General features: G+C 36.4%; 1 protein-coding gene and 1 pseudogene across 1 annotated transcript; both read left to right on the forward strand.

The window, feature by feature from the left end:
* Positions 1-10661: 10661 nt before the first annotated feature.
* Positions 10662-27230, forward strand: LOC146891237 (alpha-amylase 1-like; annotated as a pseudogene).
* A 22396-nt stretch (positions 27231-49626) lies between these two features.
* On the forward strand, positions 49627-58907 carry LOC146891238 (alpha-amylase 1-like). Its single transcript, XM_085677800.2, has 10 exons — positions 49627-49815; positions 50134-50280; positions 52515-52712; positions 53170-53400; positions 54196-54329; positions 55012-55134; positions 55229-55328; positions 57164-57282; positions 57393-57518; positions 58687-58907. The coding sequence occupies exons 1-10, from the start codon at positions 49648-49650 to the stop codon at positions 58874-58876; spliced, it is 1536 nt and encodes a 511-aa protein (XP_085533926.2). The 5' UTR covers positions 49627-49647; the 3' UTR covers positions 58877-58907.
* Positions 58908-62911: the final 4004 nt, after the last annotated feature.

A 62911-nucleotide genomic window follows, 5' to 3' on the forward strand; every position in this document is an offset into this window, starting at 1 on the left:
TTGAGTGTCAGTTTGGAATATCATCTTGAAGTGGACCATGTATCCTGGTCAGGAGAGAGTATGCTTGACCTGAGATCCAGGGACAGTCAGAAGTTTGTCCTCAGGTGATCTCCCTGAAAGAGTTCCCTAACAAATGACTGCTGAGTCACATGCTATGAATTCTGTTGGGGGCCAGTTCTTCTTTTATAGTCTAGGGTGAGGGAATTATACTCGGGTATTGATCAGTTCACAGTATGACATTTCAGAGATGACTTTAAATTTTCAGAGCAGAATTTCGATTGACATGACTGAATTACTCTTGAGTCATACCGGCAGATTTTTTAATACAGAATGTAGTAGAATCAATAGATGATATTACATCAGATTTAAAAAGTTTCTGTATAGCAAACAAAACAAAGCAAATCAAAGGAAAAAAACTACTAACAGATTAAAAAAGCTCACAGAATGGGAGAAAAATATTTATCAGCTATAATTCAGAACGGGGTCTAATACTCACAATTTTGAAAATTATAAATAATTAATCACCAAAGAAACAAAGTGAACAACTGGGCTAATAGGAGAAATAGTTCTTACAGGAAGAAACCCAAATGGCCAATGACTATTTTAAAAGATTTTCAGTGTTCAAATAAATTAAACTTATTACAAAATACCATTTCAGTTCAGTCAGAATAACTGTCATTAGGAAATCCATCAGCAAATGTAGCAGGGGGTGAAGAGAAAGAAAAACATCTATTAACTGCTGGCAGGATTGCAAATTAATGTAGCTATTATGGAAATTAACTTGGAAAGCCTTCACAAAATAAAAATCAAACTAGTATAGGCTACACCTGTGCAACTCATGGGCAAGCAGTGCAATAGCCACAACCTTACCTATTGTAGTCTTAGAAAACCAGCTCCAAGTCTGCACACAGGGCTTGCAAGAAATCTATAGTATTGTGATGCTAAGACTTATTCTATCTGAGGGGTTAGTAAAGGAACACACACGTTCTGTTGGTAGCTCTCGTTCTTTATTTTCTCATTTGGCTCAGCTTTTATTTGTTCTTAACCACACACACACATACACACAAACACACCACACACATACTGATAGTCACATCTCCAATAGACCTTTCATGATGAATATAGGAGTAACATTTTAAGGTCACATTCCTTTAAATGATAAGAGACAGAGCCACCCTGATAGCATACAAGCAATAAATTTCAACTTCTTCTTGGGCTGTAAAGTGCAGCTGCAGCGGCAAATAATCAGTCATTGCGTTATGTATCCAAAGAGATAATTTTATAAGACAGGTAAAAGAGTTAGAAAACTAGACTATTGAGGAATCTAAGAAAAAAAGTAATTTGTGCATATATCCCATATTCCTGAGTATAATAAACGTTTATTTTATTTCTTAAAACAGTCTTTTCTTTCACATACCAATCCCAGTTATAAACCCCTCCTCTCCTCCTGCTCTGGCCTCCTTCCCACATGCCACACCCATCCTCTCCTCAGAGAGGGTATGGCCTCCCATGGGGAGTCAACAGTTTGTCAAATCACCTTGAGTCAGGGCAGCTGCTCTCCCAGCTGTATCTAGTCGAGGAAGGTATTCTCCACCCCAACCCCCAGGGAATGGGCTCCAAAAAGCCAGTACAAACAGTAGGGATAATCCTGGTCCCATGTCCAGTGAGCCCAGAGATGGAACAAGACAAACAAGTATCACTCACGTTCAGAGAGCCTAGTTCCTTCCTATGGAGGTTCCCAAGATGTCAGTCTGGAGTCAGTGAGGGCCCACAGCTCGGATCTGCTGTTTCTGTAGGTTTCCCCACCGTGATTCTGCTCATATGATCACTCCTCTACTAACATTTTTGTGATTAGCAGAAATAGGGAGATTTCTGCAGACTCTCTGGAGAAAAGCTTTTGCTGGGACTCAGCTATACCTTAAATCTCTTAGTATAAGCGCATTTGGCATTTTCCAAGGCACAATGAAATTAAAAGCATATTAAAATATTGGAATATAGTTTCCTATCCTATGTGTAACTTTAGACCATAAAAATGGAAACTTGCAACTCTTTCTCTGGTCTATGAAGTCAGATTATTCTTTGAAGATTTGTGCAGAGAGTCAATTGCTGTCCTAGATAATTAGCTAGACCTGGGGAGAGAAACTGCCATGGTAATTAAGTTTCTTTGTGCCTAACCTTGGTTCAACAAATCAGACAGCTGGCAATTTTGTCCTTGTGGACTAGACTGCTTTTCTGAGAATGTTTGCCTTAACACCCATTAGCAGGGAACCTTTTAGGCAGGTCTGGTCTAATCTGAACGCACTTTGACCCTTAAAAGTCAGATAATAGTAAGAAATGCTGTCTTTTTAGGTGGAAATGCAATCATTATCCTATGTCAGCCTGAACAGTGATATAAAGCAGCTTTCAAAGAATATATAATCCATGACTTGTGCAGTATTTCTTTGTATAGCCTACACATCAAATTCTGGGTAGCTAAAAATATAGAAATCAAATAATACAACTTATGAAGAAGTCATCTTCTAGAAAGTCCACTGATATAAATGCTCATCAGATTGAGGTAGATACGTTACAATATGGTAGTGCAGAAATGCCCACACGATATACACAATATCAGATACCAAAGATACGGCAGAAGCAAAAGACTGTTTGGAGTCTGTGTTCTCATAGACCTTGAATAAATGAGACCTATCCAGTCCATCAGAGAGCTATTCTTCTGTTCTACTGACACCAGGTCTTTAATTGCCATTTGCTGCACCTTTGATATGGCGAATGGCAACCGGCACTTACTACAGAGAGAGTTGCATATCCATGTTTGTTACGGCTCCACTCAGAACAACAAGAAAATGGCCTATATGTCAATCAAGAGTTGATAGATAATGAAAGTGTGGTATATATACATCATGGAATATTATTCAAAAATAAAGAAAAATAATCAAAAATTCAGAAAAATGCCTAGGCTTAACAAGTATAATATTAAGTGAGATGACCCAAATTCAGAAGGAAAGAAAGAAAAGGAAAAAACCCAGCGTGTTCTTTGTCATATTATTTTCCTAACCTATAGCATATACATTCATTCATACATACCTATGTAAATGGACATACACATAAGTAAAGTCAAAAAATTTAGAAAGGAGTCACAGACAGCATAATGTTAGTTGATGAGAGAGGATATATTTAGTAAAATATACACAAAAAAATCATAAGACTATGTAGAGATTTTCCCCCTAATTTCAATTCCACTATAGTCACCACACAATGATTGATGTGTGATTTCAGCTTTCTGTGTATTGACGAAGAAATACTTTTTTCATATTCCAAAGAATCCAAAATGGATTATTGTTTTGAGGAAATGATGTTAAAGTTTATTTTTCTTTTAATTCTACTGATCATTAATGCAATAGGAATTAGACACTGAGTATATTTGTCATACTGACCCATTTGGAACAAGATATTTTAAGAATGTTTCAAGATGAGGGATTTTAACTTAAAATTCCCATTTTTCTTCTGTTCAAAATCATATCAAATCATTCTCTTACTATGCTATTTAATATGTAAGTTCTATTGTTATTTGTGCATTTCAAGTAATATTTTAAGATGTCATAATTTAATTATTTTATTTAGCATGTCTACAAAAAACTTCTGGTTTATGCAATAGAAAATAAAATAAGGCAACATACAAACTAAAAGCCTTTCTTCTAAAACCCAGAGTACTTCAATGTATGATAGTATACACGGTCACCCTTGAAAACATGAGACCAAAGCATTCCCAGTGACAAACACACACTTATTATTCTTTTCAAGTGATGCAATGCAGAATTTGGTGGCACATATTTTGAGGATATAGAATCCAAATTAAATTTTCAATAACAAAAGTACACTAGCAATTTTCCATCACTGTGAAAAAATATCCTGGAGAAAAAAAGGTAGGAAGAATTTACTTTGTTTCATTCATGGTTTGAGAGATTTGATTACACATCCACTTCCTTTATTACATGTAAACTGGTCTGTGAGGCGGGACATCAATACAGGGATCCCGAGTGGAACAAAGCTTTTCATTTCATGTTCATTAGCTGGAGAAAGACAGGAAGGAGCCAGGGATAAAACATTCCTTCAAAGCTATGCCCTCAGGGACTTTCTTCTTTAACCAGGAAATTCTTTCTGCTATCTCAGTCAATAATAATTCATGGCTAGATTAATTCACCAATGTAGTAATCACCCTACATATCTTATTACTTTTTAATGTGATCATAAGTTGAGGATGAAACTTCCACTATGTATGTATTTTTGGAAGATGCCATATGTTCAAACAGCAACCTTCCTCTTCTGCCCCCCACAGGTTCATGTGCATTTCAAAATTCAAAGTACATTTAGCAAGACTTCAAGAGTTCCAAAAAGTCTCCTGTCATCCTGTATATCTTAAATTTTAAGGCTGAAATTTCCTTTGATGACTAAATAAAGCGTCTGTTCTGTGATACGCTGTAAGAAAACTTTACTCTATGTACTTTCAGTGTAAGGTGCCATGGGGTGAAAGATTCGTTGTCCAGATGAGGAATAGAAAATAGTAAAACTAAAACCAAGGAAAGAACACAACCCAATAAGTAAACGCTAAATCCTGTGTCTCCACACCCAGCACTCTGACCACATTGCACTGTGATGTAAGCTTACAAAACTCAGGAATTCACGTCTCCATCATTTTGCTGGATTCAGCAGACATAATCTCTGTCTTTTACTGGCTCTGTTCATAGCTGGGGTTTTCCTCAACAGATATTCTACATTCAAAATCTATGTAACTCTTTTATAACATATTAGCATTAGCTTCATTTTTACTGTTACATAAATTATAGATTGAAGTGCTATGCACATGAATTTTGATTCAACTAGCCTCCCACATCTTCTTGCAAAATTATGATCAAAGTTGTTTGAAGCAGACAACCTGGAGACAAATTTTTTAAAAATCAGTAGCTTCCCAATGAATCTACACGTTTTCTTGGTGTAGATTGTATGGACATGGTCTGACCAACTCCCGAGACACCTTCATTGCACTTTTTCTATACTCTCAAGTTGGCAGGAAATTATATTGATCACTGAATATGTCTGGTGATCATGATATCATTTGGAAAAGACACAAATAATGTTTTTTAACAATTATGAACAAATGATCAGTCTGTCTTTTGATGTGCTCCTAGGCAGATGGTGGCTATTTACTGATCTAAGATGATGTTAAGTTGTACTACTTTGATCATTGTTTTCATAATGGAAGCGCTATTGCCTCGTGAAGTAGATAAATCAGTGTTGTATACAACCCAAAAGCTGCTATTCTATTCAGTATTGAACAGTTCAGGTTAAAGCACAGCCTGTTCTCTATAATCTACCTCATTAGTCTGACACCACAAGTGCAATGACTCTGTGTCCAGAGGAAACACACATTGTTCTTTCTACATGGTGCATTATGGAGATTACCGGTGAAAGTTTTATGGAAGCAGACTCCAAGAAGGGCAGCCAAAAATAAGAACAATATTTTGTCTAACTGATAATAAATACTGCTGCTCAGATTAGGGCAACCATTCCTGTACCAGAGCAGAAGATTCCAACTGCACTGGATGGCTGCACAGGGTATGTGTTCTTTGAAGGCTATGCTATTTTGTTTGAGTACAAATTTCATGTTAGTGTCTTAATGTTATTTTGTCAGTGCAACTGAGTTTGTATTTTGTGTTATGGCTGCATGTTTGTTGAAACCCACTGACTTGTTTGCTTATTGCTAGTGGAAGGCATTGAATGCTATTTGAGTAGAATAAATGATATTCCTTAACTATTCATCTCTACATGAAAATACCTAAACATATGCTCATATCTGGGTATACATACAATTTCACAATATAATTTGTTAAGGATAATTTAACATGAATAGTCACATAAGATATAAAATTAAAATTAAAAATTCTCCCTCAACAATCAACATATATATCATTGTTAAACCAGAAACCTGCAATATGGTTAGAACTATGTCTAAAGGGATGGAGAGATGGATCAGGATTTATGGGCATAGGTTGCTTATGCAAAAGACCCAGGTCAGTTCAAGTCATGCACGTGGCAGTTCACAATTGTCTGCAGTTCCAGTTCCAGTGATCTGACACCCTCACACAGACTTGCATGCCCGCAAATACCAATGTACTTCAAATAAATATATCTTTAAAAATTCAGTGTCATAACTTAAAATACAGACACAGAAATTTTCCTAAATAATGTTAGGTGCATGATCTCATGTTTGCTTCTCTCCTTTATGATGCTTTGTGTATTTACTTTACTTGCCAATTCCTCATCAGAATAAGGCCCTTCTCTTTGTAAGTGGTATATCTTTCAATCTCATTAAGCATGAAGTTTTCATCTGTGTTGACTGGAGTTATAGCTACTACCAGCCCTGTGCTCTAGCATGACAAAGAAGGATGTTATATTATGTAACTGGACAAAACTGGCATTGGCTTACCAGAGTTACTGCTTAGTTTCAGATCAATAATCTCCATAGGGATTTCTTTGCATCACCACATGGTTTAATTTGTTTGAAAAATTATATTACTTCAAGTATTTTGTAATAGTGATTTTATTTCTTGAATTTCAGAGGAAGAATGAAAACTTCTCCAATTATGAGGAAAATGTGCCAGGAGTGTGTATAATATATATATTATATATTATATAATATATACACACACACACACAAACACACACACATATATATGATGTTCTGTTCTTGTCAGAATTAGAAAGTTTATTTGTTTATTTCTTTCATCAGCTTTAAGTCACAAAAGTACGTTTGAGTTAACTTTGTAAATGTGACAATGACAATCATAGTTCTATATACCCCTAAGTTTTGATTGATAAATTAATAACATGCCATTCATTATACTTCACACAATGACATATGAATAACAGAGCAACAAGTAAATATATGCAGAGATCATGTGTGTAAAGAGTCAGTATTGAAAGCAAACTTGAGAGCAAACACTGGTTTAGAAGGTTGATACTGCTGGCTGAATAAATGACTAAGAGATCCAAGCCAGTACTGTCAAGACAGAGAAATTATGCATTGGACTACATGGCAGGCAGCTTTGAGTGTCTTTTTGACGGGCCATCCTGAAGTGGACTATGTAGAATTGATAGGAGAAACCACGTTTAAACTGAACTATGAGGACAGCTGGACAGCATAGAAAAGTTTCTGTCCCGCCCAGTCCCAAAACTGTTCAGTCACAAAGAAACACACAGAAGTTTATAATAGGTGTAAACTTTTTGAACTATTAGCTCAGGCTTATTATTGTCTAGCTCATAAAACTTAAATTAACTCACAATTCCGGTCTATGTCTAGCCACATGCCTTGCTACTTTTTCTAACTGAGGCATTCTCATCTTACTTTCTCTGTGTCTGGCTGGTGGTTACATCTGTTCCTTTCTACTTCCCAGGATTCTCTTAGTCTAGTGTCTCTGCCTATAATCCCTGCCTGGCTACTGGTCAATCAGTGTTTTATTAAGCAATATGAGTGACAAATCTTTACAGTGTCCAAAAGAATTATGCCACAGCAAGTAACTGTTGAAAACATTTTTACATAGAAAGCTTAAAAATACCACAGATGTCTTCAGAATACCTTCAAAGGAGAATTGAAATAAATTATTTTGATTATAGTATTTATGTAATAATTTGAATAATAAAAGTAAAAAAAAGAGTCAGTTTTAGAACACCAAGTAACAGAATTTGTCTGAAGAAACAGTCACCAAATATATATTAAAAAATTTGGATGTTCAGAGTAATCCTAGTAAGAATTTCTGAGCTATTAGATGCAAAAGTATAAAGCAAATTGACCAGCACATGAGCTAATTTACACTATTTCAAAAGATAATTCCTTCCAGAATTAAATATGAGGATAGTTTAAGAATGAACACAGGGGGCTGGAGAGATGGCTTGGAGGTTAAGAGCATTACCTGCTCTTCCAAAGGTCCTGAGTTCAATTCCCAGCAACCACATGGTGGCTCACAACCATCTGTAATGGGGTCTGGTGCCCTCTTCTGGCCTGCAGGCATACACACAGACAGAATATTGTATACATAACAAATAAACAAATAAATAAATAAATAATTTTTTAAAAAAAAGAATGAACACAGGGTTCATATACTTAGAAGAAATGTTCACTTGTACTAATGTCTCTTTACTTTCTCTGGAAAATAGCGTTGATGTTTCTTTGAATTCAAAAAACTGCATGATGTAATATCCGTAACAGAATAGAAACAGAGTGCATAATTTCAGTTATGGCAAAGGGGAAATTATGTTATAAATACAGTGTTTAAGTAGGCAAGACATTAAAAAGAAAACTTAATAATTCAGTAAGAATGTGTATTTTGGCTGGTCACTGGTGGTTCACACCTTAAATCCCAGTACTAAGTAGGCAGAGGCAGAAGGATCTCTGTGAGTTCGAGGCCAGCCTGGTCTACAGAGTGAGCTTCAGGACAGCTAGGACTGTAACACAGAGAAACCCTGTCTCAAAAATCCAAAAATGTATATTTAAATGCAAACATATGTTAGTACTATATTCCAATATAAGAAAATTGTTTCCGTTAAAAACACAAGTGTTTTCAGGTAGGATTTTAAAAACTGACAAAAATTGTTGATGAAAATAAAATGTTATAATAAAAAGAACCCATTCAAGGTTCAACACCAAGACAAACAGACAAATAACAACAAAGACCCAGTGAATATAACTATGTGAATTTCACACAAGGTAAATTAGAGCCCAAATTAATGGTCATGGTAAATATTTTATATATCAAAATATTTTACTCTGGCTAACAACCCACCAATTTCAAATCATTTACACCGATTTTACATTTCAAAAGATCAAGGTCAAGGGGAGAGGAGATTAAAAATATTTTAAAAAGTACAATCAAATTTTGAGATACATAAAGTACTAACACAATTATTTATTAAGGACCAAATGAATATGTCAGATAGTGAATCTTCTAAAGAATTTGAACAGTACAGCATTCTTTGGTCAGCAGGACTAAGGAAACATTTATTCTTGTATTCATCTCATTTCTTATACCATGAACATTTATTACTTGAAACTTTCCTGGTATAAGGAAGGTTCTAATCAGCACGTGTGAATGTTTCTCTGTACCTTTCTGAATGAAAAAAAGTACTTTAAGGTATGTTGTGCGCTTTCACTACGTTTTCCTGTAGAAAAGTTCTGCGCATTTTATACCAAATTTCTTTCTGTTTTTCCCTTTTATTTAGGAATTAGAACTCTTATGTTTTCATTATTTTTATAATATATTCTTAAATTATTCTTCTAGTGTACTGCTTTATTTTTAGTGTCTGTTCTGGAACAAGTTTAGGTAAGTTTAGGAAATTATTAGTACCACAGATATTTTAGAATTATTTTTTCAAACACTTACTTTATACAATTGTTAATTTTAAAATTTACTATTTAAGCATATGTCACTTGTCTAATTTTACTTCCCATGTTCTATAGATGTTAAATAAGAATGAGTGTATGTGACTTTAAATATCAACAAAAAATAAAACAGAATGGTGTATTCCATTGTGTTCTTGTTACTATGACTTTGTAATACTGTAATATAATTTCAGATACTGTATTGTGATGCTCAAGTGTTGCTCTTTCTGCTTAGGAAGCTTTTTGTGATCCTCTGAATTTCTATTTGAATTCTAGGATTTATTTTCTACTTGTTGAACAGTATCATTAAACTTGCAATGAGTATTGCATTGATTCTGTAGATCACTTTTTATAATGCATTATTTCTACACTATTAATTATGTCAGTTTCTGAGTTTCTTAGTTAAGGTTTCTATTAATGTGGTGAAATGCCATAGCCAAAACAACTGGGGTGGAAAGGGTTTATTTAGTTTACAATTCTACATGACTGTACATCACAGAGAGAGGCAGGGCAGGAACTTAAACAGGGCAAGAAATAAAGGCAGGAGCTGATAGACAGGCTATGAAGGAGGGCTTCTTACTGGCTTGCTCTCCATGGCTTTCTGAGCCAACTTCTTACAGAACCGAGGACTACCAGCCTAGGAATGGCAATGGAACAACCCACAATGGGCTGAGCTCTCCCACATAAATGACACACATATGTAGTTTTGCTAGCAGAATGCAATATCTCCATAGAATGAGTTTGTAGTTATTAACAATTAATAATACATAAATAATTAAAAATAGATCCTATAAAATAATGGTGTATTAATAATAGATTTATCAATGTGAAATATTTATAATTTTTTGAAATTTGAGCTAGATATATATCTCAATGCTAGACTTCTTTGTTAGCAAGCAAAATGTCCCAGATTTATCTTCAGGACAACAATAAAAAAAGGTTGATAAAAAATGATAACTATATTAGTTTTCTATAACAGTGTGGAAATCACTCAATTAAATTATTCCAAAATTTACTTTTATTGTCATTGTTTAGCAACACTTGGATTTATTATGCATTTGACATCATGCAACCCATGAGAAATTAATGCTATTAGAACATGTTGTGAATTAAATTGATTACTGGAACAAAATGTCTTTATTAATCAGTAAAGTATTATGTCTTAGTAAAAAAAAGAAAAAAAATTCACATGCATGTTTTTTTTTCAGGAATAAAGTGGTTGTTAGGAAAACACTAACAACATCATTGCAAAATGAAGTTCTTCCTTCTGCTTTCCTTCATCGGGTTATGTTGGGCTCAATATGAGCCACACACTGAAAATGGACAAACCACTATTGTCCACCTGTTCGAGTGGCGCTGAGTTGATATTGCCAAGGAATGAGAGAGATACTTAGCTCCTAACGGATTTGGAGGGGTGCAGGTAATATTTGTTCACAATTTAAATGCAGAGTTCACTGTGCTTTTATAAAATTGTTTTCCATTATATTTTTGATTATTTTTAAACATTGTATTACTTCACACATAGCTTTCTTGAGGAAGAAAAAGTTTAGGGAGATGGCAACTTGTATCTTGTTTTAGGACACCAGGAGGCTCTCTCCATTGTGCTGTGGATGATTTTAGTGGTTCTAACACAGCAGATCCACAAGTACACAGCCTAAGAATTGCAGGATCATACATAGTTTGTTTTGAAGGATTTGCTTATGTAAGTAAGCCATAATGATTCTGATAATCTTAATTGTTTTATTTGTAGGCCTCTCCTACGAATGAGAATCTTGTAATTAACAATCCATCAAGACCTGATGGGAAAGGTACCAACCAATTAGCTACAAAATATGTTCAAGATCTGGAAATGAAGATGAATTCAGGGACATGGTGATTAGGTGTAACAATGTTGGTGTAAGTGAAGTCTTATTTCCTCTGAAGTTATTATCTGAAAAATCATTATCTGTCTTATGATTTCTATTCTTCTTGAAAATAAACCTTCAGACTTTAGTTTTTCTTTACATTTTAGCAACAACTCAAAATTACCTTTGGCTTTATGGTCAATTTTGAAAAATACTTTCATATGAACCATTTAAAGAGAAGTTTAGGAGGATGGTAACTTTGTATCTTGTTTTGTGACACTATGAGGCCCTTTCTATTCTACTGTCCGAATTATATAGTTTTTTTTTAAAATAATGCTTTTCATTTGGTTTTAGTGATAACACTTTCTGGTTTCCCACTTATCAGCTCTATGAATCCTCAAGCTAATATTAGGACTGTTCGTGATTGTCATTTCACAATGCTTTTCTTTCACACTTAACTTTTGGCTTGTCTAAATTTAAACTATAAAATAGCATATCTATATATCTTCTATCTATGTATCCATCTATCTATCTATCTATCTATCTATCTATCCCTCTATCTATCTATCTATCTATCTATCTATCTATCTATCTATCTATCTATCTATCTATCTATCTATCCCTCTATCCATCCCTCTATCTATATATTTGTGTTTTCTGTGCAGTCTAATCATATATGTTTTATCTCTCTACTTTAATTTGAATAACACACTTTTTTGTTCAGGTCCATATTTATGTGGATGCTGTCATTAATCACATAACTAAAGAAGGGGTTCAAGCAGGAACAAGCAGTACCTGTGTAAGTTATTTCAACCCACAAACCAGGGAATTCTCTGGAGTTCCAATCTCTGGTTTGGATTTTAATGATGGCAATTGTAGAAGAGGAAGTGAAGCCATTGAAAACTACAATGATCCTGCTCAGGTGAGGAACATGATCAGAAGAAAGAAAAAAAATCTGTCCTTAGTATGTACAAAGAACTTATGGAATACTATTTGAAGGCTTAGTTTAGATTCCTTAAATAACATTTTACTAGGCGTTAGAAAAGGAAATAAATCTTCAATAACATTTCTAGTTATTTGATGTCTTAATGTTTGTTTCTTGTACCACATTAAGAGAACGAAATAAAAAAGAATGGAGAAGAGAAAGAAAAACAATCAACTCTAATATTACCTATGACATTACCTCATAGTTCAATCTTCATACTGGAAAATATTCTTAGGGTGTATTCACAGTAGAATGTGAGTGTTCCCACTGTCCCCTGAATAGACTTTATGAAGCTTTCTAATAGACCAATTGGTGAATATGTGACTAGTAAAAGGGAGTCTGAATTGACAGGTGACATTTTAATCAATCACCTACTCTTTGACTTATTTATTTGTTTGTTTCAATAGCTCAGAGATTGTCTTATGACTTACCTCCTGGTTCTTGCAACTGGGAAAGATTATGTTCGTACCAAGGTGGCTGACTATATGAACCATCTCATTGACATTGGTGTAGCAGGGTTCAGAATTGATGCTGCTAAGCACATGTGGCCTGGAGACATACAGGCAATTTTGGACAAACTGCATAACTTAAATACAAAATGGTTCTCTCAAGGAAGCAGACCTTCCACTATTCAAGAGGTAAAGTAATACACGTATTTATATATAAATGACATCAGCTTTGCTAGCCTGAAGATGGATGGAAGATTTTATTAAACATAATTTCAACAGGTTAATGTCTGAGTACTTTAGGAAATGTACAATTTCTTTAACTCCATTTTATTTAGACATAATAGACTTAATTCTTTTCCAGAATAAGACTTTAAAGGAGTGTAGAGAATTTGTGTAGTCTGTGATACTACTGGACCTATTAGTGGATTCACAGAGATGATTATGTAGTCTGTGATACTACTGGATCTATTGGTGTATTCACAGAGATGATTATGTCAGGCAGAAAATCTTAAACATTGACCCCAGGCTGTCTTTCTAAATTTGACTCTTGTCTGAGGTATTACAATGTGTAAAATTTGGGTGAACTGATTAATGTTTCTGTGCACATTTGTCATGTGAAGAGGTTAGTACTGTTTTGTACTTGATTTCTTTGGAAAACTCAATAAATTGTAATTGCTGAACTTATCTTTCAGTAAGTACTTTGAAGATATGAATTTCTGAATTTTAAATTATATATTATTTAAATATTCTTTATTTAAGACAAAAATGACATTGTCAGCAACTTTCTTTCAATACTGGTATGTATAATTTATAAAGTAATAGGAAAAAGAAATTTGACCATCAACAACACAGAGAATTTAAAAGATATTATTTTGAGATTGAACATTTTAATATTTCTTTATTCAAATGACAGTTTTCTGTATATCTCTACTAGGTAGTTGATCTGGGTGGTGATGTATTTAAAAACAGTGAGTACTTTGGAACTGTCCTTGTGACAGAATTCAAGTATGGAATATCACTGGGCACAGTTATCTGCAAGTGGAATGGAGAGAAGATGGCCTATTTAAGGTAAACACATCATGCTTTGTTATTTTGTCTGTCACATATGTGTTTTCACCCCAATACATGATCATATTATAACATTTTAATTTATTAAATATTTGTCAAGAATTTAACTATCCAGAAGTTTCACTGCTCTCTAAATCACATTAATCATCTGGAATTAATTACTTTCATTTTAATTGTCAATAACAAGAAGGCATTCTAGAAACACAAAACATGCCTGTTTTTTTTTTCAGTCTGAGATACAAGACAACTAGAATTTGGTAATTATAATCAGCTAAAGTCAAAATATACTTTAAAAACCATTTTACTCATAAATAAAGCAATAATGTGGACATAATGTTATACTTATATATTTATATTGCAATAAATAAATGTTAAACTGTTTACAAAGTAGAGTATAATATTCAATCTTATTTCATTTGTTTTACATTTTGCATAATGTGACATGGATATTTACCCTTCTTGAGTTTATCTACATTACATTCGTCTACAAGCAATGTGAAAGAAATACAAATAAACTTATTATATATAGAATCATGGGATATGTTAGGCAATTGCATATAACCAAAAGAAATTTTTTCCTGTGGAATAATCTTTTAGTTATAGAGTCAGTGGTTAAAATAAAATAGATTACAGAAAGAGATATGAATATGGCATAAACTAAAGGTAGTGAAAAATAATAATATATGCATATTTTTTAAAAATAGGAACTGGGATGAAGGTTGGGGTCTCATACCTTTTGTTAGAGCCCTTGTCTTTGTGGACAACCATGATAATCAGCAAGGACATGGAGTCGGAGGATCAACCATCCTGACCTTCTGGGATGCTAGGTAAAAAAAACCATTCTTTGAAGATTTGTTACTTGCCCTTTAGTGATTGCAAGTTTTCTATTCTTTTATCATAATTTTAATTTGCAATTTTTAGACTCTATCAAATGGCCATTGGATTTATGTTGGCTCATCCTTATGGATTCACACGAGTAATGTCAAGTTATTACAGGCCAAGATATTTTGAGAATGGAGAGGTAAGTTTGAATACATTTTTTTTCAAGAAAAGGGAAACAGTCCTGTTTTAATTTAATATAAAAGTTTTTCCATAAAATACATGTCATCAAATATTTATTTACTGTAATGTTAGCAATATAAGCATATTACAGATATTCACTGCTTTGTCATTATAAAAATCTTTGTAACTGCATAACAAGGTGCACAAAGCAAAACACAGGCATCTAATCATACCTTGTCAATTTGATATGGAAATTGTGCATAGTAACATCTGTAAAGAAGGGAAACAAGTTTGCTTAATGCTGTACAGGAGTCCTGCCTCATCTCGGGCATTTCACCAGTCAGGGCTGAAAGAGGATAGTTGAAGTCCAGCTCTTTTATTAGGACTAAACAGCAGATAGTAATAATCCAGGAAGAATGGCCAGTTGGATTCATGTGTTGGTATGGCGTTGGGGCTAGGGGAAGAAAGCTAATAAGGTCATGTAGAAAAGAAAGAATGTTTTAGTGGTCAGATAAATGGCAACCAATCCTCATGGCCTTGTAGATGCATGCAGTTGCTATATGGACAGGGCATGATACACTCAGGGATGTCTATCTGCTGATGTCGGTTGGCACCCAAGCAAAGCTGGAAATGGGTGTGTGGAGTCAAAAGGAGAAGTGGCCAAATATTACCTCTCAGGATTAGAATATCTAGGTTTCAGGCATGCTTCAACACCTTCTTAGCTGCAGGCCTGCCCTGCAGTTCAAAACTTGACCAAGAAAAGTATTTACTAAATCCTTTTACATTTTTCTATGGAATGTAAAGAAATCATTCAGTTTAAATGAAGTTATCTAAACAATATGCCTAAGATTGTATGTTAAAATAAGCTCACAAATTTGAAGACTTATTCAAGAATACTAAGCATTACAAAATATTATACATTACATTAATCTGAAGAATTTCAAAAAGCAGTAAGGGTCTGGGGAGATGACTTAGAGGGAAAAACTCTTGCAGCAGGGACAAGTGTTCAGTTCCTTGTCATCTTGCAATGCTGAGCGCTTTGTATTCTCACCTTTAACACAATTGCCCAGTAGGTGGAGATCGCAGATTTTAGGACCACCAAATTGGCTTGCTGTGGGTTTAGGGAAGAAACCCCTCCTCTATTAACAAGGGAGAGAATGCTTGTTCAGTTGTTTTAGTAAGATGTGTAAATGTGTAGACAATCATGAAATGCATACTAAAATTTTGGAAAATTTATTACAGAGTATTAGATATATTTATTAGTACTTTTATTTAAAGATGGTATCGAACCTAAACTAATATTAATTTGGAAATTAATTGTACTTGCTAAAGAATTACTATAGATATTGATATTTTACAGTAAGCAAACAATATTTCTATTTTACAGATTATGAAATTCAGGGATATAGGACTTATGTATTTCTAATGAGTTTTCTAAAGTCATTGGTACTGAATTCTGTCCTTTAATACCTCTTATACAAATGGTCTTCTCATGGATTAAAGAAAGCACAGTAACCTGAAAACTGTAGGGAAAAAAAAGATGCCTTCTCTTAATTTGTTTCTTCATTTTTATAGATTTTGGTTTTTTTGAAAGTAATTTTATTAAATTATAAAAGTTTCCATTTACACCCCTCTTCCCAACACCCTCCCACTCCCCCCCCCCCCCCGCCTCCTCCCTCTTTGTCCCTAAGGGCAGTCAGGGTTTCCAGCCCTGTGGGAAGTTCAAGTTCATCCCCCCTCCCTCCAGGTCCAGGAAGGTGAGTATCCAAACAGACTGGATCCCAAAAATCCAGTATATGCAGAGGAAATTAGTCCCAGTTTCATTGTCAATGGCTTCTCAGAAAGACTCCGGGCCAGCCACATTCAGAGAATCCGGCCACATTCAGAGAATCTGGTTGGATCACATGCTCGTTCAGTCGCAGTCCAACTGACCTTGGTAAACTCTCATTAGATCCGACCCCTTGTATCAGTGGGTGATCGCATCCCTCACAGTCCTTCATCATTTTCTTCGTCCTTCTGCTCCTCATTTGGACCTTGGGGGGCTCAGTCCAGTGCTCCAATGTGGGACTCCGTCTGTATCGCCATCCATTGCCAGATGAAGGATCTATGGTGATAAGCAAAATATTCATCAGTATGGTTATGGGCCAAGGCCGGTTCAGGCACCCTCTCCTCTGTCCAGAGAACAATCTGGGGATCTCTCCTTGGACCTGGGATCCCATATATAATCAAGTTTCCTATAAACCCTAAAATGACTCCCTTAGTTGAAATATATTCTTCCCTGATCCCATATTCACCCTTCCTCCCTTCCCCCCATCCCGGTCAACCGAGCTTTCTCCATTCCTCCCCTACTCCCTTCTCTCCAACCCTCTCCCCTTCCATCAACCCTCCCACCCCCCCCCCATGCACCCAAGGTTACCTGGGACTCTTGACTATTTCCTACCTCCTGGCGGATAGCTAAATAATCTTCATCAGGTTCGTCTTCTTATTTAGCTTCTCTAGGATCACGAATAATAGGCTCAAAGACCTTTAAATTATGGTTAGAATCCACTTATGAGTGAATACATACCGTGTTCCTCTTTTTGGGTCTGGCTTACCTCACTCAGTAAAGCGTTTTCTATGTCCATCCATTTGCATGCAAAATTCAAGATGGCATTATTTATTACCGCTGAGTAAAACTCTAATGTGTATATGTTCCACACCTTTCTTAACCATTCTTCTATTGAGGGGCACCTAGGCTGTTTCCAGGTTCTGGCTATTACAAATAGTGGTGCTATGAACATAGTTGAACAAATGCTTTTGTAGTATGCTAGGGAATCTCTAGGGTATATTCCCAAGAGTGGAATTGCTGGGTCCTGAGGGAGGTTGACTCCCAGTTTCCTGAGAAACCGCCACACTGATTTCCACAGTGGCTGCACAAGTTTGCATTCCCACCAACAATGGATGATTGTTCCCCTCACCCCACATCCTCTCCAGCATAGGCTATCGTTGGTGTTTTTGACTTTAGCTATTCTGACAGGTGTAATATGGTATCTCAAAGTTGTTTTGATTTGCATTTCCCTGATCGCTAAGGAGGTTGAGCATGACCTTAAGTGTCTTCTGGCCATTCGAAGTTCATCTGTTGTGAATTCTCTGTTAAGTTCAGTACCCCATTTTTTAATTGGGTTAATTAGAGTTTTAGTGCCTAGTTTCTTGAGTTCTTTGTATATTTTGGAGATCAGACCTTTGTCTGATGAGGGGTTGGTGAAGATCTTCTCCCAGTCAGAAGGTAGCCTTTTGGTCTTACTGACAGTGTCCTTTGCTTTACAGAAGCTTCTCAGTTTCAGTAGATCCCATTTATTCATTGTTTCTCTTATTATCTGTGCTGCTGGGGTCCTACTTAGGAAGAGGCCTCCTGTGCCTATATCTTGTAGACTACTTCCCACTTTCTCTTCTATCAGGTTCAAAGTGGACGGATTAATGTTAATGTATTTAATCCATTTGGACCTGAGTTTTGTGCATGGTGATAGGTATGGATCTACTTTCATCCTTCTACACGTTGACATCCAGTTATGCCAGCACCATTTGTTAAAGATGCTTTCCTTCTTCCATTGTATACCTTTAGCTGCTTTGTCAAAAATTAGGTGCTCATAGGTTTGTGGGTTAATATCCAGGTCTTCTATTCGATTCCAAAGGTCGATTTCTCTGTTCTTATGCCAATACCAAGCTGTTTTCAATACTGTAGCTCTGTAATAGAGTTTGAAGTCAGGGATGGTAATGCCTCCTGAAGTTCCTTTATTGTATAAGATTGTTTTGGCTATCCTGGGTGTTTTGTTTTTCCATATAAACTTGATTATTGTTTTCTCATGTCTGTGAAGAAGTTTGATGGGATTTTGATGGGGATTGCATTGAATCTATAGATTGCTTTTGGTAGAATTGCCATTTTTACTATGTTGATCCTCCCAATCCAAGAACAAGGGAGATCTTTCCATTTTCTGGTATCCTCCTCAATTTCTTTCTTCAAAGACTTAAAGTTCTTGTCAAATAGGTCTTTCACTTCCTTGGTTAGAGTAACCCCAAGATATTTTATGCTATTTGTGGCTATCGTGAAAGGTGATGTTTCTCTGATTTCCCTCTCAGCTTCTTTATCCTTTGTGTATAGGAGAGCCACTGATTTTTTGGAGTTGATCTTGTATCCTGCCACGTTACTAAAGGTGTTTATCAGCTGTAGGAGTTCTTTGGTAGAGTTTTTGGGGTCACTTATGTACACTATCATATCGTCAGCAAATAACGAAAGTTTAACTTCATCCTTTCCAATTCAAATCCTCTTGATCTCCATATGTTGTCTTATTGCTATTGCTCGAACTTCAAGCACTATATTGAAGAGGTATGGAGAGAGTGGACAGCCTTGTCGTGTTCCTGATTTTAGAGGAAAGGCTTTGAGTTTCTCTCCATTCAATTTGATGTTAGCTGTCGGCTTGCTGTATATTGCTTTTATTATATTTAGGTATGATCCTTGTATCCCCAGTCTCTCCAACACCTTTATCATAAATGGGTGTTGAATTTTGTCAAATGCTTTTTCAGCATCCAATGAAATGATGATATGGTTTTTTTCTTTCAGTTTATTTATATGATGGATTACATTGATAGATTTGCATATGTTGAACCAGCCCTGCATCTCTGGCATGAAGCCTACTTGATCATAATGGATAATTTTTCTTTCTTTTTTTTTTTAAAGTAAATTTTCTTAAATTATAAAAGTTTCCATTTCTGCCCCTCTTCCCAACACTCTCCCACTCCCCCCACTCCCTCTCCTCCTCCCTCTTCGTCCCTTAGGGCAGTCAGGGTTTCCTGCCCTGTGGGAAGTTCAAGTTCTTCCCCCCTCCCTCCAGGTCCAGGAAGGTGAGTATCCAAACAGACTGGATCACCAAAATCCAGTATATGCAGAGGAAACAGGTCCCAGTATCATAGTCAATGGCTTTTCAGAAAGACTTCAGGCCAGCCACATTCAGAGAATCCGGTCAAATTCCGAGAATCTGGTTAGATCACTTCCTCATTCAGTCCCAGTCCAACTGGCCTTGGTAAACTCTCATTAGATCCGTTCCCTTGTATCAGTAGGTGATAGCATCCCTCGCAGTACTGATTTCGTTTTTCATATTCTTCCTCCTTCTGTTCCTCATTTGGACATCAGGGGGCTCAGTCCGGTGCTCCAATGTGGGTCTCCGACTGTATCGCCGTCCTTCGCTAGATGAAGGATCTATGATGATAAGCAAAATATACATCAGTATGGTTATGGGCCACGGCCGATTCAGGCACCCTGTCCTCTGTCCAGAGAACAATCTGGGGGATCTCTCCTTGGACCTGGGATCCCATATATAATCAAGTCTCCTGTAAACCCTAAAATGACTCCCTTAGTTGAAATATATTCTTCCCTGATCCCATGTTCATCCTTCCTCCCTCCCCCCCCATCCCAGGCCTACGAGCTTTCCCCATTCCTCCCCTACTCCCTTATCTCTAACCCTCTCCCCTTCCATCAACCCTCCCACCCCCCCCCCATGCACCCAAGGTTACCTGGGACTCTTGTCTATTTCCTACCTCCTGGTGGATAGGTAAATAATCTTCATCAGGTTCATCTTCTTATTTAGCTTCTCTAGGATCACGAATAATAGGCTCAAAGACCTTTAATTATGGTTAGAATCCACTAATGAGTGAATACATACCGTGTTCCTCTTTTTGGGTCTGGCTTACCTCACTCAGTAAAGCGTTTTCTATGTCCATCCATTTGCATGCAAAATTCAAGATGGCATTGTTTATTACCGCTGAGTAAAACTCTAATGTGTATATGTTCCACACCTTTTTTAACCATTCTTCTATTGAGGGGCACCTAGGCTGTTTCCAGGTTCTGGCTATTACAAATAGTGCAGCTATGAACATAGTAGAACAAATGCTTTTCTAGTATGTTAGGGAATCTTTAGGGTATATTCCCAAGAGAGGAATTGCTGGGTCCTGAGGGAGGTTGACTCCCAGTTTCCTGAGAAACCACCACACTGATTTCCACAGTGGCTGCACAAGTTTGCATTCCCACCAACAATGGATGAGTGTTCCCCTCACCCCACATCCTCTCCAGCATAGGCTATCATTGGTGTTTTTGACTTTAGCTATTCTGACAGGTGTAAGATGGTATCTCAAAGTTGTTTTGATTTGCATTTCCCTGATCGCTAAGGAGGTTGAGCATGACCTTAAGTGTCTTCTGGCCATTCGAAGTTCATCTGTTGTGAATTCTCTGTTAAGTTCAGTACCCCATTTTTTAATTGGGTTAATTAGAGTTTTAGTGCCTAGTTTCTTGAGTTCTTTGTATATTTTGGAGATCAGACCTTTGTCTGATGAGGGGTTGGTGAAGATCTTCTCCCCGTCAGAAGGCAGCCTTTTTGTCCTACTGAAAGTGTCCTTTGCTTTACAGAAGCTGCTCAGTTTCAGTAGATCCCATTTATTCATTGTTTCTCTTATTGTCTGTGCTGCTGGGGTCCTACTTAGGAAGAGGCCTCCTGTGACTATATCTTGTAGACTACTACCCACTTTCTCTTCTATCAGGTTCAAAGTGGACGGTTTAATGTTGATGTCTTTAATCCATTTGGACCTGAGTTTTGTGCATGGTGATAGGTATGGATCTACTTTCATCCTTCTACACGTTGACATCCAGTTATGCCAGCACCATTTGTTAAAGATGCTTTCCTTCTTCCATTGTATACCTTTAGCTCCCTTGTCGAAAATTAGGTGTTCATAAGTTTGTGGGTTAATATCTGGGTCTTCTATTCGATTCCATAGGTCGACTTCTCTGTTCTTATGGCAATGCCAAGCTGTTTTCAATACTGTAGCTCTATAATAGAGTTTGAAGTCAGGGATGGTAATGCCTCCAGAAGTTCTTTCATTGTATAAGATTGTTTTAGCTATCCTGGGTTTTTTGTTTTGCCATATAAACTTGATTTTTGTTCTCTCAAGGTCTGTGAAGAAGTTTGATGGGATTTTGATGGGGATTGCATTGAATCTATAGATTGCTTTTGGTAGAATTGCCATTTTTACTATGTTGATCCTCCCAATCCAAGAGCAGGGGAGGTCTTTCCATTTTCTGGTATCCTCCTCAATTTCTTTCTTCAAAGACTTAATGTTTCTGTCAAATAGGTCTTTCACTTCCTTGATTAGAGTAACCCCAAGATATTTTATGCTATTTGTGGCTATCATGAAAGGTTATGTTTCTCTGATTTCCCTCTCTGCTTCTTTATCCTTTGTGTATAGGAGGGCCACTGATTTTTTGGAGTTGATCTTGTATCCTGCCACGTTACTAAAGGTGTTTATCAGCTGTAGGAGTTCTTTGGTAGAGTTTTTGGGGTCACTTATGTAAACTATCATATTCGTCAGCAAATAACGAAAGTTTGACTTCATCCTTTCCAATACGAATCCCCTTGATCTCCTTATGATGTCTTATTGCTATTGCTAGAACTTCAAGCATTATATTGAAGAGGTATGGAGAGAGTGGACAGCCTTGTCACGTTCCTGATTTTAGTTTAAAGGCTTTGAGTTTCTCTCCATTCAGTTTGATGTTAGCTGTCGGCTTGCTGTATATTGCTTTTATTATATTTAGGTATGATCCTTGTATCCCCAGTCTCTCCAACACCTTTATCATAAATGGGTGTTGAATTTTATCAAATGCTTTTTCAGCATCTTGTGAGATGATCATATGGTTTTTTTCTTTCAGTTTATTTATATGATGGATTACATTGATAGATTTGCGAATGTTGAACCAGCCCTGCATCTCTGGAATGAAGCCTACTTGATTATAATGGATAATTTTTCTAATGTGCTCTTGGATTCGGTTTGCCAGTATTTTATTGAGAATTTTCGCGTCGATGTTCATGAGTGAGATTGGCTTGTAATTCTCTTACTTGGTTGTGTCTTTGTGTGGTTTTGGTATTAGGGTAACTGCAGCTTCATAAAAGGAGTTAGGCAATGACTCTTCTGTTTCTATATTGTGGAATATGTTAAGGAGTATAGGTATTAGCTCTTCCTGGAAGTTCTGGTAGAATTCTGCATTGAAACCATCTGGTCCTGGGCTTTTTTTGGCAGGGAGATTTTTGATAACAGCTTCTAATTCTTCTCGACTAACAGGTCTATTTAGATTGTTCACCTGTTCTTGGTTCAACTTTGGTATATGGTACTTATCTAAAAAAATGTCCATTTCTTTTACATTTTCCAACTTTGTGGCATATAAACTTTCGTAGTAAGATCTAATGATTCTCTGAATTTCCTCTGTGTCTGTGATTATATCCCCCTTTTCATTTCTGATCCTATTAATTTGCATGTGCTCTCTCTGCCGTTTGATTAGTTTGGATAGGGGTTTGTCAATCTTGTTGATTTTCTCCAAGAACCAGCTTTTTGATTCATTGATTCTTTGGATTGTTTTCTCTATTTCTATTTTGTTGATTTCAGCCCTCAGTTTGATTATTTCCAGTCTTCTACTCCTCCTGGGTGAATCAGCTTTTTTTTTTCTAGAGCTTTCAAGTGTGCTGTTAAGTCTCCAATGTGTGCTTTCTCCGTTTTCTTTATTTGGGCACCTATTGCTATGAACTTTCCTCTTAGTACTGCTTTCATAGTGTCCCATAGGTTTGAGTATGTTGTGTCTTTGTTTTCATTAAATTCAAGGAAGACTTTAATTTCTTTCTTAAATTCGTCCTTGACCCAGGGGTGATTTAGTAGTTGACTGTTCAACTTCCATGAGTTTGTTGACTTCCTGTGGGTAGCATTGTTGTTGAATTCTAATTTTAATCCATGGTGATCTGACAAGACACAGGTGGTTACTAATATTTTTTTGTATCTGTGGAAGTTTGCTTTGTTACCGAGTATGTGGTCAATCTTCAAGAAGGTTCCATGAACTGCAGAGAAGAAGGTATATTCTTTCCTATTTGGGTGGAGTGTTCTATAGATGTCTGTTAAGTCCATTTGATTCAATACCTCCAATAAATCTCTTAATTCTCTGTTAGGTTTCTGTCTGATTGACCTGTCCATTGGTGAGAGAGGAGTGTTGAAGTCTCCTACTATTAGCGTGTGTGGTTTGATGACTGCCTTGAGTTCTAGAAGAGTTTCTTTTACATAAGTGGGTGCCTTTATATTAGGGGCATAGATATTCAGGATTGAGACTTCTTCCTGATGAGTTGTTCCTGTTATGAGTATGAAATGTCCATCTCCATCTCTTCTGATTGATTTTAGTTTGAAGTCGATTTTGTTAGATATTAGAATGGCCACACCCGCTTGTTTCTTAGGTCCATTTGCTTGGAAAACCTTTTCCCAACCCTTTACTCTGAGTAGGTGTCTGTCTTTGTGGTTGAGGTGTGTTTCTTGTAAACAGCAGAATGTTGGATCCTGTTTTCGTATCCAATCTCTAAGTCTGTGCCTCTTTATAGGTGAATTGAGTCCATTGATATTAAGAGATATTAATGACCAGTGGTTGTTGACTCGAGTCATTTTTTGGGGGGGGGTAGTAGAGTGTATGTGTTTTCCTTCTTTGAGTTGTGCTAGTGAAGGGTCGCTAGATGTCTGAGTTATTGTAGTCAGTGTTGGCAATGTTGGATTCCTTGGGATGTAATTTTCCTTCTAATATTCTCTGTAAGGCTGGATTAGTAGTTACGTATTGTTTAAATTTGTTTTTATCCTGGAATATTTTGTTTTTTCCGTTGATAGTGAATGAAAGCTTGGCTGGGTAAAGTAGTCTGGGCTTGCATCCATGGTCTCTTAATTTCTGCAGTACCTCTATCCAGGACCTTCTGGCTTTCATGGTTTCTACAGAGAAGTCTGGTGTAAGTCTGATAGGTTTACCTTTATAGGTTACTTGACCTTTTTCCTTTGCAGCTCTTAATATCCTTTCTTTAGTCTGACTGCTTTGTGTTTTGATTATTATATGGCGAGGGGATGTTTTTTTCTGATCCAGTCTATTCGGTGTTCTGTATGCTTCTTGCACCTTCATAGGAATATCTCTCTTTAGGAAGGGAAAGTTTTCTTCTATAATTTTGTTGAATATATCTTCTGGACCTTTGATCTGCAATTCTTCTCCTTCTTCTACTCCTATTATTCTTAGATTTGGTTTTTTTATTATGTCCCATATTTCCTGAATGTTTTGTGATGAGAATTTGTTGGATTTGCTGTTTTCTTTGGTCAGGGCGTTTATTTTCTCTATGGTGTCTTCATAATCTGAGATTCGTTCTTCTATCTCTTGTAGTCTATTGGTTAAGCTTGATTCTGTAGTCTTCGTTCGTTTACCTAGATTTTCCATGTCCAGCCGGCCCTCGGTTTGTGTTTTCTTCACTGCCTCCATTTCAGTTTTCAATTCTTGCACTGATTCCATTACCTGTTTGATTGCTTTTTCTTGGTTTCCCAGGTTATCATTTACGAATTTACTCATTTCTTCAAACTTTTTGTTATATTTGTCTTCCATTTCTTTACTCATTTCTTCCATATTTTTGGTAAATTTCTCTTCTATTTCTTTAAGAGAGTAATTCATAACCTGTTTAAGAGACTCTATTGCTTTCATAATGACACTGTTTTCCACTTCTTCCGGAATAGGGCGTTCAAGTCCTTCTGTCGTAAGATCCCTGGGATCTGGTGTTTTCATGTTGTTTTTCAGATTGTTGGAGGAATTCTTGCCTTGGTGCCTGCCCATCTCTTCCTTCAGATGCTCTCCAATGGCTCTTCCCTCCGCTGGGTCTTCTTCTACTGGATTAGTGCCCCTTGCTATCCAGGAATCACTTTGCCTGCAGCCTTAGCTTGCTGCAGGCAGGCTATTAGAACAAAGGGACTTCCTTCCCTTTGCACTCACCACCTGTCCCGACCCGCGGTGCCCACCCAGGCTGAGATGGAGGAATTTAAGCCCCGAAAAATGGAGAGAGGAGGGGAGGGTTTCGAGGCCGAAAGCTGGGATGGCGTTGCAGGAGAGAGGGATTAGCTGGGGGAAGCTGCCCCTTTGGAGTAGCCAGGGAGATAAGGATGGCGGGAATATTGTGTGTACCTAAGCGGACTAGTATGGCGGTCAACACACTTACCCCTCCACAGGATCAGAGCCCCTCGCTGGTAGAAGACTCCCTGCCTGCGGTCTTAGCTTGCTGCAGGCCGGCCCTCCACAGGATCAGAGTCCCGCGCTGGTCAGAGGTGCCCCTGCCTGCAGTCTTAGCTTGCTGCAGGCCGGCTATCAGAACAAAGGGACTCCCGTCCCTTTGCACTCACTGCCTGCCCCGGTCTGCGATTCCCAACCCGGCTGAAATGGAGGAATTTAAGCCCCGAAAAAGGGGATATATAGATTTTGTTTTAAGCAGAATTTTGTTTTGTTGTTTTTGGTGTACTCTTACATAGTCATTTTCATATATTTTCATTCATATACACATGTGATATCTGTACAAAGCATATAAACATTCAGTAAATCTAAAATTCAGTTAACGTATAGGTTCAAGTAAGTTCCCCCATCTCCTACCTCTGTATCACAACTATTTCTTTTATGTTCTTGTTATATAATCTTAAATTCTCTGCATCTGTGTGATGAATAGCTTAAATGCATTTTTATACTTGCTCTGGCTGATAGTTTTTCTCTGGAGGCAGTTGAGTTTTGTTCTACAGTTCTAGTTTATTGCCCTTCTGTTTTTGATGCGTGAATGTTTTTTCTTCTCCTTGAACATTTTCCTATTTGTATACAACTATACTTAGAGAATCTTTGTACAAGTAGTTGACGGTATCAGTGGCAAGTTTCATTGCTCATTTGGATGATTGTATTAGCTTCTTTTCTGATGCTGTGATTAAACATCATGAGCAAGTCAACTTACAGAAGAAAGATTTTATTTGGGTTTGCAAATCCAGGGGGTTAGAAGGGAAAAGCAAGGTATGAGGGCAGGAGCAGGAAGCTGATGACTCACACTTTGAACCACAGTACAATACAGAAAGCGCTAACTAGAGAAGGTAGGAGTCTTTCCCTGTCAAGGCCTGCCTTCAATGACACAATTCCAACATCCACATTAGCTAACTTCCCCAAACTATGCCACCACATGGGAACCAAATTTTTACATTAACAAGCACTCTTTTTACATATCTATCTATATATCATAATCTATATCTAGTTCTATATCTATCTATCTATCTACCTATCTATCTATCATCTATCTATCTGACTATTTATCTATCTATCATCTATCTATCTATCTATCTATCTATTTATCTATCTATCATCTATCTATCTACCTATCACTTATTTATCTGAATCTATCTAACTTTAAGGCTAGCAAATTAAAACTTATATTTACACACCACATAGTTTAGAACGTTACTCAATTTGAAGATAGTCTGCTTTCTTGAATGTGTCTACTTGAATTTGACTCTTTTTTCCTTTTCAGGTCTTTGTCAACAACTTTACAAACTGGTCTCCCTGCTGGCACGTACTGTGATGTCATTTCTGGGGTTAAAATTGATGGCAATTGCACTGGAATTAAAGTCTATGTTTCTGGTAATGGCACTGCACAATTTTCTATTAGTAACTCTGCTGAAGACCCATTTATTGCAATCCATGTTGAATAAAAACTATAAAATTTAAAATAAACTTATACTGAGAGCATCGATTATTTGTATTTCTTTTCTTTTACACAGTTTAACTTTTATACTTCATTTACACATATAAAATCTGTAACACTAAGGAACTTGAATTGGTAAAAAATGCTTATTGAAATGAACGTAATTTTGAGAAAATTACATACGTGGATTTTAATATGTTTAAAAAGATTCTCTTTAAATTATTTGTCAATGGCAATCTCATATCTCTGAAGATATGTTGGCAAATACATTGTTTTATCTCAAGTACCATTTGTTTCATAGTATCCTAATTTTGCTTCTTTACTAAATATATTTTCCTAATTTCATATATGTGTGTGTGTGTGTGTGTGTGTGTGTATAATTACTTTTATCTTCTCTTCCTTGTCTTCTATTTTCACTCCAATTTTTCACCAAGTCCTTCCTTCTTCACAACAAACATTCTCTTCCCCATTTTTTTTATATCTTTTTTTTTTTTTTTGACTGACTGCTCTTAGGTAAGGATGCCTTCATGAAATGGGTAGAAAGTTATTACTTGAACATTATTACTTTAACAAAACTAACTGGCCAGTGTATAAAACACTGAGAAATATAATCTACCCTGTGTTAAAAGCTGTTAATTGCTTATAGTTCCCAGGAAGGGATGGGTCCAATCCATAGTGGAATCTTTGTGTGACAAGTATCAAGCAGAACTTGTGTAGTTAGTCGATACTCGCTGTGTTTATGAAAGGAATAGTCCTTTCGTGTACCAGTGATATCATCTCACAACACTCCCTTCAATCCTGTTCTTTTGCTTTCTTTCCACAACCTCTTCAATGATATTCCCTGAATTTTGAATGTGGTTTTGAGATGTCCCCTTCTAGGAAGAATGCTCAGCAGTCTCTTAATGTTGTCACTTTGACCAGTATGAGTTTCTTCTTTGTCTGTCACCCACAGAAAAGGAAACTTCACCTATCAAGGGTGAGAACAATGCAAATCATTGGGTATGAAAATAACCATGTAGAAAATAAATAGACACCATGATGTCTGCTTAGCTAAACAGCCATAGTAGTTTTTTTCCAAAGTTCATTGACATACTGAAGTATAAGCTTTTGGTTAGGTTTAGAATACCATGTAAGATTTCCTCTTGTGAAATGAGTATGCAATCCAGTCATTATGGATTTGATTATCTCTATATCAATTGTGCTATCACTATACTAGTGGGTACATCTTGCCTGTCCTGTTGGTTTTCTAACTGACAGAATTTATAGATAGATATGTCCTTTGATGTATTATAACCCTTAAAGTCTGCATAGAATCTTTCTACACTAAGAAAACTATCAACCTAGAAGGAAATATCCAGTCCCATTGGCCCTGTCTCCAAACTATCCTAAGTAATAAGGGCTTACTGTTTAGTTCTAGTGGGAAACCAAGAACAACTCCAATAACCACTATTCGCTTTTGTTGGCTTTTATGTGGACTTCCTATTTTACTCCATTTATTTATGTGGTTGTTTCTGAGCTTGTGTCATGATGGTTTCATCACTATGGTTGTGCATTACATCTTCAAATCAGTTGTGCCATCCTTCCAGCATTATTATTTCTTACTCCTTAGAACTCTTTTGGGTATCTGTGATCTCTTTTGCTTCCATAAGAACTTTAAGGTTATTTTTTCTATGTCTATGATAATAGTGATGAAAATTTTAATTTTTTATGATTTATTTGTCTTTATTTTATGTGCATTGGTGTGAAGCTGTCAGTTTTCCTGGAACTGGATTTTCAGACAGTTGTGAGCTGCCATGTGGGAGTTGGGAATTGAACCCGGATCCTCTAGTGAACAGTCAGTGCTCTTAACCGCTCAGCCATTTCTCCATCCTAGTGCTGAAATTTTTATGAGAATTTAACTGAATATGGAGATGTAGGCATTCTAACTCTGAACTACTGTCCTAGGACTATTTTATAACTTTAAAAATCCTTAAGTTACTTTGCATTTTATTGTATGACTACATTAGAAGTATATAATAATATTTCCTTCATGTAGAACAATGCAGGGGTGACTGACAACAAACCATCTATATTCAATATTATTACTGCATATTTAAGGAATAGTCCATCAGAGAAGCTATTCCAGAACACAGAAGGAAATCTATTAAAATTTTCTTTGCTGGTCTTTTATCCTGACTATCACATAGTAACATGTTGGGCCTGCTTGTTTGTGTTTTCTGTCCCTGCCTGGTACCCCACAGCTGGCAGGCCACAGAGAAAAACAACCACACAAGAGATCTCTATAAGTTATAATGCTGATTGGCCCAGTAGGTCAGGCTTCTTACTGGCTAATTCTCACATCTTGATTAACCCATTTTTCTGATCTATTTTAGCCATGTGTCTCAGTACCTTTTTCAGTGGGGCAGCTCACATCCTGCGGCTTCGGTGATCTAGGCAGGAGTGGGAGGAATCAACTTCCTCTTCCCCAGAATTCTCCTGCTCTCCTTGCATCATTTCCACTTCCTGTCTGGTTTTCCCGCCTACACCTCCTGCCTGGCCAATTAGCGTTTTATTTAAAACATGATTGACAGAATACAGACAATTCTCCCGCACCACACATACCTCGATTACTTATTTTCTAATTTTCTCAAAGTAATAATATACTTTAGTTTTTTAAAGGTCTAAACTGTGAAGGTTCCAGCTCTTCAGATTGGTTACCACATTGACCTTGAAGAAATCCTACTTCAGAGTTGCTTTCTAAGTCCAGGAAAATACTTCAGTGACTTTGTCTTTTAAAATGAATTGGCATTTCTCTGAAATGAAGACTATGATGTATGGAATAATGCCTTTAAGACAGCTCCTTTATTTGATATAATGATTAACAATAGTTATTCCCTTAAATATTACAATTGCTTTCTATGAACAAGCTTTTTCTACACTTTGTGAGCCATTTATCTGCCAAAAACTGAACATTTAAATATATATAGCTTTTCTGTATTTATTGCTATTTACTATAAGGATCTTGATTATAACTGTGAGTACAATCATTCCACAGTCTAATTGTACTCTTCTTTGAAATTTCCTCTGCCAAGTTCATTATTCCACCCTGTTAAAACTCAGTCTCAGTTTAGGTGTCAGAAAAATTCAGCAGATTCTTTGTCAGACTATCATGTGAAGAACTTCAAGGCCAGCAGCTTCCAGAGTCCATGTTGTCCTGTGAATCTTCTTGGTCCTGCATTCACTTTTAGTAATTCTCTTTGTTTCTGGTCTTCCTTATCAAGCCAAAAAAAGAAAAAAAAACTAAACTCTATAGTTTTAGCATTTAATGCCTGTCTACTTCCCAATTCCAAACTTTTCCTTATTAGTCTACCATGTTGTTCCAAAGTCTATAGATTATGTATATTTTCAAAGGTGCTTCTTGGTATTAATTGCTTATAAGTCTTATGATGGCAATCAGAAATGACTTGGAAAGAACTAGCTTAATGCTGGAAGGAATACAAGCCACAGGGTAGAGAAAGCAGCCTCCACGTGCTTCTCATACTGCCCTGCAGACACAAGCAGAGAGGGAAAAGGAAATGGAGCAACACTGAAAAACTCTGAATCTTTCTCCAGTGAGTAACTTCTCCTAGCAAGACTCCTTCTATCCTAGAGGTTCCATAGATTCTCTAAACTTACCATATTTGGAGTACAATGTTGAAAAGTTCATAAGCCCCTAAGGGACATTTAATATTTATATTCAGAGTATAGAAATGTCCCTCCTGTCCTATCCTCTATACTCACCTACCTTATTCTCTTCTGTCACATTAGGTATTTATGCATAATAATCCATGTGTCATAAGACTGTAGGTAGAGTATATTGTTTTTCTCTGGTTAAACTTGGGATGGCATTTGGCTATGTGTAACTAGTATGGCCACACACATATTTAATATGAAGATGGACATCTAGATCTCTTTGTGTACACTTTATTAAGATTTCCTTTATAAATTTCACTTAACTAAGTTTCTATACCACCCCTCAAATGCCCCTCAGTTCTAGCTGTCTCTCACTGAATTCCCTCCATCATCACTATTTACCTACCCTCTCTCTTCCTTCCTTATCCTCCTGTTCTATATTTCCTCTCCTCCAGCTGCAGTCCACCTGTAAAATTGGTTTTATCTCCCTCACCTAAGGAAATCTATGCATTTCGCCATAGTCTCTTCTTCTATGTTCAATATCTCTGGGTCTACATAGTGTAACTAGGCTAACACTAATTAATAATATACACAAAGACTCTGTGGCCTCATTTGAAGGGAGAACATGAGCAAGGAAGTCAGGACCACGAGGGGTGCATTCACCCACTGAGACGGTGGGACAGATCTAATGGGCCACCAAGGCCAGCTGGACTGGGACTGATGGAGCATGTGATCAACCCGGACTCTCTGAATGTGACTGACAAGGAGGGCTGACTGAGAAGCCAAGGAAAATGGCACTGGGTTTTGATTCTACTGCACGGACTGGCTTTGTTGGAGCCTGGTTTGTTTTGATACTCACCTTCCTAGACCTGGATGGACCTGGGAGGGCCTTAGACTTCCCATGGGGCAGGGAACCCTGACTGCTCTTAGGACTAGAGTGGGAGGGGGAGGGTGAGTAGGGGAGCGGGAGGAAAATGTTAGAAGCAGAGGAAGTGGAAATTATCAATTGTATTATTTATAAAGCAATAAAAAACAGAAAAAAATTAAAAAGTAAAATAAAAATAAACAGAAGTATGTTTTATTCAAAATTGAGTATAACAAGTTGATTACAAGCTTAGTGTGTATATGCATCTATCTGTGGTGGACATAATTTTTACGCAGATCTGGAGGGCAGAGAAAAAAGTCAATGTTCTGATCCCTCATTCTACAATCTCTCAATTTAGGGTCTTTAATTCATCTATTTTTTTATATCCAGAAAAGCCAAAAAATTCCTAGAAATTGATGGGGTCTGTATTGATATTCTGGGTTTGGGAGGAGTGTGAAGCTGTGCTGGCACTCCATGGGTGCTTGGAATTAGAGTTTAGGTTCTCATACTTACGCAGCATGCATTCTTTCTCCTTGAGCCATTTACCCATTTTTTCATATCTACTTTAAATCTTTTTTTAAAAAAACTTCCATTTAGAATTAAATTTGATACTTCAAACTTAGGGGACACTATAATAGGTTTTATGTTTTCTCCATCCTGTGTTCTTCTAGATGTACTAGAACAAGTAAGAGATATTATATTTACCAAAACTTTAAGTCACAGAGAACTCTGGTTATTTTTTCTAACACTGTTCTTTTGAATAAAGTTCCCTATTCTTTAGGGAGTCGCCACTAAGTTTACCAATTTTTCTCTCCTTTGCACTCTTCTCATTTCTTTTTTTTTCGTCCCTAGACTTTGTTCTCATTCTTCCTTTTTAACTCTCTTCCTTTCTTCTCCCTTCCCTCACCTTTTATGTTAGTCAGGTGAAGAAGGACACTTAAAAGAAATCCTACACTAGCTCAGAATTGCATGGAAGAGAGGGTTATTTATTTAGGGGTAGACTTACAGATCACAATTCTCTGCACAAATGGGGAAAAGTAACCAAATGCCACAGTCAGAAGAGAAGCCGGACTTGCGCTTTCCATGGGCATATAGTATAAGAAGCCACACTCAAGTGGGCAGGTTTCTTAAAGGCTATTGGCTGTAGGAATTCCTACAGCACCTCCACCTTTTGTTTAAATAAGAGAGTTCTAAGCCTAATACAAAATTATATACAATAAGAATAAATATCAGGTATAAAATATAAAGAATTACAGACAGCATAAACAATATCAAGCAAGAAATGTGATAAATATCTCAATAATTATTCTATCCTAATGAGTTTAAGTCTTGTATAATAAATAACTTGGCCAAGTCATGAGAGGGATTTCACAACAACTATCTAGTCTTCAACCCCAATGAAGACCTGAGAATGAAAATAATATTACTTGAGTAAGCAGAAAGTGCAATCAAGCAACTTCCATAATGTGTAACAAATGATCTGGACAACTGGCTACCTGGGCAATCACCCAAAGCCTCATTTGCAATGTTGGAGCAACCAATTTGGCTAAGGTCTAGAGCAACTGACAGACCATTATCAGAGGCAGGGCACTTTTCAAAACCGTCTTAAACTGTCTTGGCAAGATTTGACAGTCTTTTTTCTTGTATCCTTCTTGTCCTGTCCAGAAATCAAGCATGTTGTCAGTGATCAATGCATGGGCAGTTCCTTGCCCAAAGACCAGTTTTGCCAAGAAGAAAAAAAGTTCCTAGTGGAGTGTCTTCGGTATTCAGCATTCTCTTGGGAATAGATCAGTACTACCAGGAGCAATCCTGTCTTACTTCAACAGAACTCTAAGTTATTTAAATGCCACTACAGCTCTTTGTAGTGGTTGAAGATTACCTATCTATGCAGAATACAATCTCCATGTATCTCAAGAACCTGAATAGTCTAACTGTAAGTATGACAAACATGGATGACTATTGACCTATGAATCTTAATACCTATATAACTTAAAGACTAAGACTTCATATTAGAATATTAGACAATCTTTAAACAACTATGCAACAAATGAGGACAATGATCTCAAAATGTAAACAAAATATAAGTATCTTGATCAGAGGTAGAAACGTATATTGGTATATGACAAATATAGCCTAAAATTGTATCAATAAATAAAATGTCTTAAGCAGAGGTGGAAGCATGCATGCATACAATATGACAAAATAACTTTGCCTAGGTATACAAATATTGTAGGCTAAAATGGGAACATGTTCATTATAATTTAAGTTTATATCAATATATAAGAATCTGTACCAATATAAATTACCTATAAATACTATCTCACAAATATTCACTCTATTACTCACTATTATTATTATTTGTGTGAGTAAGCTCACATTCATCTATTATTTCATCCAATTTTCCTCATTTTTTTCCATTGTGATCCCTGAGCCTACAAAATTTTTTCCCAATCCCCAACCGTATACCAATTATAATCAATCCCTAAATGATGTCCCTACCCTCGAGGACAAACTTTGTTTGGAAAAGGGACATTGTCTTCTAGAATTATTTCCAGCTGTCATGAGGATAATATTTTCTTCTATGGGATCCTGTGAAAGTAAAATAATGCTTAAGTTTCAAGATTACTGTCTGGTAAAATATCAAATGGTCTGAGTATTAGGTAGGGTTTTTCTGAGGTTACTATTTGGAGTTCTGACCAGAACGTTATAAAAATAGTGCACCATTTCAGCTAAACAAGTTGGAATGGTACCCCAAATAGGTCTTATTGTAGTGCTATAAGCATCGTGACATCATATCAACCAGACGGAGTTATTGTTGTGGGGCTCTATCTTCTTCCTGGAAACTTCAAAGATGACTGCAATAAATTCATTGCTCATTGTGGAAAACATTATTTATATAGGCATATATATTCAATGAAAGGTATGAAAGAGACAAAAATAGGTATGAAGAAAAGTAAATGTTTTTCTAAATTATTTTTCCTTCCTGTCGCATAGCATAGCTCCTAACATGAGACAGAAATTCTGAATTTTTATTTTAACAACATGCCTGGATGTAGGAAAGGACAAAGCCAGTGTTCAACTCCAAAGTCAGCTTTGACTTTTAAGTGAGTCATGATTATTATTTTATATTATTTTCAGAGATTCTTATGCTTATATTACATGTCCTCAAAAGCAATAATTCTGCTTGCTTGGTGATCATATCTGGATAATTATCTTTTCTTCTTTAGGCATCTAGATGTCCAGGGTCTCTTGACTTTTTGAAGATGAGTATTTTCTTGCAAAGACAAGAACAGAACCCTTCCCCAACCCTTTATGGTTTTCTTACTACGAATATGGTTGTCACCTGTAACATGAGTGAGGCCTGCTTGTTTGTGTTTCTGTCCTTCCCGTCCCCCCAGCTGTTTAGTCCCAGAGAAAAGTCAAACTGAGATCTCTATAAGTTATAAAGCTGATTGGCCCATTAGGTCAGGCTACTTATTAGCTAACCCTCTCATCTTGATTAACCCATTTATCTGATCTATTTTAGCCATGTGGCTCTGTACCTTTCTCAGTGGGGCAGCTCACATCTTGATGCTTCGGTGATCTGGACAGGAATGGGAGGAATCAACTTCCTCCTCCCCAGAATTCTCCTGATCTCCTTGCATCATTTCCACTTCCTGTCTGGTTTTCCCACCTACACCTCCTGCCTGGCCAATCAGAGTTTATCTAAAACATGATTGACAGAATACAAACAATTCTCCCACACCACTTCCCCCTCTTTTTTTTTTTTAAAAAAAAGGAAAATATCCATAGTCCATTTTTTGGGAATGTGGGCGTAGTATTCCAGGCTACTTCCAGCTGGTTGGGGGTGCTGAAATCTTATGGGGACCTAAGAAAATTTAGAGTTATGATCAAGTCTTGACTAATGTATCCTGTGAGTCTTGACCATCTCAGGCAGCAGTCTTGAATCTGTTCTGGATGAAGAACTCAGACATCTGGGCCATTTGTTCCTACTGGAGATTTCTCAGGTGGTCTCCCTAGGTTAAAGATGATTTTTCTTAACTGAATAAATCCACAGCCTCTCATTTTCTGTGGAAACAAAAGCAAAATCTCTTCTCCAAAGTAACATACCTTTTGACTTCAATTTTGAAGCCAAGGTATTTTCAAAATACTTATCTTGGATTAATTCTGCATTTATAAGCAAATATCTTTTAGCAGCTGTTGCTCCTTCCTCAGCATTTAAACCATTCAAAGAGAGTGTAATAGCATACAGTATCAAGATTCTCTGTGTATTTTCCATCTTTCCGTGGCTTTATTTTAACCTCTATTTCTTTTATTTTTACTTTTAACTTTTGGCTTTTTGAGACAGGTTCTCTGCATATCTTTGTCCTGGTATTCCCTCTGTAGATCAGGCTATCCTTGAACTCCCAGAGATCCATCTGTCTCTGCCTCCCCAGTGCTGGGATTATTGTTCTTTAAAAGATAATATGTTGGCAGGTGACCAAGGCAGGCTAGTCCAGGCAGAGGCTGCCGCCAGAACGGTTGCAGGTTCCACGTGTCGAGTGGCAGAGCTGGTCCCGCCATGCGGCCCAAAGAGCAGGCCAGATAAAAGACTTACAGAACATAATAAATAGACGTAAGGGTAAACATTAAGCTGAATATTTATTACTTAAAGAAGAGGGGTGCTGCTTGCACTTTTCTGTGAATCCCCACACCCGATTCAGGTGCACGCTTCCCGAATCAAGTCCACAAGAATGGATAAATATCCTAGGGGTTGAACAGACACACACACACACACACAGATCGAATCATTTATCCAAAGGGTAAATGTCAATCTTTATTCAGCACATGTAGGCTTATATACTTGGAGGCAAGAGGATAAGAGCCCCCCTCCCACCTGGGAGTGAGAGAGATCATAGTGTTGACTGCCTGAGCCTCCATGCAGGGGGTATTGAGCTGGGAACCCTGACATACAGATGGGAGGAGATTTAGGGCGCCCATGAGGACCTTCTTAGCAGGTGAAATTAACATAGCAATGACAGAAACAAGGCTTTGAACTAATTCCCTCGGGCTGCCAGAATGAACAGGGGAAGTTAAGCTGGTTAGCATAAACAATTCTTGCATCCTGTGCTTTGGCCTCAAGGAACAGAGAAGACAGGGCCCTACAGAGGAAGACATTTATTACTTAAAGAAGAGGGAGACAGAGAGACATGTCTCTGCTCCTGACAGGTGTCTGTGGCATGGAAATGTCTGGTGTTCCTTGTACCTGGTTTGGGTGTTGGCATTACAGAGGACAAAGTTAAATTGAGAAAAAAAAAATTTTTAGGACCAGGGAATTGAGGGCTTATGTATCTGACCTGTTTACGGTGGGTTCTTTAATTCGGCTCCCAGGAACTCATAAGAACTCCTTGGGTTTGTAAAAACAGAAATTTTAGACATATGTATTGTATAATGGCTGTGACATGTTTTTGTACAATGAAAAGTATTTTTTATTTGGTGAAGCAACCTGGCAAAACCTCTTAGCTATCAGACTGTCAGAGATCTTTGAGAAGGATAAGGTTTTACTTGAGTTACTGATTAAAAAATGACAGAGAACTTACTTGGTTGGCACCCGGAGCTACACTTTTGGGTCCTCTCTGGTTGCTGAATTTTCCATTTGACCTTTGTTGTTTAGCATAGAGCCTGTCAGGCTTCAGAAGACCCTGTGGGCTAAGAAATCTGTAGGAAGACAGGCATACCTTACCTGGGCAGCTAGGCTGTCGATTCCAGTGATTCTGTCCACGTCTGGAGGTCTTTAGTTTAGATAAAAGGCAGTTTTTGCCCAATGGTCAGCGTTTGGCAGTCAAAGTGAACTGCAGATGGACGTTGTTCTGTGACCGTTTGTCTTCTGTCTTCTTGGAGGAAACAGAGTGCTTGCTAGGAGCCAACCTGTCTCTTTTTGTTATGAAAAGATTTTTAAATAATTAAATACTTAAATATCACATTCCCCAGATCTCTGAGCAGCTGAGGGCTGTGTATTAGGTATAGCTGCAATATAGAATCTGTCTGGAAGGTTGGGTCTGAGCTTGACTGTATTAGAACAGCTTAATATTAAATATAAGAGAGGTAAAAGTACATACCCGTTTAAAATATGAGACTTATGATTTTGTAGTCTGAAATGAGATGTAATGAATAATTATTATACATAGAAAGATTGAACAGGAATTAGGCAAAGTGCATGTTTCTGATGGGCCCTATTAGAAGCGTGTCACTATGCAAACCACCTGTAATCAGAGTTAATGAGAGGATTTTAGTGAACACCGAGGAGGGGAAGAGAGAGGAAAGGCAGGACATACATAAGAATGAGAGAGCTTGGTTACGTGACCTGGCTCTCAGTTAATCTAGCTATAAAGTCACCTGACCCCAATGAACATGGCGGCGACCACGTGTTGTGGGGAAAGTTACAATTTTAGAACTGTAAGGATTTTAAGCTTAATAAAGAATGATTTAAAGGTGTGATCTGCCCTGTTGTTGAGCCGCCATGCAGAACCTTAAGCCGCAGAGGGGAGCCAAAGGCTGGGACCGAAAAAACTGCACCATGTAATGGCCAGAAGGAATTTTAAAAGCCGGGGGCCGCCTGCTGTGAGCGGTTGTTATTTAGAATGTGAATCGTGAAAACCTGCGCAAACAGACAATTTAAAGACGGATAGGTGTGAAGGATTTTAAGTAAGGCATATTTAGGCTGGAACGGCTTGCTTTTCCAGATCAAGACTGTGAAAAACCCGCAAAAAACGTGGCATCTCGAGCCAGTGGGAACAGCTCCCTGTTTGGGTGAGATGCATGCAACCATCCGGACATGTGTCCAAGCATCCGAGGTGCACATGTGGGATGCTATTGGCTGAACCGGACCAGCCAATCCATCCGTGAGAAAGATAGGAAGGAAGAAAAGAATGAAATAAAGAGGAAGAAGACTGGAGGCCCTGGGCCCCCAGGTGCAGGAGTGCTGGGAGCTGGCCAGGCCAGCTGTCCCAGGCATGGGTTTAACAGGATGCAAGCCGTAATGAACACCAGCGAAGGGGCGGAGAAGTACCCCCGCCCCAGCCCGGAAATACCAGGAGGACTGGTCAATCCCGGGTTAAAAAGGTTCAGTTAAACTGGCTGGAGTGGGGAAACTCACAGTTAGAAGCCGGTGTTGTTTGTAGGAATGAGTCCAGGCAGTTGGAACACGTGGGTCGGTGTTGAGAAGGCCCTCGGTCCCGATTTAATCGCGGAAATTGGAGCTCAGAGTCCAAGACAAAACCTGAAGCTGGGACCCTGGCCCTTGGCGGGTGAATCTCTTGAGTCCCAAAGGAATAAGAAGGATTAAAGGTGTGTACCACCACACCCAACTATTCTCTTTCTTTCTTTTTTATTTTAAGGCTTTAAACATTTTTTTAAGCCTTCATATATTTTTAGCATATTGTAAACCATTTAGAGGTTTTTTTTACTCTTTGAATCTCTCTTTACTGTAGATCTCTCTTTTTCTGACAACATGGGTCTTTAATTTGCTAAGGAATATGGAGAAAACAACAGTCAAAAGCTCCTATGGCATTTAAGGTCCTTGCCAGGAAGCAAGCTGCAACAATGCTTTCATAGTCAGGATGGCCTGTTTGAAAGAGTCAGAGTTTTCCCTGGCCGGACAGCCCAGAAAGCCGGCATTTTAAAACAGCGCAGCTTTTTTCCTGCTTCAGCTGAAAACTGAAATGCTTTACTCTAGTCTTTAGTCTAGTCTTTCCCAAGGTTTTCTAGGTTTTCTGTGGATTCAGTTATCCACGTTGGGTGCGCCATTCTGTAACATGAAAAGGCTGGCTTGTTTGGGTTCCCACCTACACCTCCTGCCTGGCCAATAAGTGTTTATTTAAAACATGATTGACAGAATGCAGACAATTCTCCCTCACCAGTCACCTCTGAGGATAAGCCATCATTTCTCAAGTGATTTCTCTTATTCAAACTGAATCTTTATTAATTTTGATGTCATCCATAACTTTTCTTCTCCTATTGAAACAAGAGCAAATCCCCTTCCTAAATGTAGCACATCTCCTGGTTTCTATTGTGAGGTCAATTCATCCTTGAAATACATTGACTGATTTGATTCTATTATCTAATGCCTTTCTGCTGTTGTCCCTTTCTCATTAGTGTTAAGAAAATTTAAGCTTATAAGCATTATGTAATCTATTTCTGGGGGTATTTTTTGGTTAGCATATCCTTTATAGTTCAATTTGATCTTTTTATAACTGCCTGACCTGTAGGATTGTGTGGTACCTTATGGACAGCTCTTAGACCTGTCACCATTCTCCATTTACCAGATTTCTTTATTACAACAAATACAGGAGATTTCTAAGGGCTGGTTGATTCTACAATACGGTGAGCATCTAGTTGCTCCTATACCCAGTCTACCTCTTATAATTTTGAATTAGTAAGGATTCTAGAGCAACAAAGTGAATGAACAAAATATATTTTTTATTTCTTTTTTGCTTTCATGTTATCTTTTTTAATTGTTTTGATTGTAGCATGAATACACAGCAGCTGAGACTATCTTTAAAGACTTGCACACTGAAGGGAAAGAGACAAGAATGTGAAAGCTTGACTACTCAGGAAGAAGATGGGAGTCAACAAATATGAGAAGAAAAATGAAATGGGGAGGGGCATAAGATATACAATATATATTATATACACTACTGCTCAAAATTTAAAATGTAAAACAGCACTAGAGATGTAGGTCATGTTAAAATGTCTGCTTAGCACTTACTTGCTTTGAACTCAATGATCAGTAACACACACACATACACACACACACACACACACACACACACTGGGACATTTGGTAAGAGCTTAAGAGAAAAATAATTATCTTTGTGTATGTGTGTATGTATAAATTATATATAAATGCATATACAATATTTATGACTACCCAATCATATGAAATTAGACACACACAGAGTCCATATTTATTTATGAAGATTATGTCATATTTCTTAGATCATTTCATAATTTTATGATTGGTGTCTTAATCTTTCTTCAGGCAGTAATTCATTAACTATTAAAATAAAATATTACCAATAATCGCACATTTGTAACTTTAATGGAAATGCTAATTATCTTAATTTTGTGTTTATATATTGAGTAATTATTTGTCAAGTTGCAGGCACTAAATATGTATAATTAAAAGTATATAAGGGTAAAATTTAAAAATTGTGTCCAATGTTAAGAAGAAAACTCAAACTCAAAATTAAACATAGAATTCCCAAAAGCATTTTTATAATCAATGCTAGATAAAAGGCTTCTATATTTTATTTAATGTACACAAAAGCAATATTAATAAGGAATGACACTACTAAAAATTTGAAATCTCTCTAAGCATATTAAGTTTCATGATTTAATCATTTTAAATCTCGGTTAAGACACGAAAAGCTGTATAATTTTAAGATTTGTGCAAATTTATAGGAAAAATAGCAACAATTAAAATTATTTGCACTTTGTAGCTTCCTGTTTTCTCGTGTGTGTGTGTGTATGTATTATTTACAAAATTTGTCCTTTAATCCCTTTATTTGGAGGTAGCCTTTCTTTTATTGTATATTAAGTTCTTATGAATGCAAATGAATTAGCTAAAATTATCAATGAGGGACAAATTATCTGTTCTTCTTACTATATTTATTGCCCTAGGGGTCATATAGTTTATTATTGTTAAAATAAAAAGTCTCATGTCTCATGTCTTAATAAAATTTTGAAAATTACTTCATTAAATATTTGCACACAATTTTATCATTTATATTTATATCTAAGTGTGAGTTCTTTCATATTCTCAGTTTTTTCACTTTTCAACTTTTAACACTTTATATAGAAATACTAAGTATAAGTTAATCAAGTTAATGGCTGCACTTACTAGAAATAACACATAATTTTTCTAAATTATCATTGTATTCTGTAAAATAGTTCACTTTCCAGTGAGGCATACCCCCAAAATAATAAGAACTTGTGTTTTGCATAAGTCTCAAGTGAATCTTACAGGCAAACAACAAAGAAAAACTTTTTCAAGTCCATGAACACGATCTCTTACAATATTAACATATTTTGAGCCAAGAGTCAGTAATGTTTCCAATGTAAATAGTACATTCTGTGCTCCTGGGAATCTTTACATATTTTGCCACCAAACCTAAAATATTGAACATATAAAGAAAGAAATACTTAATGATAACAGCATGCGACTGAAGCCACTTGTCTCAATAGGAAAAGGAAAAAGGAGTCCTGAAATATCAAAAAGTATTATATGTTCTTAAACTGAATGAAAAAAATAGATCTTTGTTCCCTTATATTGTTTCTAGTGAAGTTTCTGTTACTTAAAAACATATTTAATATATGAGCTCACAAGAAGGGATTAGGTAGAAAGGGAAAGGGAAAGGGAAATTGTCAGCTTGAGAGAGTCTGGAATAGGGTATCCCTTAATTACATTAATTGAAATAGAAAGATCCACTCTAAATATGAGTAGTGTCAGTGACATAGAAATAAGACCAAAAAAAACGTTTTGCTTTTTGTCTGCTTAGAATTTTTTGTTTGGTTGTGTTTTTTATGTTATCTGTTTGCTTGTTTGGTTTTGTTTGGATGTGGTTCTTCTTTTATTTTGTTGCAGTTTGGTTTTTTTGTGTTTGTTGTTGTTTGTTTTGGCCTGATATTTTGTTTATCTGATGAATTCATTTAACTTTTTGCAACTGCCACTGCTGCTTATGTTTTTACTGCCATTCTGCGCCGATTACAAAACCTAGATTCTTGGAGCATGGTCACACCTATAAACTAATCACTTGGGAGCCAAATGCAGACACATCTCTATTTGCTTAAGTCCTGCCAGGGCCAAATAATGAGACACCATCTCAAACTAATAAACGAAGATTCCTCAGCCTTTCAACAAGCACTGAAGACCAGTGGCCTTCCAAAATTCCACTGTACAGCCAGCTTGGCACTTTGAACAGCACTCTGAGCCTCTGCACTGAGCAGCTAAAAGTTTTCAGCCTTTCCAGTGTGAAGACAGGCACTGATATACTACCAAAGCTGCATCATGTAAGCTGCGTCATGTAAACCTCCTTTTAGTACTCATTCTATTGATTGTATTCCTCTAGATAACTCGGACAGCTGTAGCAATTCCTACAGCCAGTAACCTTTAAGTTTCCCACCCACATGGATGTGGCCTCTTATATTTTATATGAATATGTAAAGCGGGATTCTGGCATCGCTTCCAACTTTGCAATCGGTTGCTGTTCCCATTTCCAGAAGAACATTGTGATCTGTGTGTTTACCCCTAAATAAATAACCCTCTATGATATTCAATTCTGAGCTAGTGTGGAATTTTTTTTTAACATGTCCTTCTTCATCTGAAACCCACACGGGGCCGAGATCCACACCTACCACGTGAACCAGATTAAAGGTCTAAAAGGGTCCACAGTCCACAGCAAACTGCGTGAGGTGACTTGGAAATTTCTCAAGCTTGCACACACACACACACACACACACACACACACACACACACACACACACACACACTCAAACACACTGCAGCATTCCCAGATGCATTCCCTGCCTGGTAATGACTTGCGCAGCTTTTGGCTTGTACTACTAGCTCCTGAGTTCTGGGCTTCTTGCTTTGTGAATAGAATTGATTTAATTGCTTTTAATTCATCAAACAAAGCATATTTAAGTATTTAACCAGCACCAAGATTTGGAAACCTAAGCGGCTCAGGACTGTTCCTAGTACCAGGTTGCACCACTAGTTGCGACTCTGTAACCACGACACCTGCTGGACAATAAAGATTATTACATCTAAAACAATTTACTGGACTTTATACCAGGTAAATATTTTAGTATTTAATAAATCAATAAACTTGAAAGTTTATGGCAGAAAACATTACCATGAAAATTTTTTACTAGCTTTTTTGCTAATGCTTTGGAATGTATTCTGCAAGGTTTATGTGGTCATTGTGATACATCCATTTATTGGATATTGGGACTAAGATTTTTTCTTCATATTATATCCTTAAGAAAATGATTTGATAACAGAGCTAAGAATGAGGCACTTTTAGAAATGAAACAGTCTTTACAGACTATCAATGAACAGCTCGCTGACAGGATTAATATCATCAATTATCAAAAATTACCTGAAAAAATACTATTGAAAAGGGTAACATTAATTTGAGAGAAAAAAATTGAATACATATCTAAGGGTATTGAGAAATTATCTGAAAGAATTCATACTGTTAAATTTGACAATCAAAATTTGTTAAAAGTTGTAATATGTTAGCAGATAGAGTATCTCTTCAGGATGGCAGTCTGCACACTATCTAAATAACATCAAAGGATAAGGTGTTATCGTTAAAGAAAAAATTTCAGACCTTAGAATCACATGTTCAGAATGAAGACCAGAGGCTGGGTGCTTCGATGAAATCACTAGAAATATATACAGGCCAGGAGATTCTGTCTTTATAAAAGACAGTAGTGAAAAGATTTGAAACAATTGAGGAAATTATTGGAGCTGATGATCATGGAAAGAAGGTACAAGGATGGGATTTAACATTGCCAGTTCTTGTCAGAGATGAGTTACCCAGGGTTTTAGCTTCCTACCCTGCAAACTACTCTGACAAAGGATCAAGTTCTAAAGGCCCAACAAGATCCAAAGAAGGTAGCTGGTTACCTATAGGAATGAATGATCTAAAAGAATTTAAGTAAGCTATTGTAACTTTTGGCTTGCATTCTGTGTACAATGAAGGTTGAGACATTTGATTATCATACTGAATCTTGGGTAGGAGAAGCAATTTCCAAAGGTGTAAGGAGACATCAAAATGCCAAATGGTTTAATTGTGGTAGAATAGAACATCTAAAAAGGGATTGTAGACAAGGAATTCCTAGGAATAATATATCCTCTGGGAATGGCAAGAATAGAAGGACTAAGCCTTCAGGTATATGTAGAAGGTGTGGCAAAGGCTGACATTGGACCAATGAAGGCATATCCTGTACCCCTGTTCTGAAGCTTGCAGTTTATCTTCTGCTAACAGCCACTGTTTATCCCATATTTGTTTCTCAGTTAACCATTTAAACATAGGGTTGTTGGTACCTCTAAAGGTTTGCTAAGTGCTTTATGTTCTTGCGCAGCCTGAAAGGATGTTAATTTTGGTGTATAATACTTGATAATATCCTTCACAGAATTATGAGTCTGGGATTTCAGGAATATTAATCTGGGTATTCCATTGCCGCAGTAGGTCACAATCCATAAATTCACAGCACTATTAGACATATATGGCCCCAGCTTTTGTTTCTGTCATTCTGGCTCTATGCATTCAGCGCATCTCATGCTTTGTTTAACTTGACATAGCATTCCTATTCCCAGTAATTGAACATCTAGCTCTTGAAGACACCAGTTTGGAGGCCAAGATTCTATAGTAATGATACAAATATCTGCACCTGTGTCTACCAAACCAACAATTACAATGTCATTTATACACTCTCTTAGCTTTGATCTTTGATCACTTATAGAAGTTTTCCTATTGAAATTTTGATTTATCTTCCATGTTTATTCCATCATCCAGAAAAGTATGGTCTTTTACAGAAGGCTCTGGATTTTTTAATTTTCCTGTAGAGACATGTCCTCCACAGTGACTGGGAATGACTGGGCCACTTTTGGCTTGGGGGCCTGCGAGAGGCCCGTCAGGGAGTATGCTGATGATATCAGGTTGCCTTGTCTGTCTTTTGTTGATCTGTATTCATTGGCCCAAAGTTGATTATTGTTCTTTCAATGTCTGTAAAGAATTCTGTTGGGATTTTGATGGGGATTGAATTGAATCTACAAATTGCTTTTAGTAGGTTTGTCAATTTTTTTATGTTGATTCTACGTATCCAAGATCATGGGAGATCTCTTTTCTGATATCTTCTTCAATTTCTTTCTTCAAAGACTTAATGTTCCTGTAGAACAGGTCTTTCACTGGGCAGTCTTCATTTTAACAATCTTCTGCACTCTTAATTTCCATCCCTACTGCTTTCTAATATTTCTTTCATCATTTCTCTGTCTTCAAAGAAATTAAATGCTCTTGCAAAAATGACCAAATCAGTTGCAAAATGACCACCTTAGTTTCTGGCAGGAATCTCTGAAGGACTCACCTGTAGGTGAGAAATTACAATTAAGGAATGGCTGCTAAGAGAGGGAGAATCAGGTTATTCCCTGATAAAATACCCAATGCTAAGTGGTCATCTATAAATACATATATATATATGCACATCATTAAATGGACTCAGCAGGTTGTATTCATATATGCATACAAATACATGCAAAATAAAGAAGAAAAATTAATGAATTAGAAAGATGAAGCAAGAGACAAGGAGAAGTTGGAGGAAAGAGATGATAAGCTTACAATTATGCGAATAATGTGTTGAAGTATTGAGTTTTCAATTAAAAGAAATAAATGTAAAATAATATAATATCACAGAGACAAAAAGTTCTTGAATATTTCATAAAAATTTTCATTTTTTTCTTAGTGACTTTGAGTGTATCCATCCACCTTTACAACTTTGACACCCTTTAACTCTCACACATTCCATACATTGTCTAAAGCACTACTTCACTCCTTAAAATATTTCTGCTCCTGTTCTAACTTTTGATAAATATTTTATTTACCGAAATTTCACCCTATTTATTTCTTAAATTCAATCACATTATTTAAACTAATCATTTCACCAATTCCTGTCTATCAGAGTTAATTTTGTATTAATTATATCCTGAGCAATTTCTCCATAATTATCTTACAATAGTTACCCTGTATTGAATTTTATTACCATTTGTTTCTCTGTGTGGGCTGTGTCTCCTCTCAGACATAACAGTGCCTCTAGAACACATCTAAGAGAACATAATTCAAGTCATGTATATGACTTAACATTTATAATTGCCAATTAAGTTGAAACAAAAATACAAGAATTAATGTTAATAAAAGTTTTATTTTACCTAATGTATCATGAAATGTTCTTTGAATAGGTAGACAATATGAAATGATTATTCCCTTCTATTTGTATACTGACACTGAAAAGCAAAGTCAGTTTTTCACTAGTCATGAATTCTCTTTAGACCAATAACATTTCACAGTCAATAGCCAATTATTGATAGTGTCTCATATGGGAAAGTATATCTTCAGTGTTCTAGTGTAATAAGTAGAAATTTGTAATAAAAAGAACACTGAATTGCTATTAAACCCATTGAAAGTATATCATCTGATATTTGTCATATGGACTTGACTGATTTACTCAGTTTCTTTGGTCCATAGTTTTTATGTGTATGAAATTTTTAAGGATTAGAATTGAGTGAATTATACAATTTCTGATTTAGTGTTTATTTCTGTAAAAACAAGGGCATCACATATTTCAACATCTTGGCCAATACCTGGAACTTGGAACTTAAAAGTTTAACACAGTGATTTAATGAGCAAAGAACACATTACTGTTATTATGACATTGTCTAGTCCTCATTGAGTCTCAACAGTTCTCTTCCTATTCTGAATGTTGTCACCTAGTCTAATTCAATCACCTCATCTGATTTCAGTTTCCCCATTCATAAAAGTTCTAATGCCAATGACATTTCTGTTGTTTTAAAATATTTTTCAATATTCTAAATTCTTTTATCTGCAAGCCTTACTTTGCTAGGATTCCTATTTTCCTGGTATTTATAGCATGCCCCACTACTCATCATTCAAACCAGTGGCAAGTTTACATTCTAAGGGAGTAGTCCCCAAACAACGAGTTAGCAAGACATCTATATTTAACTCACTATTTTGTCAGTTTTACTCATCATGTTCATCTATATTATGCTATTAACACCGTTAATGTTTTAGTAATATTTATGCAGTTTTTTTAAAACTAAAAGAAACCAGCTTTGTTTATCATTTTATCCCACACATCATCAGTCTTTTGCAAAATGTGAACATGTACTCATCACTCGTTAAATTGAATAGTCGGTTGTTTCTGAACCTATATTAAATTTTCTTTTTTTTAAAAAATTATAGCCTGATTGGCCTTGTAGCTCAGGCTTCTTATTAACTCTTACATCCTATATTAACCCATAATTCTTGTCTGTGTTAGCCATGTGACTTGGTACCTTTTATCAGCAAAGCATTCTCATCTAGCTTTCTCTGTGTCTGGGTAATGACTGCAGACTGAGTTGTTCCTCTTTCCAGAATTCTTATGTTCTGGTTGCCCGCCTATAGTTCGTGCCTGGCTACTGGCCAATCAGTGTTTTTTTAAAGCAATACAACTGACAAATCTTTACAGGGTAGAAGACTATTGTCCCACAGCAGTTTTTCACCCTTATTTTATGATCTTAATGTTTTTGGTAGAATAAAATTGACAGCCTTGTAGACTATTCTTTGATGTCTCCTCATGGGTTTGTATATTTTATTACAACTCAAATAATCTTGTATTTTTATGGAATCCTATAAAAAGTATCATTGTCTTTGGGTTACTATTACTGTGATGAAACAGGATGACTAAAAGACAGTAAGGTTTTATTGTTGTTTCTTAACCTATATTACATTTTCTTAACTGGGATTTGAGGTACATTGTGAAACACATTGGAATTTTACTTTATTAAGTAGTATTTCAAGAAGTAATGATATTTGGCTCTCACAATGAAATCCACTACTGTGACCACTGAGTGAGCCTATGGATTAATGAAGGGGAAATGCATATATCTATTATCCAGGGGCATTTAAATTTAGTGTCATCCCTTATATAATTCTTATTAACTTATTTGTTTTGATGGCTTTCCTTATATATTCTGCTGAATTGCACATTATTTTAATTTATCTTTCATACTAGTACTAAGATAGTAGGTATATGCCATAATGATTTTCAGTTTCTTAAAATTTAAAGAAATTATTAAAATGAAATTTACATTATTTGTATTTGTTGAAATTATAACTTGAACTCCTTTGTTCATTTTGGAATCTTTCAGGCAAAATGTCCTCACGCATTTATTGTGCACCTTCCTGTTGCTCTTCTTCTGAGAGTCCAGTAACCTATACAGTTTCCCTCCATGTGTTCTCTGTGAATTTCTGCCCATTTTCTAGTGTTGCTTTTGCTGACATTGCCTTGCTTGTCTTTGTCTACTGCAGCGTATTGAAGGATATGCATACTTTTAAGTTAAAACTTTTACTTTATTATCACCATTTTGTGGTGAAATTCTCTGAATTGATTCTGACATTATTAAGCATAATAATCATGGTTAATTTTTAAGACTGTGTATAGTGGCTCTGATGCCTGTTTTCCTTCTGGCTAGTTTCAACACATTTTCTTGTGGTTTAGACTTGGCCCTACCCTGTTTTGTACGTTATTTACTGACATACATTTCTGTGAAAATTAAAGATAATCAAAACTAAAAAAAACCGAAATTATTAAAATGAGAAAAAATCATAGTAGGGAGAAAAAAGGCTGAATTGATAATTCCATAATTTGTAAGGGGCAATACAAAGATTTAAAGAAAGAAAGTCCTAGATATATTTGTTTTCAGTTGTGATGTACTCTTGGAGTACATAACCAACCATATGTAATACCAATTAAATAATATTTGACCTTAAAAATCATTAAGTTTATTCTACATGGGAGTTTCTGAGAATTCTTCAGCTGCTCACACCATGACTATTAATCTTTTTTAGATTATACCTTGTACTCTAAATATTTATTCACGAACATTTACTTTGCAAAATGTCCATCTTTCAGCATATAAAGAGGCACTAGAGAGAACTCTGACAACTTCAAAGCAAAATGAAGTTCTTCCTGTTGCTTTCCTTTATTGGGTTCTGCTGGGCTCAGTATGACCCACATATTAAATATGGACGAACTGCTATTGTCCACCTGTTTGAGTGGCGCTGGGTTGATATTGCCAAGGAATGTGAGAGATACTTAGCTCCTAATGGATTTGGAGGGGTTCAGGTAAAATTTGTTTAATATTTAAATGCAGAGTTTACTGTGCTCACACAAAAGAGTTTTCTAATCAAAATTAGCAAGTTTGGAAGATAACTTTTTTTCACACACAACTTTTCTTTAAGCAAAAGTTAATGGGGATGGCCTCTTTATACTTTGTTGCAGGGTCCTTAAGTGGGAACTCTGCAATGTCATTCCATATTTTTACATGGTTGTTAATCAACAGAGCTGCATGTGCCCAGGGTGAGAAATAACAACGGGCGGGTCACTGATAGGTTTAATTCTGTGAAGTAAGCTTTAATTTAACTATAATAGTTCTATTTGTAGGTCTCTCCACCCAATGAACACCGTGTGGTTAATGATCCATCAAGGCCATGGTGGGAAAGATACCAACCAGTTAGCTACAAAATATGCACAAGGTCTGGAAATGAAGATGAATTCAGGGACATGGTGAAGAGGTGCAACGATGTTGGTGTAAGCGAAGTCACATTTCCTTTACAGTTTTTATATATAAAATATTTCTCTTTGTTTCAAGTCCTTTCTATTTGAGTAGAAGATTTTAAATTTCTGAAATCTTTTTTTAAATTTTATTTGTTTATTAGAAATTTCCACCTCCTCCCCTCCTCTCCTTTCCCTCCCACTCCTCCCACTCCCTCTCCCTCTCCATTCCTAAGAGAAATCAGGGTTCCCAGCCCTGTGGGAAGTCCAAGGACTTCCCCACTCCAACCAGGTCTAGGAAGGTAAGCATCCAAACAGACTAGGCTCCCACAAAGCCAGTCCATGCAGTAGAATCAAAACCCAGTGCCACTGTCCTTGGCTTCTCAGTCAGCCCTCATTGTCAGCCACATTCAGAGAGTTCAGTTTGATCCCATGCTCGTTCAGTCCCAGTCCAGCTGGCCTTGGTGAGCTCCCACTAGATCAGTCCCGCCATCTCAGTGGTTGGACGCACCCCTCGCAGTTCTGACTTCCTTGCTCATGTTCTCCTTCCTTTTGCTTTTCATTTGGACCTTGGGAGCTCAGTCAAGTGCTCCAGTGTGGGTCTCTGTCTCTATCTCCATCCATCGCCAGATGAAGTTTGTATGGTGATATGCAAGATATTCATCAGTGTGGTTAGGGGACAAGGCCAGTTCAGGCACCCTCTCCACTGCTGCCCAAGGAACAAGCTGGGTACATCTCCTTGGACACCTGGGAATCCCTCTAGAGTCAAGTCTCTTGCCAACCCTAAAATGGCTCCCTTAATTAAGATACCTACTTCCCTGCTCCATATCCACCCTTCCTCCATCTCTACCATCCCATTCCCCCAAGCTCTCCCCAATCCTCCCCTTCTCCCTTCTCTCTCTACATTTCCTCTTACCCCCACCCCACCCGATCCCGGGCTCCCAACTTTTGCCTGGCAATCTTGTCTACTTCCAATATCCAGGAAGATAAAATATATGTTTTTCTTTGGGTTCACCTTCTTATTTAGCTTCTCTAGGATCAGGAAATATAGGCTCAATGTCCTTTATTTATGGCTAGAATCTGGGTCTTCGATTCTACCCCTTTGGTCAACATCTCTGTTTTTGTGCCAATACCAAACTGTTTTCATTGCTGTAGCTCTGAAATCTAACATTGCATTTTTATCTATTATTAAAAATGTACTTCTGGCATATTGTCACTTTTCAAATTCTTTACTATAACAAAATGTTCACTTTTAAATTAATAACTACAAATACTTACCAGATTTCTGTTAAGCATTGAGCCAGATGTGAGGATTAACTCATTTTATAGGATTCCTTTTTCTTACAATTCTTGGTTTTCTTCCCCATCTTTGTTTTTAATGGTAAGTATCTATTTACTCTGATAATGAATGGATATCTATCTATCTTCTGGTCTTCAGATGCACAGCAGATATTGTAATCACAGTTTCTCTAGTGATCCTGCAAAGTTTAAAATACAATATTCTCATATTTATACTATGTTTTTTGTTTATATTTGCAATAGTTTCTGTTTTCCTCCATTTAAGTGTTCTATATCCTTTTCTAAATATTAGGACTGTTGTTGATCACATTTGACATCAGTTTCAATTCCCACTTGACTCTCTTTTCTAAAACGAATCTGTAAATAGTCAGAAGATATGTTTTTGAGATTTGCTAGCATGTTATGAGCTTGCCATTGAAACTTTAGATTTCTGACTTAAGCTGATGCATGCACTTTTTTTCTCCAGGTCCATATTTATGTGGATGCAGTTATTAACCACATGTGCGGTGCAGGCGGTGGTGCAGGGACAAGCAGTACCTGTGGCACATACTACAATGCCAATAACAGGGAATAATGTTTTTCGCTTGGTTTTTGTGATCGCAGTTTCTGGTTTTCCACTTCTCAGCCTTATAAATCCTCAAGCTAATATTAGGACTGTTTATGATTGTCATTTCACATTGGTTTTCTTTCACACTTGGCTTTTTTCTTGTCTAAAATTAAACTATAGAATAACATATCTTTCTATCTATCTACCATCTATATTTCTGTCTGTCTACCCATCTATCTATCTATCTATCTATCTATCTATCTATCTATCTATCTATACATCTATCCCTCTATCTATATATTTGTGTGTTCTGTGCAGTCTCGTCTCACACACACACACACACACACACACACACACACACACACACATATATATATATATATATATATATACTTTAATTTGAATAACTCACTTTTCTGTTCAGGTCCGTATTTATGTGGATGCTGTCATTAATCACATGACAAATATATGGGGTGATCCAGGAACAAGCAGTACCTGTGGAAGTTATTTCAACCAACAAACCAGGGAATTCCCTGCAGTTCCATACATTGGTTCGGATTTTAATGATGGCAATTGTAAAAGTGGAAGTGGAGAAATTGAAAACTACAATGATCCTGATCAGGTGAAGAAAATGATCAGAATAAAAAAAAACCTGTTCTTAGTATGCACCTAGAATTTTTGGAATACTATTTGAATCATAGTTTAGATTCCTTAAGCAATGTATTACTAGGTGTTAGAAATGCAAATAAACTTTCTAAAACATATCTAGTCATTTGATGGCACAAAATTTGTTTCTGGTACCTCATTAAGGGAAAGAAATAAAAAAGAACGGAGAAGAAAGGGCAAAACAAAGGTTTCCTCAATCAACTATAATATTACCTATGACATTACCTCATAGTTCAGTCTTCATACTGAAAAATATTCTTAGGGTGTATTCACAGTAGAATGTGAATGTGAATGAATGAAGCATCTTAATAGACCAATTGGTGAATATGTGACTAGTTAAAGAGAGTCTGAGGTGACAGGTGACATTTAAATCAATCACCTTCTATTTGGCTTGTTTTTATTTGTTTCAATAGTCCAGACATTGTCGTCTGTCTTACCTCCTGGATCTTGCAACTGGGAAAGATTATGTTCGTACCAAGTTGGCTGACTATATGAACCATCTCATTGACATTGGTGTAGCAGGGTTCAGAATTGATGCTGCTAAGCACATTTGGCCTGGAGACATACAGGCAATTTTGGACAAACTGCATAACTTAAATACACAATGGTTCCTTCCAGGAAGCAGGCCTTTTATTTTACAAGAGGTAAAGTAATACACGTATGTATATATAAATGACATCAGTTTTGCTAGCCAGAAGATGGATGGAAGATTTTATTAAACATAATTCCAATAGATTAACATCTGATCACCTTATTAAATGTACAATTTCTTTAACTCCATTTTATTTAGACATAATAGACTTCATTCTTTTCCAGAATAAGATTTTAAAGGAGTGTAGAGAATTTGTGTAGTCTGTGATACTACTGGATCTATTAGTGTATTCACAGAGATGATTATGTAGTCTGTGATACTACTGGGTCTATTAGTGGATTCACAGAGATGATTATGTAGTCTGTGATACTAATGGATCTATTGGTGTATTCACAGAGATGATTATGCCAGGCAGAAAATCTAAATCATTGACCCCTGGCTGTCTTTCTAAATTTGACTCTTGTCTGAGGTATTACAATGTGTAAAATTTGGGTGAACTGATTAATGTTTCTGTGCACATTTGTCATGTGAAGAGGTTAGTACTGTTTTGTATTTGATTTCTTTGGAAAACTCAATAAATTTGAATTGCTGAACTTATGTTTCAGTAAGTACTTTGAAGGTATGAATTTCTGAATTTTAAATTATATATTATTTAAATATTCTTTATTTAAGACAAAAATGACATTGTCAGCAACTTTCTTTCAATACTGGTACGTATAATTTATAAAGTAATAGGAAAAAGCAATTTGAGCATCAACAGCATAGAGAATTTAAAAGATATTATTTTGAGATTGAACATTTTAATATTTATTTATTCAAATGACAGTGTTCCTTATATCTCTACTAGGTAGTTGATGTGGGTACTGATGTAATTAAAAGCAATGAGTACTTTGCAACTGGCCTTGTGACAGAATTCAAGTATGGAATATCACTGGGCACAGTTATCCGCAAGTGGAATGGAGAGAAGATGGCCTATTTAAGGTAAATACATCATGCTTTCTTATTTTGTCTGTCACATATGTGTTGTCACCCAATACATGATCATATTAGAACATTTTAATTTATTAAATATTCATCAAGAATTTAACTATCCAGAAGTTTCACTGCTATCTAAATCACATTACTCATCTGGAATTAATTATTTTTTATTTTAATTGTCAATAACAAGGAGGCATTCTAGAATCACAAAACATACCTGGATATTTTTTTTCTGTCAGAGATATAAGCCAAATAGAATTTGGTAATTATAATCAGCTAAAGTCAAGATATTACTTTAAAAACCATTTTACTCATAAATAAAGCAATAATGTGGACATACTGTTATATATTTATATTGCAATAAATAAATGTTAAACTGTTTACAAAGTACAGTGTAATATTCAATCTTATTTCATTTGTTTTACATTTTACATAATGTGATATGGATATTTACCCTTCTTGAGTTTTTTGATATTACATTCTTCTACAAGCAATGAGAAAGAAATACAAATAAACTTATTATATATAGAATCATGGAATATGTTATGCAAATTTTTTCCTGTGGAATAATCTTTTAGTTATAGAGTCAGTGGTAAAAATAAAATAGATTACAGAAAGAGATATGAATATAGCATAAACTAACGGTAGTGAATAATAATAATATATGCATATTTTTTAAAAATAGGAACTGGGGCGAAGGTTGGGGTCTCATACCTTCTGATAAAGCCCTTGTCTTTGTGGACAACCATGATAATCAGCGAGGACATGGAGTCGGAGGATCAACCATCCTGACCTTCTGGGATGCTAGGTAAATAAAACCATTCTTTAAAGATTTGTTACTTGCCATTTAGTGACTGCAAGTTTTCTATTCTTTTATCATAATATTAATTTGTAATTTTTAGACTCTATAAAATGGCCATTGGATTTATGTTGGCTCATCCTTATGGATTCACACGAGTAATGTCAAGTTATTACTGGACAAGAGTTTTTGAGAATGGAGAGGTAAGTTTGAATACATTTTTTTCAAGAAAAGGGAAGCAGTCCTGTTTTAATTTAATATAAAAATCTTTACATAAAATACATGTCATCAAATATTTATTTACTGTAATGTTAGCAATATAAGCATATTACAGATATTCACTACTTTGTCATTATAAAAAATCTTTGTAATTGCACAACAAGGTACACAAAGCAAAACACAGGCATCTAATCATACTTACTTTGTCAATTTGATATGGAGATTGTGCATAGTAACATCTCTAAAGAAGGGAAACAAGTTTGTTTAATGCTATACAGGAGTCCTGCCTCATCTCGGGCATTGCACCAGCCAGAGCTGAAAGAGGATAGTTGAAGCCCAGCTCTTTTATTAGGACTAAACAGCCCTTTGATAGTTATAACCCAGGAAGAATGGCCAGTTGGATTCATGTGTTGGTATGTCATTGGGACCAGGGGAAGAAAGCTCATATGATCATGTAGAAAAGGAAGGATGTTTTAGTGGTCAGTTAAATGGCAACCAATCCTCATGACCTTGGAAATGCATGCACTTATCAGTTGCTATATGGACAGGGCATGATACACCCAGGGATGTCTATCTGCTGATGTCGGTTGGCACCCGAGCAAAGATGGGAATGGGTGTGTGGAGTCAAAAGGAGAAGTGGCCAAATATTACCTCTCAGGATTAGAATATCTAGGTTTCAGGCATGCTTCAACATCTTCTTAGCTGCAGGCCTGCCCTGCAGTTCAAAACTTGACCAAGAAAAGTATTTACTAAGTACTTTTATATTTTTCTATGGAATGTAAAGAAATTATTCAGTTTAAATGAGGTTATCTAAACAATATGCCTAAGAATGTATGTTAAAATAAGCTCACAAATTTGAAGACTTATTCCAGAATACTAAGCATTTCAAAATATTATGCAATACATTAATCTGAAGAATTTCAAAAAGCAGTAACAGTCTGGGTAGATGACTTAGAGGGAAAAACTCTTGCAGCAGGGACAAGTGTTCAGTTCCCTGACATCTTGCAATGCTGGGCAGTTTGTCTTCTCACCTTTAAAACAATTGCCCAGTAGATGGAGATCACAGATTTTAGGACCACCAAATTGGCTTGCTGTGGGTTTAGGGAAGAAACCCTTCCTCTATTAACAAAGAAGAGAATGCATGTTCAATGGTTTTAGTAAGATGTGTAATTGTGTAGACAATCATGAAATGCATACTAAAATTTTGAAAAATTTATTACAGAGTATTAGAATATATTTATTAATACTTTTATCTAAAAGATGGTATGGAACCTAAACTAATATTAATTTGGAAATTAATTATACCTGCTAAAGAAGTTCTGTAGATATTGATATTTTTATAGTAAGTAAACAATATTTCTATTTTATAGATTATGAAATCAGGGATATAGGGCTTATGTATCTTGAAGGATCTTTCTAAAGCCATTGGTTCTGGATTCTGTACTTTTTTAATCTTTCTGATACAAATGCTCTTACCATTTTAATGACTCTAAAGAAGTTAGAGAGATATTAAGAAGCCATTGCTAGAAAAGGCTACGAGTGGATGAAAGTGTGTATAAATAAATGTCATATTTCTCTGTAATATGACTCTAGAGAAATAAAGTCTCAATAAGTTTCTGTATAAATGCCAAAGTTTATAGACATTATATAAATGTCTATAACATTTATATAACATTATATATAAATGTTATAGACATTTATATAATGTTATAGACACTTAGTAAATACTCTAGAGAATTAGTAGCAGAGCTTTTTTTAGTTTAGTGCAATAAAAATGGAATATGAATGTTAAAATCCTGCATTTTTTTCTGTAATTAAGGATATCAACAATTGGGTTGGACCACCAAATGACAACGGATCAATCAAAGAAGTGACGATTAATGAAGACACCACTTGTGGCAATGGCTGGGTCTGTGAACACCGATGGCGCGAAATAAGGTTAGAAGTGTCTCCTACAGATCTTGTCTAATAAGAAAATTGCTTAACTTTGTGTTTTATATTGTTCAATATAAAGGGTAAGAGCATTTTATGTGATATTGTGCTTTTAGGAACATGGTTGCCTTCAGAAACGTAGTCAAATGTGAGCCTTTCGCAAACTGGTGGGATAATGGTAGCAACCAAGTAGCTTTTGGCAGAGGACACAAAGGATTCATTGTCTTTAACAATGATGACTGGTAAGTGGAAATCAATTAAAGTAGGATGGTATATTTCCATACTTTTACATTTTACAAACTTCCCTTTGTTTCTTGCTCATTTGTACTTGAATTAAATTTTTGTTAATGGATTTAAGAAAGCACAGTTACCTGAAAACTACAGAAAAAAAGATACTTACTTTTAATTTGTTTCTCTATTTTTTTTATAGATTTTGTTTTAAGTAGAATTTTGTTTTGTTGTTGTTGGTGGTGTCTTCTTAACTGTTATTTTCATATATTCTCATTCATATACTCATGTGATATCTGTACAAAGCATATAAACATTCAACATGTCTTAAAATCAGTGAAAGTATGGACATTATTAGATTCAAAATACTTTCCCCAATCTCCAAGGTCTGTATCACAACTATTTATCTTTCTGTTCCCTTGTTATATTATCTTAAATTTTCTGCCTCTGAGTGATAAATAATATCAATGCACTTGTATACTTGCTCTGGTTGATCGTTTTTCTCTGGTGGGAATTGAGTTTGGTTCTACAGTTCTAGATTATTGACCTTCTGCTTTTGATGCATGCATATGTTTTCTTCTCCTTGAACATTTTCCAATTTGTATGCAAGTACACTTAGAGAATCTTTGTGAGGCAGTTGAAACTCTGAGTGACAAGTTTCATTTTGTGCACGTTTGGATGATTGTATTAGTTTCTTTTCTGATGCTGTGATTATACAGCAAGAGCAAGTCAACTTCCAGAAGAAGCATTTTATTTGGGTTTGCAAATCCAGGGGGTTGGAAGGGGAAAGCAAGGTATGAGGGCAGGAGCAGGAAGCTGATGACTCACACTTTGAACCACAGTACAATACAGAAAGCACTAACTAGAGAAGGTCGGAGTCTTTCCCTGTCATGACCTGCCTTCGGTGACACAATTCTTCCACATCCACATTACCTAACCTCCCAAACTGTGTCACCACATGGGAACCAATTTTTCACTTAACAAGTGCTCTTTTTAAATACCTATGTCATAATCTATATCTATTTCAGTATCTATCTATCCATCTATGTGGATCTATCTAAATTTATGGCTAGTAAATTATAACATAGATACACACCAGAAAGTTTAGGAAATTACTTAATTTGGAGATAGTCTGCTTTCTTGAATTTGTCTATTTGAATCTGACTCTTCTTTCCTTTTCAGGCCATTGTCAGAAACTTTACAGACTGGTCTCCCTGCTGGCACGTACTGTGATGTCATTTCTGGAGATAAAATTGATGGCTATTGCACCGGAATTCAAGTCTATGTTTCCTATGATAGCACTGCACACTTTTCTATTAGTAACACTGCTTTCGACCCATTTATTGCAATCCATGTTGAATCAAAACTATAAAATTTAAAATAAATTCATACTGAGAGCATCAGTCTTTTGTATTTGTTTTCTTTTCCATAATTTTATTTTTATACTTCATTCACACTTATATAATCTGTTACAGCAATGAACTTCAAATGGTAAAAAATACTTATTGAAATCAATGTAATTTTGTGAATTTTACATACAGGGATTTTAGTATTTTTTAGAAGATTTTCTTTTAATTATTTGTCATCTCTGATCTATGAAGACATCCTGACAAATATATTGTTTTATCTCAAGTATCATTTGTTTTTATAGTACCCTAATTTCTCTTTTTTACTGAATATATTTTCTAGATTTCGTTTGTATATATATGTAATTACTTTTATCTATTCACTTCCTTGTCGTCCATTTTCCCTCCCATTTTTCACCAGATACCTCCTTCTTCACAACAAATATTCTCTTCCCCATTTTTCATATCTTTTTCTGACCAACTGTTCTTAGGTAGAGTTGCCAGCATGAGCATGGGTAAAAAGTTATTACTTGAACATTACTACTTGAACAAAAGTAACTGGCCAGTGTATAAAACACTGAGGAATATAATCTACCTCATGTTAGCAATTGTTAATTGCTTATAGCTCCCCAGGAAGGATGGGGCCAATTCATAGTGGAATCTTTATGTTCCATGTATCAAGCATAACTTGTGAAGTTAGTAAATACTCGCTGAGTTTATGAAAGCAATAGTCCATTTATGTACCGATGACATCATCTCACAACATTCCCTTCAATCTTATTCTTTTGTTTTCGTTCCACCACCTCTTCTATGATATTCTCTGATCTTTGAATGGGGTTTATAGATGTCCCCTTCTAGGATGAGTGCTCAGCAGTCCCTTAATGTGATCACATTGACCAGTATGAGTTTCTGCTTTGTCTGTCACCCACAGAAAAGGAAACTTCACTGACCAAGGGTGAGAACAATACAAATCAATGGGTATAAACATAATAGTTTACAAAATAAATAGACACCATGACATCTGGTTATTTAAACAGCAATAGTATTTTTATCTAAGGTTCATTGACATACTGAAGTATAAGCTTTTGGTTAGGTTTAGAGTACCAGGTAAGAATACCTCTTGTAAAGAGAGTATGCAATCCAATTGATTTGATCATCTCTGTATCATTATGCTACTATTATACTAGTGGGTACATCTTGCCAGGCATGGTTTAGTGGCTGACATAATTCACAGCTAGACATGCCCCTTGCTGAATTGTCTAAGTCTGCATATATATAGTTCTAAGTAATAGAGTCACAGAGTACACGCCACTGATCTGTATAGGCCAAGAGAGTGCTTCTTCAGTCTCGTTGAGTTCATTGGAGCTGTGCTCAATTGATTTAGAAGGCCTTGTGTTGGTATCGTCCATCCTCTCTGGCAAAGTAGAATTTTTTATTTTATCCTTGGTCTCTAAGCCATCTAGTCTCTGGTTCTGGTCTTCCAAGCAGTGCCAGGAATGGATTCCAATTTGGGGAGGTGGCCTCAAGTCAAATCAGACATTGGTTGGTTGCCTCCAGAAGCCTTGTGCCACCATTGCTGTAGCATATTATAGTCTTGGAGGAATTGACATTGTGGGATCCTATGCTCCTCATAGAGACTTCAACGATCACTGTTAGGCATGCTGATGGTTCACTACAGAAAACTGACAGAGATTCAAACCTGATATCATTTATAGGAAGGTAGATAAAAGCTTTCTCTAGAAATAGTTAGTACTCTTTATAACTTTTTTCTTTATTTGTTTTATATTATTTCTTTAAAAGAATACCAATCTAAATTCCAACTCCCTCCCTTCATCCCATTCTCCCCCCTTTTCCTCACAGTCCCTCCCTTCTACCCCACCAACCATAGGGAGTGCCATGCATCCCACCCTATGGAAAGTCCAAGGCCTTCCCTACTACATCTAGGTTGAACAACGTTTACATCCAAAGAAAATAGAATCCCATGAAGCTGGTATATGCAGTAGAGACACATCCCAATGTCACTATCAGTGGCCCCTCAGTCTGCCCCAGTTGGAAACCCCCTTCAGAGGGCCTTGGTTGCTCCCATGCTCATTCACTCCCATTCCAGCTGGAGTTGGTGAGCTCCCATTTGCTCAAGAAAACTGTCTCAGTGGATGACCCCCTCATGATCTTGAATTCCTTGCTCATACTCTCAATCTTTCCACTCTTCAACAGGATATTGGGAACTCAGTTCCGTGCTCCAATGTAGGTAATTGCCTCTGTTCAAATCTGTTGTTGGATGAAGGCTCTATGACGATATTTAAGATAATCATCAGTCTGACAACGCTAAACATATGTTAAATACATGAATCTTTGGTAGCTTGTCCTTCATGATTCACTCTGGGTTTTGGAACAATGGTTGGAATATCATCAGCTTCTCATCATGCACGGTGATGTCTGAGCAGTTCCAATTGAACACTGATTTTATAGAGAGCGAGCTACTGTTCTTCAATAAACAAGGGCTGGGAAATAAATTTATGTTTTAATGTTATACAATAATAGCAAACACACTAGCGACAGCAGTGACAGTGTAGAAATAGGGGAAATAAAATCTTGAACAGAATACAAAGGTCAGCAGGCAAGGATTCAACTCTGAATTGTTCACCTTTCTAAAAGGCACCACCAGCTTGGGACCAACTGTTCCAACATGTCTGTATACTTAAAGGTCACTTTACCATTCATATTTAGAACATAATACCTTACTGCCCATCTGATTTTTGACCCATATCTACCTTTCTTTCCATTCTCTGTATGTTATTGGACTTGAATAATGAAAAAAAATGTATCTTAAATGTACGAGTGGAACAAACTGTACTTCTCCTGAAATAGCCTGAACAGGTCACACAGTTGCAGGTAATTTCTGTTGGCCAGCCAACAGAAATCTTCCATATGCAGAGGGGCAACTGGATCTTTTTATATTTTCTTATGGAGAAGTTAGGACTATATTATAAAATTCTCACAGATTCCCTAGAAAAATCCTGATGGAATTTCTGTTTATTTTACATTGACTGAAATTTTATTGGGTAGGACAAGTTAAAAGCCAATTTCATAGATTCTGTAGAAACTCCATAAAGATCTAAATGGAATACATCATTTTTGAGCAGATTTCATTTTTTATTTAATTCATTTAATTTTCTAAAAAGGAAAACAAACTATCTTTTTCCATTTTACATATCAGTCCCTGCTGCCTCTCCCTCCCCTCCTCCCATTCCCTCTACCTATCCATCCATTCCTCAGAGAGAGTTAGGCACTGTGCTTTGAGGAAGGTCCTATGCCCTCCCTACTGTAATTAGGGTGAGCAAGGTATTCATCCAAAGATAATAGGTAGCCTAAAGCCAGTAAAGCAGTAGGGATAAGTCCTGGTGCCACTGCCAGTAGCTCCACAGTCTGCTCCAGTCATACCACTGTCACCCACATTCAGAGGCTCCAGTTTGGACATAAACTGTTTCCTTCATTGTGTGCCTTGAGTTGGTGATCTGCCATAGACAGACTAGAAAATTTTAAGAATCTTTGCTTGATCAACTGGGTTCAAGAAATTTTCAGCATCAAGAGTTAGCTAAAATCAGGAACTTTTGCAAAAGTACAAATCAGCTGTCCGTAAGAGTTAGCACCCTGTCAACACCCAATTTTGTGGTCTAGACAAAAGCAGATGTAACTGCTGGGGGAGGGTAGGAGAGGGGGGCATGCACAGAAGCAGAAGTCATCACTTAAAGGAAGAAGGGGGTATACAGAAGTAATCTGCACCTTGTGATTAGCAAGTTTACCCTAAGTGAATCTAGCTTGTAGTTTTTGCCTATATATGTCGCCCACAAGGAGGAAGGGGCTCTCTTCATTACTGTGCTGCATAGTGAGTTGTGGATGAGTCCCCAGCCTGGCTGAAGAGCATGCTGAATAAACCTTGCTTTTGCATTCTGGACTTGACTGAATTCTGGTGGTAGTCTCTCTGGGAGTTTCAACTTGGGCACACACCACTAGCTCAGGTAAACTGTTTCAGTGGGTGTACCCATAATGGTCTTGACCTC

This window comes from Myodes glareolus, chromosome 17, assembly GCF_982192425.1.
Source record: "Myodes glareolus chromosome 17, mMyoGla1.1, whole genome shotgun sequence".
Classification (NCBI taxonomy): domain Eukaryota; kingdom Metazoa; phylum Chordata; class Mammalia; order Rodentia; family Cricetidae; genus Myodes; species Myodes glareolus.

Coding starts and splice junctions, on each gene's coding strand:
- LOC146891238 (XM_085677800.2), top strand. CDS start 49,648: ATGAAGTTCTTCCTGTTGCTTTCCTTTATTGGGTTCTGCTGGGCTCAG. Junction 55,329..57,163: donor GAGTTTTTGAGAATGGAGAG/GTAAGTTTGAAT, acceptor TCTGTAATTAAG/GATATCAACAATTGGGTTGG. Junction 57,283..57,392: donor CACCGATGGCGCGAAATAAG/GTTAGAAGTGTC, acceptor TTGTGCTTTTAG/GAACATGGTTGCCTTCAGAA.